Below are 72,089 nucleotides of genomic sequence, written 5' to 3'. Positions count from 1 at the left end.
GGAGCATTGATATTCAGCTTGAGGTCCGGCAGAGCCCTGTTCTCCACACCTCTACGTTGACCTTCTGACCTCACAGTGAAAATAATTTGGCAGCTCCTCTGACCTCTGGCAGTTTGCACCTGGACACACTCTGACAGCTGAATTACAACCGAGGAATCTTCACCCAAAGTGGCCACTCTCTACTACTTCAATTTCCATACAGTGTCACGGACTGGAGAAAGGCCAGAAGAGCTCTGACAACATATAGGTTGAAATGTGTGTTCATTTCTCTGAGCCCGACACTATCTACAGTACCAGATATGAAGAAAAACACTGACACAGCACAATGTGCTATCGGCATCAAGTTAGACCAGTTCCCTCGGCTAGTTTAGTTCAGCGCCTCAGGGGATATAACGTGAACATTAGCTGGTGACAGCATTGTGCACGAAGCCTCTGTCGCTGTGCGGTGTGAACTTTAGCAATAGCCATGGATTACATTTATATTGAAATAAAATGATCAAGCTAAGATATTTAAAACATTTATAGAAGTGTGTACTTGAAACACATTTATTTTTTCATTCATTTTAAATGCTTTTAAAACAGCTAGTAAATCCAAATTATATTTATCCAAATTATATTTATATTAGTATTTGTGTTCATATTCTCAGTCCCACACTAGTTAACAGTTTGCGAAGAGTAATATGTTAACACTACCACTGAGTAGTTTAGTTGTTTTATTCTATATACATTTGAGTTAAATGGAAAACATCAGCTGATCTAATTTCTTAACATTGAAAACATACTTTTTTCTTCATCTGGCCAATGAAGTCAACTATGAAGCACTTGATCATATGGAGGATAACATCTGAAATATTCACACAGATCTAAATATTGAATTAACTGACTCAGTTCTCTTTTGCAAAGCAGTCACTGAAGTGAGTCAGATAGATCCAAAGAGTAATCTGTGTAAAAGTGAGAGAGTGTAATATGTTGGGCTGGCTCTGAAGACACACACAGTGCATGCCGCTCCAAACGTCTAACTGGAGGACGTATGTTACAGGGAGAGAAATGACGCACAACAAACACAATATGTCCGCATACGTGAAACGCGGCGGGAAAATACAGAGCTTTGAGTAAATGGACGCAGCTCGGTTGAATTATACATGGAGCTGGAGGAACCAAACCCACTGTGCAAGCATTGTTGCATAATGTTGCATAATTCAAATAGGCTCTCTTACATTGTGCATCCCTGTTAGCAAATCTCCACGTGGAGTTATGATGCAAAGCAGGTCAGCCGATGTGAGGGAAGCAGTGGGACTGATCTAATGATGCACTGTTAATGCTAATGTAAACACACACCGCTGCTCCACCACATATTAGCACTGGTACTACACTGCAAGGACAGATGGCTTGTTCTTTCAAATCGAACATTTAGCAGCAATCGTAAGAATGTTGCACCAACACTCGGGTTCTGCAGCTCACTGACATCTCAGAGGAGGAGCTGCTTTCCTCACGGACAGATGGCTGTCATTACAGGGGGGGAGGTCATTTGAACTTCCTGAACAGCATCATTGAAATCAGGCGAAGAAATTATTCAGAAAATTAATAAAAATCCAGCTGGACACTCCGACCACCTGACAGTTCCCTGCAGCTCTGCCTCTCAACTCACAGAGTGGAGCTGAACCAGTCTCTCTGAAAAATAGATACTAAAACCTTTCAAGGCACTGAGGACATATATATTCACTAATACATGGAACAATAGTTTATTGTTATGAAATAAACTGGTGAGCCGTAGTTATGCTTGTGTGTTGAATATTATCCCTGCCAGTCCTATATCTACCGTGGTTTTTGCAACATCTGCCATTTTTGTCATGTTGAGTTCTTGTTGCTTATTACTAAGTACAGATCTTTGTATTTATTATCGTCTTTATTTATTTATTAGAAGATAAATAGTTTCTGTAGAATTCAATTTGTAAAATCCACCAGCACACCTGCTGCCATTCAGATTTTGCACTAGACAATATTGTGAATTCGATAACATTATATTTAAGTCAGCCCTACTGTTAACTGACTGCAAAACAGATATCTTAGCCCAACTCATTTTACAGCATCGTATGTCTGTTCCTCAGAGAAGCTGCGGGGATCACACACCCGATAACACCTGATTCCCAAATATGGTGTACTATAGTGATAGTGATATGCTATAGCCAGCAAAAAATACACAATATTAAAATAAAACACATTTTAGAACATAAAACATGCTTTTCAAACACTGTTATTTGTTTGACATTTTGTCATCTGATCTAAAAATGTATAAATGCTTTTTTTATTTAAAAAGAAACCATAATTGTTCAAGAAAAATACTTACATTGTTATTATTCTATTTATCAAAATACTATTATCTATGGATGCTCCGATCCAGTGGCGGCTGGTGTAAAATATTTTTGGTGGGGCTGTTGATATAGTGAGTAAAACATTTTTCTTTGGGAGAAATGACCCCTTAAATTAGGACTTCTGGTGATGTAATGGCGCGTTTCCAGTGCAGCGCGGAGCTCGCTTTAATGCTGCGTTCAGACCGGACGCGATGCAAATATTCGCTTCGCTCTAAACGCTCCTATCGCATCGTTCTAGTCGCTCGAGTTTCACCGCGGCTGCCAGCTGTGTTTACTCGCATCATTCAAACAAGACGCGCACGGGAGCTACAACTACAACAAAATGAACATATTTTACCGTGATTAAATTGTAATACACGTTTCTAAATTATGCCGACGTAACAACATACTGATACCGGTTAGTAAAAACCATGAATTAATGCTTTGACAAGTCTGCAGACAGACGGCAGGCGAAAAACCTTTTAGAATGCTTGTTTTCTGAATGGAGCTTGGCTAAGCTAACGTTATATATGCTCCGACCGTCCACACTCACAACAACGGCCTACAGACATAAATAAACCAGCGACGGTATTCTCCATGACACAGACAGTCTGTGGTTTGTACTTGTTTAACTTTTGTCTAGTTTCTGAACAGATCGTAAATGTCCCCGGCTGTTTGAAGAGCAAGCATGGGAAACAAAAGACAGCATTTACCTGTTTGCATCCAGCTAGCCATGTGAGAAGCCTTGTTGATACGTTTTGTTTTTTTCACGAGCTTCAAATCGGGTTGGTCCGGTCCAAGGACTTTAAGCAACAGTTTATCTCCCAAACTTCTCCTTTCGAAAGGATTGGAGAGTAGCTCTTGAACGGAATTGGGCGGGGACCGAGGTCCGGCGACTCCACCTGCACACGAAGCCATTCTCATCCAACTCATCCAACACCTTGGTCACTCACGAGTCTAAAAAACAACTCACGTCAACGCACGTAAGCAACGTGGGCGCCAACGTGGGCGCCCACGTGAGCGCCCTCGTGACCAAAATATTTGACGGCGCTGATTGGCTGAAATTATGTTTCGGCGGCACAGTTTACTATTGAGACTTTTGCAACGTGCTGGTTGCTGCTGTTTGGCTCGGGGGCTCCTTGCACGGCGCCCGGTAATGATAAACTAATGCCACGGGCAAGGCCAGGCAGGAAACATGTGACTTATCAGTAACTTTAGACATCGTAACACAATTTTAAACGAGATTTTATTGTAGATTATACATTTTACTGATACCAATTATATGATATTTACCTTGTTCATTAAAAATAAAAATATAAAATATATATATTTTTTAAATATTTTTTTTTTAAATATTTTTTTCGATATTTAATATTTTTTGTTGATATTTTTGTTGTATGTGGGAAGAGGTGGGGCGGCGCCCCTATGGGCCGGCCGCCACTGCTCCGATCGATTGGCCGCCGATCCATATCGGCCGATACTCACACAATTATGACCTAAAATACATGACACTTTTCTCTGTGCGCGGCAAAACAAGCTCGCCAAAATGGCTTCACCAGTCTGGCAGTATTTTAAGGTGTACGAAAATGACAATAAAATAGCGGTATGCAACGTGTGTGAAGCAGAAATCCTGCAGCTCCACGCTGTGATGCACCGGTAAGCGGAGTAAGGCGGTGTTTACACGAGAACGAAATGGGTTGTCTGCTACTTTTCTCTCGCGTATTCGCGTATGTTCGTTCAAACGAAGCCTTAACGGAACCGCGGAAACGGACCCCGCAAACGATAACGGGTCCCAAGGTGGATAGATCTGCAACCGGAACGCTCTGGGGGGCCAAACGGCTCATGTACGCCTTATACCAGGGGTCTGCAACCTTTTTGACCAAAAAAGCCATTTTGCCCCCTTTTCCAACAATTTGTTTTGTCTGGAGCTGCAACACATATTTGATAGCTTATAAAGTTGTATTTATTGTTATATCATAGACCAGGGGTGCCCAACCAGTCGATCGCGAGATGTGTCTAAAAATAGAACAACAATATTCTGTTTTATCGTTAATAATAATAATAATGCATTTTATTTATGGGCGCCTTTCAAAGCTCTCAAGGACACCTTACAGAGCATAATTAAAGAAGAGCACACAGTAATACAAGATTTAAAAAATACTTTAAAAAAAACACAGAGACTTAAAAACAACAATTAGCAGAGATTAAGAAATGGAATACGCCAGTTTAAAAAGGTGTGTTTTTAGGCTGGATTTGAAGGTTGGGTGTGAGTCCATATTGCGGATGTCTTGTGGGAGAGAGTTCCGATGGGGGGCAGACTGGCTGAAGGCTCGTGACCCCATGGTGATCAGGCGGGCAGAAGGTACAGTGAGTTGGAAAGCAGAGGAGGATCGGAGAGTACGAGAGGGAGTGTAGATGTGAAGGAGCTCAGAGAGATATGGAGGTGCAAGAGTGTGAAGGGCCTTGAAGGTGAGGAGCAACACTTTGAAGTCTATGCGGTGCTTAACGGAGAGCCAATGGAGTTGTTGGAGAACTGGAGTGATATGATTAATGAAAGGACTTCTGGTGATGATACGGGCGGCTGAGTTTTGGACCTGTTGGAGCTTACGTAGGGATTTCTGAGGAAGACCAGAGAGGATGGAGTTGCAATAATCGATACGGGACGTAACAAGGGCGTGGACGAGGATGGCGGTGCTGTTGGGTGTGAGTGACGGGCGGAGGCGGTTAATATTGTGGAGGTGGAAGTAGGCAGATCGAGTGATGTTGTTGATGTGAGCTTCAAATGATAAGGTGCTGTCAAGGATGACACCCAGACTCTTAACTTGGGGGGAGGGTGAGACTGTGGAATTGTCAATAGTGAGGAAGAATTTTGTCAGCTTTAGCCAGAGTGGACTTGGAGCCAACTAGGAGAAACTCGGTTTTATCACTGTTGAGTTTTAAGAAGTTGGATGAGAACCAGGATTTGATTTCCAGTAAGCAGTCGGAAAGGGCAGTGGGGGGGAGAGTGGAAGTGGGTTTGGTGGAAAAATAGAGCTGGGTGTCATCCGCGTAGCAGTGAAATTGGATTGCGTATTTTCTGAAGATATGGCCGAGAGGTAGGAGGTAGATGATAAATAGGAGGGGGCCCAAGACAGAACCCTGAGGAACACCAGTGAAGACTGGATGGGACTGTGATTTGAAGTGTTTGAGTTGGACAAAGTGAGTACGGCCGGAGAGGAAAGATCTAAACCAGGTGTGGGATGTGCCAGTGATACCAATGGAAGATAATCTGTCAAGGAGGATTTGGTGTGAGATGGTGTCAATGTCCTATAACATAATTACATTACATTACATTACATTGCATTTAGCTGACGCTTTTATCCAAAGCGACTTACAATAAGTACATTCGACCAGGAAGACACAACCTTGAAGAAAACAGAATCATATAAGAACATCAGGTTTCAAAGAGCCAATCGTTTCAAGTGCTACTCAACTGGCTTTAGATAAGCCAGTCCTTTATTAGTATATAAGTGCTCTGTTAGCAGTTCTTTGTTAGTCATTCTATCGCTCGAAGTGGAGTCGAAAGAGATGAGTTTTCAGTCTGCGCCGGAAGGTGGAAGGCTTTCTGCGGTCCTGATTTCAATGGGGAGCTCATTCCACCATTTTGGAGCCAGGATAGCAAACCCACGTGTTTTTGCTGATGGGAACTTGGGTCCCCCTCGCAGCGAGGGTGCAGCGAGCCGTTTGGCTGATGCAGAGCGTAGAGCACGTGCTGGGGTGTACGGTTTAACCATGTCCTGGATGTAGGAAGGGCCAGATCCATTCGCAGCATGGTACGCAAGTACCAGTGTCTTGAAGTGAATTCTAGCAGTTACCGGAAGCCAGTGAAGGGAGCGGAGGAGCGGCGTGGTGTGGGAAAATGTTGGAAGGTTGAAGACCAGACGAGCCGCTGCATTCTGAATGAGCTGCAGAGGTCGGATGGCACATGCAGGTAGACCAGCCAGGAGGGATTTGCAGTAGTCTAGGCGTGAGGTGACGAGAGCCTGGACCAGAATCTGTGTCGATTTCTGGGTCAGCTGGGGGCGTATCTTCCTGATGTTGAAAAGCGTGTATCTGCAGCAGCGGGTTGTAGCAGCGATGTTTGCAGTAAACGACAGATTGTTATCTAGGATCACACCCAGATTCCTTGCAGTCTGAGTCGGGGAAACAACAGAGGGGCCGATGTTGATAGTTAGGTCAAGAGAGGGACAATCTTTTCCCGGAAGGAAAAGCACTTCAGTTTTGTCAAGGTTGAGCTTGAGATGATGAGCGGACATCCACTGAGAGATGTCAGCTAAACAAGCAGAGATGCGTGCGACGACCTGGGTCTCTGAGCGGGGAAAGGACAGAATTAATTGGGTGTCGTCAGCGTAGCAGCGGTATGAAAAACCATGCGGGCTAATGACAGATCCGAGCGAGTTTGTGTACAGGGAGAAGAGGAGAGGACCAAGAACAGAGCCCTGAGGGACCCCTGTAGTTAATTGACAAGGGTCGGACTCAGACCCTCTCCAAGTAACCCTGTAGGTGCGGTCTTTGAGGTATGAGGTGAGGAGGGAAAGTGCAGAGCCTGATACTCCAAGTTCTTGGAGAGTGTGAAGGAGGATCTGATGGTTCACCGTGTCGAATGCAGCAGACAGGTCCAACAGGATGATGACAGAGGAGAGGGAGGCTGCTTTAGCAGAATAATGCAGTGACAGTCCGCACACACACCAGACTGCAATTATGGCAGAAGCAAAAAAGCCCAAAATATATCATTTTCACTCCGAGTGGGAGGATGATTATTTTTGTATCTATTCCAATTCAAAGTCCATCTGTCTCATCTGCAATGTGAGCGTGGCTTTACCGAAGAAGGGTAATTTAGGAGCGGCATTTCAAAACAGTGCACAAACGCTACGAGACGGAATTCCCTCCTAATTCTGCCCTACGCTCCAAAAGGGGAGGGGCCTGAAAGGACAGCTAAATGCACAGCAGTCCATTTTCTCCAGGCCCAACAACAAGAGCAAGGCTGCTCCAGAGCATCTCATCGTGTCAGTCACGTTCTTGCGAAAGACGGCGAAGTTGTGAAAGAAGCATTCCTGGAGGCTGCCGACGCGCTTTTGGGGGACAGTAAAAATAACAGTAGCACAACAGGTTTTTGATATAATAAAAAAACAAGTTAGATACCGTTATTAATCATCTGTAAGTTTTAGTTTGTTTGAACTTATTCATTATAATTATTGTACAAAATGGTATAAGAATGCAAACTTAAATTGATTATAGTCTATTATCAATTCAGGTTAAGAAGCTAGTGTTGCTTGCATCCTATTTAAAAGGCATTTCTTTTTATAATCTACTAAAATGCAACAAAAAAAGGGTTTGATTCTATTAATTTTGTCTTTTGTATTGCCCTTTGGCAGCAGATTCCTGTGTAGCTTCAGATCTGAGTTGTCTTATTAGTAAGCCTAATTTATACTTTTGTAGCAACACTGTTTTTATATAATGGCAAAGAAAGGGTTCAGAGTCTTTTCTTTTTTTCCTGTGTCATATGTGGGAGCACTGTTCAATGTTTCTTGAAAACATTACCCACTGTAGTGACGTGTGAATAAACTCTGTATCAACAACACTGTTGTGTAACTTCAGTTAAATACTTGTATGTGTGTAGATTAGAAAGAGGTAAGATAAAGGATCTGCAGTATTTTATGAAGTATTTAAAGGTCAGTTTTATACAAGTAGAATTGTGTATTTACCTGGTAGTAGGCTGTCAGTAATGTCTACGCCTCTCTATTTGGACTGGTAGATCTCGGCAGACTGGCAACTTTAAAAGTAGCTCTCGGTTCAAAAAAGGTTGGGCACCCCTGGTTTAGACAAAAACTACCGCTTTTTTGCATTTATTATGTATAAAACTGTTAACCTCTAATAAGAAGCAAATAAAAAAAATACACAGGCCTACTTTAAAATAAATTAAACAGCACTTGGGTAGTCCTCTGCACATTTGAAGGAAAAAAAATACAATTTAAAATTGACCCACTTTGAAATAAATAAAACATATAGCTGCACCCTAAAAAGAGTTAACTGATTAAATTATGACTGAAGATCGTCAGCTGTCTTCCTCTCCCTTGTTGTTCCTCAATACGTAAAGGCTGCAGCACCTTTAACAACTTCTCTCTACATATCAAACATACTGGTAAGCCAGCATCGTTTGCTGCGAAAACAGATAACTCTGTCCATGCAGAATTAAATCCTGTGTTCCTCCGATACTTTTCTTTTCTTTGATTTATCCATAGTTCGCTCATCGAGCCGGGGGTCAGGTTATTCGCCTGCAAGAAAAGGTGCTCGCGCGGGACCGTAGCAGGATGTGACCATATTTTAGTTGACCTAATTAAAACTGTTTTGTTTTTTATTTATGTGTCACAGTATCACCTCAAAATACAAGATACGAAACATTTTCAACCGTGCAATAACATTTAAATAGTCCTACAAATACTTGTATTTAATTTCCTTCTTATTTTTGTCTAAACTCAAGGGAGCCAGAGCAGAGGGCTTAAAGGGCGGCATACGTCTCGAGAGCCGCGGGTTGCCGACCAGAGTTGGGTGTAACGCGTTACTGTAATAACATTACTTTTGTCGGTAACGGAGTAGTGTAACACGCTACTTTTATAATTCAGTATCACACTACAGTTACTAACATTGCCCCGACAGGCGTTACTTCGTTACTTACTAAAATCAGTCATAATCACACTGACAGACAAGAGGAGTTTCCGCCGCAGGTTTATATGTACGTAATCTGTGCGATTTGCACGTCCACATCTCCACGTGCAGTGCTGCATAAACATGGCTGAGTCAGCGATAACTTTCGCGGGGTGGAGGTATGCCCATTATTTTGAGTTCGTCCGAAGAATAGACAGGAATGTGACGGTGAGGTGCAAACTGTGTCCAGGCCAGAAGCTGTTATCCACTGCTGCAAACACCACGTCAAACCTCAACAAGCACCTGCAAAGAACACATGCTAAGGTGAAGCTACCGCACACGCTATTTGTTGTTTGTTTATATCACGTAGTCTGTTCTTCTTCTCTGTCTTCCGGTTATTGCCTGTTTTGAATGAGGAATACACACTACTGCCGCCTGCTGGTAAGGAGAGTTATTGCCACTCACGCATGCGCAGTTCGTACGTGCTCGGCGAGTAAAGTAACGAGTTGATGTACTTTATGTAGAGAGTAACAAAGTAGTGTAATATATTACCTTTTTTTTTTTTAAAGTAATATGAAATATATTACATTTTTATAGTAACGACCCCATCTCTGTTGCCGACCCCTGCCCTTTAAGATAGGGATGTGCATCTCGATACGTTGCCAACGATACGATACATTAACGATACATTTGAAACACCAGGTGATGCAATACGATACGATTCACCCCTGTTGCGATACAGTTCAATACGACAATCCTGGACATTTTCACTATTAAGAATTGGAGCTATTTGCTGAAACCAGTCAACATACCGATGCAAGCTTTATTTCAATCAGGAGAGACGTGATGTATGGAATACATTTATTATCGGTCACATTATATAAATGAAACATAATGATGACAGTTTATAACAAGTGAATGAAATGGTGTTTTGGCGATTAGGCCCAGGTTTTGTAGGATATCAATCGGGAAGGGAAGAACCGTTTCCGATTAACCCCCCTGGGTCTAGACACTGGTGGTGGTGATAAGTGGTTAGGTCCGGTTGGAAGGGAGAAGGTTAAGCTTGGCCCTGAGTTGAAAGCAGGAGGCGAAGGGGTGGAGGAGGGTTGCGCGTTGACACCTGGAAGACAGCTGATAGGAAAGGGGAGAGCATATATAGAGGGATTAACAGGTGCGATCATTAGGCTTGTAAATGGAGGGGAGTGATAGGTTAGCTGAGGAGTGGCGCTCCCTGTCATTTAGTGCAGGAAGCGAGTATTGCCATGACGAGCAATACGGAGTGATAGGTCTTCCTGTCTGAACTTGCACTAAGCTTCATTTGTATGCAGCACTTTAAGACATGGCTGTCTTAGCCTGTCAGCTCTGGTTAGCAAACATGGGATTCCAGTGAATAGCTAGTAGCAATGATAGTATTTAAACAGGATATACACAATGTGGCTCTTTAGTAGAGACGAATGAAATGAAGCTCAGCGTAAGTTCAACCAGGAAGACCTTTTTTACTCATTCATTTACTATGCTATGTTACTACTCTCTCTCCTCTCAATAAGTGATCTGGGGCGTCACTCCCCAGCTTAACCAATCACTTCGCACTATTCTCACAAGCCTATCATAGCGCTCCGCTAACCCCTTTTAAATCTGCTCTCCCCGCCGACAGCTGTCATTTCAGGTGACCCTACGCAACCCTCCTCCACCCCTTTTCACCTCCTGTCCCTCTGAATCCAGGGTCAAGCTAAGCCCCTCCCCTTCAGACCAAACACAACTATCCATTCACCACCACCAGTGTCTAGACCCAGGGGGGTTTCATCGGATCGGTTCTCCCCTCCCGAATGATACTCCTGCACAACGGGGCTTAATCGCCAAAACTCCATTACATTCATTTGTGTATTCCTGGCAATACATGTGTATTCTTACATCAAAACCGTCTCTCCTGATTGAATTATCATCAGTGCATAGACTTTAGTGACCATACATAAATCCCAGCAATGCTTCTGCTAAACTGAGTGAAACAGAAAACTCCTGCGTGGTGGTGCAGCGCTCAGGCAAATAAAACAATGTATCATTCACATTACACAACTGCATCACAGAGTAAGTTGGGCTCTTTTAATAGTTAGGACAGAGCTCAAACCTGACTTCAGATGCTCTTACTGCACCCACATCCTGTTCAAGAAACAACTCAAACACAAGGCTAACTACTCCAGAAACGTTGTCTCACTTTTAGATTCATTATTCCTACATCATTTATAATCCTACAGCACTCTACATCATGACTCAGTCACAACTCAAGTGCCAACTTGTCTGCCTTATCCTCCCCTAAGCTAACACAACTACCACAAATAAAGTTTTTAGATGGTGAAATATATAAATAAATAACTGACTTTCCCAAATCACTCAAAACAATGCATAATCCAACTTGTGATACAGTGGCCATGGGCCTCCATCCATCAAGATAAACATGGAGTCCTTCTCTCACTGCCAGTAAAGCAGGCAGTGTAAATCACTGCAATGGTTGAATTACATTGCCTCCAACTTAGAAATGATCACATTCAGTTGCTCTCACAATTCATGTTTATGGTGTAAAGTGATGGGACAGTTTATTCTCAAACTGCTGGAACATGCATTATTCAAAGTCCTCCTTTTCAAGGGATTATTTTTAAAATAGACCTCACTAGAGGGTGAGTATAGCTTTAGCACTCTATAAATAAAGAGCTGATTCAAAAACAAGTTTGAGTAGGTTTTAATATGGGATTAGATTTGTATCATAAAGATAAAGCAACACTTTCTCAGAATAAAGCAAAACTATGAGTTTAAAAAAACAAAAACCGAAGTCAACCAAAATAAAATACATTTCAAAAATAAAACTATAAGTTGCAAACAAATCATTTGTGTAATCATGTAAACTATAAGTCTTTTTTCTTTGTTTTAACATAGGTTTTTGTTTGCAGTTCTTGTTTCTTCTTTCTCAATTTCTCGCTGCAGCTTTCTCTTTTGCGCTCCCTCATTTTTTGTTTGAGATTTTGACACAAACATCCCAGGTGGGCGGGACTTTCAGGGGTGTGTCCCCATTGGCTACTCAGTTTTTGAGTGACAGCCCACTACACCACAGATCATACAGTGCAACTCATGCAGCAAACTCCGGAGTCCACTCGGCCACGTTGGTGCCTCCTGGGGAGTTTCATGAATATATCGAACTTATTTTATGGATTGCAGTGCATTACACTTGTGATGTGTAGTTTATACTTTATTCCAACTTTAAATATTTTAATACCTGAACACACTGCGGCTGTATTTTCAAGCTAAAGGTGATACACAATATAAACTGTATACTATTATTTTTCAAAGACATGTTACATTTCAAAAGCATATATTGCTATGTTTAGGACAAACAATTAAAGACTGCTTTAATTTAACAAATTCTACAATATAAAAGTGGCAGATTTGCTTTATTAAACAGAGCAGACCGGCTGCATACCAACACAATTAGGAACATGCTCACATCTCACTATGTTGGTCTGAAGAGCTGAAGCATTCATACACAATGGATCAAACCGGTCTTGTCTCATTCTATATCCTGTGAGAAAATGATATACATTTAGCATTACAAATTCGACATACTATTCCTAGTCTGAGGAAGATCTGAATAATCAACAGATTTGAATGGAATCTCTAACATTTTCATGTAGAATAAAGACAATAGAGTGATTATACAAATTCCATTTATTGAAATTTGAACCAGAAGATAAAGTCTCAAAGAATGTTTTAAATAAAAGGACATAAACAAAAAGGTGGATAATAATAATAAAATCTATATGTAATTACGTCACAGCCATAGACTGTATATATAAACACACACACACAGTCACAGGTCACAGCGTATACTTCAGCGGAATATCAAAACAGCGGCCCGGGGTGCAAAACGCATCAATGACAGCGACCCTCTACCACTATGCTCTACCACACAGAACAACACCATTTATATAAACACCTATCATGACAGGGCACCCACAGCCAAGTAACAATTAAAAATGAATTAAGTCGGCACGGCGGCCCACATTGAAAATGACTTAGGCCTACCTTTGATGATAAATCACTGAAACACAAAGTCCATCCTCCTGTCCTTTTGGATGAAGCACTTGCGGGTCATTCAGCTGATCCTTTGCAACTCCAGTTTATCATTGTAACTCAATCTTGAAAATGACTCGGTTAATCATTTCACAATGATGTCATCACTATCACTAAAGTGAGCCATCATGAACGAACTTATGCTAATTATAAATGTATCGATCATAAATGTATCGATCATAAATCTATCGTTTAGATTTATGATTCGAAAATAATAAAAGTAGGGTAGACATGTGGATATTATCTCTCTGAACAAAACGTGCATTTATCTAACAGGTTCGTTTTCCACAGACCTTATTTCGAGCTATTTTCCAAAATCCTATGGAGAAATCCCACTGCTTTCTGTCGAGGGAATTCGAGCGAAGCTTACTTCCGGGTTTTAGGACCTTTAGGACGCGTCACTGCACCACTTGCATAGACCTCACAGCGGGCGGAACTTGTCATAAAGTCCGCGAAAATAAAGCCCGCCCATTTAGAGGGAAGATATGATTGGTCAATTGTACTGTCATTTGACATTACTCTCTGGCCCTCTGTGAATGTAGAGAGGGACCAACAAGCTCTCCCGTCTTCACATAACTCGCAGAGACGGCATTTAACCCTTCACATTCCAACAGAAACTGAACAGGCAGATTCGAAGGATTTATTTCTTTGGAAATATTATTTTAAATACAATTAAACTAATGAAAAATGTAACAACAAAAACATATAAAAAAAATCATTTAAAAAAAAGTATAATGTTATAATGTTTTCAAATATTATTTTTTAGAATATCTTAGGCCCTCACAGAGGGCCTAGAGGACCCTGACGGCTCGCCACTGGTATGTAAAGATATTTGGTCAAATGAAATGACACTGAGCCAGTGATAACAGCAAAGCCCAGCGTGGATGAAGATGGTGCAGGTCTTTCTTCCGTGCTGTCCCCTCAGAGGAAGTGGGAAAACGGGATAAGACTCTGGACGCCACGCTGTCTCAATGATCCACACTGTTATTATGAGAGGAAAATAAATGTTTTAGGAAATGAAAAATATGAAGTTAACAAATAAAACACAGCTCAGGGGCAGTCATGGACTGTAGGTTTTCCTACAAAGTTAACTCAGCCTCTATTGATTTTCATATCAAATTAGCATGTTAATAAAATAAGCTATCATGGCTTATACTTGCATATCCAAACAGAATCATGAAAGCCTGTTGGTAGAGTCAGGCACACGAGTCTGTTTGAGTGTGTGCGCCGGTGTCTGAACGCTCATTCACTGCTAGCTATGTAGCTAACTGTTAGGCTACTTAGCTTGCATTGTTATGGATCTAAAGGTAGCAAAAGCTAACTTTCATAGCACAGCTTTACTTCTCACTTACCACACTAAAGAAACATACCGTATAGTACAGCACAAACAACACAAATGATCAATACTTGCATATATTTTCACTTGTAGTATTATAATAATTGAAATGCTGGTTCTTCTGGGGGTGTTCTATCCAAGCTCATCTACCGCACCGCAGCTTCCTGCACTGTACAATCGTTGGAGGACTGGGCTGTCACTAAAAAACTGAGTAGCCAATGGGGACGCACCCCTGAAAGTCCCGCCCACCTGGGATGTTTGTGTCAGAATCTCAAACAAAAAATCAGAGAGCGCAAAAGAGAAAGCTACACTGAAACATTGCAAGCTCACACTACCATCACACTGGCACTACAGCAAAGCTACCCATCCATTTTGGTTAACTAAAGCTATAATCTATACAAAGTTTAATTTGTAATAAAACATTTATAAATTGACAATGTCTACATTATATGAAATGTGAACATAATTTGCAGCAGATTTACTCTCACAAATACAATGCAAGTTTTGTGGGTGGAGCAAGTCCATGACATGTCAGATTCTTCCTCAAGTTCCAGTAGTCACATTTAAAATACATCAAAAATAAACTACTTAAATGACTTTGCAAATATTAACAAAGTTTAACTAGTTTCTCTGGATTTACATGGGTGTAAAATGAATATTTTGGATTTGTTTCTCCAGCAGGACACTGTTCCATGCCACACAGCCAGGTCATTTGAGTCATTGGAGTGAGAGAGAACCAGCAGATCATCACCCTGTGGACTGAGCACAACCTCCAGAACTGAACCACTTTAAAGACCTCAAGAGTCCACAAGATGGATGGTTACAAGCTACTTGAAGTGTTGCTTAAGGAGTGTATGAAGTCAGACAACATGTGCAGATGCTGGAGAGGATATGATAGCTGTGATTGTGAACTAGAGTTATTCCACCATATAACATGGAATGGCATTTTTGTATTTTAATAAATGTTGTTTATTTCCTTCACGGCCAAAGTGCCAAAAAGCAAACAGACTGATACTATTATATAACACACATGAGTTTCATGAATATCCTGACCTGGTGAAACCTTTGTGTATCACTGGTGTTTAGACAATTGGATCGTTTACTAAAATAACTCAGTTTATGTGGAGGTGTGGAGGTCCGGGTGAATAAAACGAAGAGCATTATTACTGCATGAAGCAGAGACACGGGCACACTGAGCAGACCGAGCTTCACCCACAGCCAGGGGCGGACTGGGTGGAAAAGTGGCCCGGGGATTCATTGACAGACAGGCCGACTTAATGTGCGGCATGTATCGGCCGGCCGGCGACGAAAGTATGTTTCTTAAAAAAAAACCCTATGCATTTAATGTTATTTTGGACCATTATTCATATAGTAACCACATTACCTGAGCCCTTGAGTTGCCTAGAGCAAAAATAGTTACAGCATATATTTAGTGATTTTAATGTTAACAGATCTTTGATGCAATAACATTTTGACCCAATTTGCCTGACTTGACACATGGAATAAAACATGGGCGTAGGAAGCATCCTCAATGTGGGTGAGACCATTTAACAGGGGGTGTGGGCAGGTGGTGGACCTCACCTCCTCTAGGGGGGTCCGGGGGCATGGTCCCCCGGGAAGATTTGTTTTTTAAATGTTGAAGTTAAATGCATCAATCTGGTGCATTTTGAGAGCACAATTAGGGACTAAACCTATGGATACATCTCTCAACACCCATATGAAACAGAACTGTAAACAGATTTACTTTTTCTTTCAACATTTGTTTGAACAGCAAGTAGAGGCAAAAGTGACTGCACCCAAAACAATAAACCTGCTAGCTAACTAGCCTAAACTCAGTAACAGAATGTGGGCAACGCGTTCTTCTCCACAGCCGCGCGACCTCTGAGTCAGACGTCACTTCCCCCTTTGCTATCCTACGGGTACAGCCACTCCCGCTGAACCCCGTTTCCCTGCCAACCCCCCTCCCCCCCTCCCCTATTCAAGCCCCTCCCTCTGAACCCAGGGCTTGCTACAATACTGTATACTGTATACAGGGGTGACGGGTGCTGTAGGCTAGGGAAGACTAAGCCTTCCCAAATATTTGTGTCACTGCATCCTGGTAAAATAAAAATATAATGTATAATGTTTGTGTCTTTGACATTAGCACTGCTATGCAGCCACCTGTGCCCTGTACTACGAAGCCAGTTCAAACCCTGGATATGTTTGAGTTATCTAAACTAACCCTAACAAACGAGATCTCGACGCTGGTTAATATCAACTCGGTAAATCAAGCCAGGGCTTCTCTCACCAGCTGAGAGCACGTTCACCTGAAAGGGGTGGGGTTAGCAACATTTGACCAATCACAAACAGGGACAAGTACTGACAGTGCAGCGTCATACTTCATTAATGAAAAGTAAACTAATATTAGTCATCCATGACTTAAACATAATAATCCAGGATACAAGCCACCTGCAAGGTGAATACAGAACTGGTTAAAAAATAAATAAACTACCGAGTGTTTGAAAGCGTAACAGTTTTATGATATCACTGCCCCATCTAAGACACGAGTGGATCTGACTTTAATTACATTTGAGTTGAGTGTTTCGTCAACCTAATGTGTTGCTTAAAATAATACTTCTGCATACAGTATGTGACACTGTGAGTGTTGCATGGCCAGATACGGCTCGAGAAGCTGACTCAGATAAGGAGATAATATAGGCTATGATCTGATTGAATGTGATATGAATGATAAGTGCGACATGTCGGCGTCTTCTCTACATACAGCAGTTTAAACTGTATTTCCTTTATCCTGTAATATGACTTGATAGATTTAAACTCCGCACACTGAGCTCTGATTTTTCAGCAGGCGGTGCTTTCACTGAGTTGATCTCTTTTCTATAGACGCCGGAGGCGGGCAGCGTCAGGTAAAAAAAAGTGATTTAGCCTTCCCAAACCTGAGCCTCACGCGCCGCCTATGACTGTATACACAAACTATACAAAAACGCCTTTACGCTTTGGAGCTTGTTTATCCTACTGTAAGCAACTGCCAGCTAGGTCTCTCAGTCACTCACTCCTGATCGTTCACTGCGCAGTGACAGCTGCTACGGAGCTGATGTGTGAAAGTGAAACTATCTGATAGATAGAACATCGGTAGCCTATCAAACACCCCTCCAGGGAGTGGGCGGAACACTTACAAATGTGGGCCGGTTGGATTTAGGCATTTTTTAAATTTTCTTTTGGGCCCTCCGGCCCACGCACAGCACCGGCCAACCGGGAAAACTCCCGGTATTCCCAATGGCCAGTCCTCCCCTGCCCACAGCTCAACACGCTGATGTCACTAACACGAGTCTCGTTGAAATCTCGTGGGACAAGGATGCCGGCAGCCTTGAGAGCGAGGCGGAGCAGTTTCTCTCCACGAGCTGCAGAAGCAAAATGCTTGATGGGAAACGACTCGCTGATATATCGAGCTGAGCGCTCATTGGTGATTTTTACCCCGTGCTGCTGATGAAGCTCCGCAAAAGTTTTGTGTTGTTTTGTGTCAGTTTCACGTCGCCACTTCCATTCACGTTTTTCATCATCGTTCCACAATGTTTATCATCATGAATTTAATATCTATATATGTTATACTATACTTGCACTGCTTACCGTTTTCATACTTTATATATCTTAGCATTTTCATACACACTGTTCATACTGCTCACAGGCTGCTGTGTATATCTAGTGTATTCATACACACTGTTCATACTGCTCACAGGCTGCTGTGTTTATCTAGTGTATTCATACACACTGTTCATACTGCTCACAGGCTGCTGTGTTTATCTAGTGTATTCATACACACTGTTCATACTGCTCACAGGCTGCTGTGTTTATCTAGTGTATTCATACACACTGTTCATACTGCTCACAGGCTGCTGTGTTTATCTAGTGTATTCATACACACTGTTCATACTGCTCACAGGCTGCTGTGTTTATCTAGTGTATTCATACACACTGTTCATACTGCTCACAGGCTGCTGTGTTTATCTAGTGTATTCATACACACTGTTCATACTGCTCACAGGCTGCAACCTTTTCACTTTTGTTTACTGAGAGTTTGTGTGTGAGTGCACACAATGTTGATTGTTATGTTGTTATGTTATGTTAACTGGCCTCTGAATACTGGTAGGAGAGGTTTGATTCAATGTCTGTCAATATTATGGTGTGTGACATCTACAATAAATCTGTCGGAGCAGAGCTATGTGTGTCAGGGTTCTTACGGTCATTAAAAACCTGGAAAAGTCATGAAAATTCAAAATGCTAATTCCAGGCCCTGGAAAAGTTATGAAAAACAATATTTTTCCAAAAGTTTAGGAAAAGTCATGGGAATGTAACTAAAGTTGCATCAATATAATTTATATTGTATCTAATCGCCGAAATAGTAATACTATAATGATAATACATACTGTATCGTATAGTAATGAAACGTAAAATGGCATTTAACTGTCGCGGTATTTTGCTTATTTTCCTGTTCCATGTTAAAATAACCCATTTTTAGTGGTACCGCTGAGAAAGAGTAATTGTTTTGGTCATGGAAAAGCAGGTAAAGGTCCTGGAGAAGTCATTGAAAATCATTGGTGAAAAAGTGTATGAACCCTGGTGTGTCTCTCTGTGGGGAGGGTCTTTGAGTGTGTGTGTGTGTGTGTGTGTGTGTGTGTGTGTGTGTGTGTGTGTGCGTGCGTGCGTGCGTAAAGTTTTAGATTTTCATTTTATCTGTGTGAGAGAGAGGGGAGGAAGAAAGTAAAGGAGCACAGAGAAAGGCTGAGAACAAAAGAGAGAAGGAGGTGGGGGTGCACGTGTGACTGTGTGTTTGATGTGGCTCTTTGCAGTAACATAGTAACATTTTTGGCTCTTAACCTCTGACTGGTTGGCCACCCCTGATCTAGTGTATTCATACACACTGGTCATACTGCTCACAGGCTGCTGTGTATATCTAGTGTATTCATACCCCTCACTGTTTATTCATCATTCAATTCATTCTATATATTATTCTGTAGATTGTGTACATTACTTTTCACTTCACTGCTTGTTGCACCTGGTTAGAAGCTAAACTGCATTTTGTTGTCTCAGTGCCTGTAATCTGTGCAATAACAATAAAGTTGAATCTAATCTTGAGCAGGAACAAATGTATTTACTTAGTACAGTACATATCTGACATTAACGATTAAACACATTTGTGCATTCTTTAGAAATGCAAACAGAGCCAAGCCGACACAGAGCTGTCCGACTTCAGGAGAGCTTTTTGAGACCTCCCCCGGCTGCAATCGGCTATTCTCGTCTACTTTCGAGTCGAGGCCCAGCTCATCTCAAACAAGCCTAGGTTGAGGTCGAATAGTCCTTTTTGCTTAGGAACCTTCCTAACAGAGTGAAATGACCCGGAAGTCCCTCAGTGGCAGCTATGATAAGAGCCGTTCAAATTCTCTAGAGCCTCATCCTTTATATATACAGTCTATGGCCTCATCTCAATACCCCTCCTCGACTCCTCTCTTCCCCTCCGCCGGGACTTGACCCGGAAATCGATCAAGACACGCCATTTTGAAGGAAGTCCCAATAGCTGAAATGCACACGGAGGAGTCGAGTAGGGGTGAGTGAGGAGACGAAAGGGAGGATACACGAGAGCAGACTATGCGGAAGTGTTTTCACTACTCGCGTATAGAAGCCCCGCCCCCACCTTCACAGCTGGTCCATTTCAACAGAGGAAAACCGACAACTGGAAGATGAGTGGAAAAGCGTCACATAAATGTATAAGTGCTTACAGCTCCGTGGGAATTATTATGTGTAATTCATTTCTTAAGGTTATACTAACAATTTAAGTCATGTTTAATGATCTTGAACGTCACTAAAACATAGCTATTAAGAAAGTTATTTCATAAATGGCTAGATCTTGATAAATAACAATTATTTGTATTGTTTCGTGTTAAGATATTCAGGAGTTCAATTATTTAAAATGCACAGTCCTGAATGTGGGTTTGTGGTGAATGTGGGGATCTACAGGACACACATTTTCAGTAAAGGCTTTCACATTATTATCATTATATTTGTATTTAAATGTAGGCTATATTTTACACCACAACGGAACACAATAGCAGGACCAACCATCACACATTGAATTCCTTGACTAACAAGAGAAAGATTCATTCATTTAAATAAATGTTTAACAACAAATGGGCCGGTTCTAAGGGTTATTCAGTTAAACCCGATGAGAGGGGATACAGCTGTGCACATGTCATCATTAACAGACATCGTTTAAGAGTGACGTTTGAATGAATGAGGACATCCCAATGAATACTTGAGGACTCCTCTGTCCTCGCGTCTCCTCCTCCTGTCTCTCGCTCGCATCTTACGGAGGCAGAGCTAAGACGCAAGGAAGGTACGTGAGTGAGGGAAAGGAGGAGTCGAGGAGGGGTATTGCTTTATCCGACCATTTCTTAGTAACTTTTGAAGTACTGTTACTAGACTACAAAGCATTAGTCAAAAGCTCTTGCAGCAGAAACCTATCTGTTAGTGCTATAGCCACATTTAAGGAAGAGATTCCACCAATACTTAACTCGATAGCATGTCTGCATGTAGGGGAGGAAACTTATACAAAATGTACACCACCCCAAATTGATCATGTTGTTGATAGTGCTATAGATGCGCTGCGAATAAAATTAGACTCTGTTGCTCCTTTGAAAAAGAAGAAAATAAAACAACATAGATTAGCTCCATGGCATAATGCCGAAACCCGCAAAATAAAGCAAAAGTCTAGACAACTTGAAAGGATATGGCGTTCCACTAAACTTGAAGAATCTCGTTTAATTTGGCATATTACTCTCAATGAATATAAGAAAGCACTGCGTAAAGCGAGAGCAGCCTACTACTCTTCATTAATAGATGAGAATAAGAATAATGCAAGATTTCTTTTCAGCACTGTAGCCAGGCTGACAGAGAGCCACAGCTCGATTGAGCCTTCTATTCCCTTAGCACTCAGTAGTAATGATTTTATGTGCTTTTTTAACGATAAAATTGTTACTCTTAGAAACAAAATTAATGACCTCTTGCCTTCGACCAGTATAGTGTTATCAACAGCTCCCGGAATCGTAAGTTCTAATATTACACTAGATAGTAAACTAGAATGCTTTTCAGCCATTAACCTTGAACAATTACATTCAATGATTCTCTCTTCTAAACCATCAACGTGCATGTTAGACCCAATTCCAACTAAGCTGTTGAAGGAAGTTTTTCCATTAATTAGCACTTCTTTATTAAATATTATGAATATGTCTTTATTATCAGGCTATGTTCCACAATCATTCAAAGTAGCAGTGATAAAACCGCTTCTTAAAAAGCACAACCTCGATCCAGAGGTTTTAGCCAACTATAGACCTATTTCTAATCTTCCGTTCCTCTCAAAAATTCTTGAGAAAGCGGTCGCAAAACAGTTGTGTGATTACTTAAAAAACAATGATTTATTTGAAGATTTTCAGTCTGGCTTTAGAACACATCATAGCACAGAGACAGCTCTGGTTAAAGTCACAAATGATATTCTAATAGCCTCAGACAAGGGACTTGTCTCTATTCATTTGATACTATCGACCATGATATCCTATTGCAAAGACTAGAGCACTTAGTTGGCATACAGGGAACTGCTTTAGGCTGGTTTAGGTCCTATCTATCTGAACGCTCTCAGTTTGTACGTGTTAACGATGAATCTTCCACGCAAACCAAAGTTAGCCATGGAGTGCCACAGGGCTCAGTGCTCGGACCTATTTTGTTCACATTATATATGCTTCCGTTAGGCAATATTATAAGGAATCATTCTGTAAACTTTCATTGTTATGCGGATGATACTCAACTATATTTATCAATCAAGCCTGATGAAATTAATCATCTAAATAAAATTCAAGACTGCCTTAAGGACTTAAAAACGTGGATGACCTTAAACTTTTTGATGTTAAACACGACCAAAACTGAAGTTATTGTACTTGGCCCGAAGAATCTACGAAACAAATTATCTAAAGACATACTAACTATGGATGGCATTAATTTGGCCTCCAGTGAGACTGTAAGGAATCTTGGTGTTATATTTGATCAGGATTTATCCTTTAACGCCCACATAAAATCAATTTCAAGGACCGCCTACTTCCATCTACGTAACATTGCAAAAATCAGGCATATCTTGCCTCAAAACGATGCAGAGAAACTAGTCCATGCATTTGTTACTTCTAGGCTGGATTATTGTAACTCTTTATTATCAGGGAGTACCAAGAAGTCAATCAAGTCGCTTCAGCTGATTCAAAATGCTGCGGCTCGTGTACTAACCAGAGTTAGGAAAAGGGACCACATTACTCCTGTTCTGGCTGCCTTACACTGGCTCCCTATAGAACACAGGATAGAATTTAAAATTCTTCTTCTCGCCTACAAAGCCCTTAATGGGCAGGCGCCATCTTACCTTAAAGAACTCATTATACCCTACTGTCCTACTAGGGCATTGCGTTCCAAGAATGCAGGGTTGTTGGTTGTTCCTAGAATCTTTAAAAGTACAATGGGAGCCAGAGCCTTTTCTTATCAAGCTCCACATTTGTGGAATCAGCTTCCAGTTTGTGTTCGGGCGGCAGACACCCTATCCGTTTTTAAGAGTGCGCTTAAGACCTTCCTTTTTGATAAAGCTTATAGTTAGGGCTGATTAGATTCAGCCCCTAGTTTTGCTGATATAGGCTCAGTTTGTCGGGGGACATCTTACTTCTTCCTTCTCTCTGTCTATACCCGTGTACACTCATGTTCCGATTAACCCAGCCTCCCCAAATGTCTTTCTTTTTGGTGTCTATATACGCTGGGATCCGGAGTCATGGATGATCCTGCGGTCCTGTGTCCTGGATCGCGAGCGCTGGATCTTGAGTCGTGGCTGTGGTCCTGGATCATAGGTCCTGGATGGATATCCTCGTGGATTCATCTTCCTATTATACACACATGCATTTCCAAACATTTGGACTACCTATGTTGCAAATGTATTATCTTTTCAATTTACACACGGCATCTATTGCACGTCTGTCCGTCCTGGGAGAGGGATCCCTCCTCTGTTGCTCTCCCTGAGGTTTCTCCCATTTTTCCCTTTAAACTGGGTTTTCTTTGGAAGTTTTTCCTTGTACGATGTGAGGGTCTAAGGACAGAGGGTGTCGTATTGTCATACTGATATTCTGTACACACTGTGAAGACCACTGAGACAAATGTATCATTTGTGATATTGGGCTATATAAATAAACATTGATTGATTGATTGAGATGAGGCTTAGATGATAGGAAAGGAGGTTCCTTTATAACCTCCTTTAGCTTAGGAACCACTGGACCTTCCTTTACGAAAGAAAAGGAGAAAATGGTGCCCCACAATGCCTTGCGGCCGTCACACAACAGTCGGCCATTCACTGAAACAACCGATTATGACCGAGAAATTATATCATGAAAGTTACGGTGCTTATTAAGCATTTTAAAACGTAGGTGGTAAGTTGCCAAAGTGCTTTGTTTTGAACGTTCATCAGTATTATAATCAAAAAGAGAAATATGAACGTTAGTTTTTACTGAAATGATCAAATAAAGTCAACATTTCACAGTCTTTACTGAGCTGTGTGGGGTTTGTTCAACTTTTAAAAGATGTTTGAATGGTGATATACACAGTGATAGATGTTAAGGACTAACGTTTATAATAAATACATCTGTATTGATTTTAAAATATTTTCATACAATCATACGTATTGGGATCATTTGTATTAATGTGGACCGGAGGGAGAGGGTGACGAGCTAAAACAACAGCATCAGAGCTTGTATGGAATGCCATTTAAGCCAGAATTAAATAAATACATAAATAATTAAATATATATATATATATATATATATATATAAATATGTGCGGAGCCTCCAAGGGGACATGGAGAAGAAAAGAAAAAATAATTAAAAAAAAAAAAATAATAATTTGCGAAATATCGCAAAACCTTTGCGAGATATCGCAAAACTTTTCTTTTAGCTCAATGTACTTCCTGGTCAGTTCGGCTGCTACGGCAACACAGAAACCACAACAATGGAGCGGTTCATCGATTTTACTTTGAGCTTGGCTTTAAAGATAAATATATAACATCAGTGCTTGGTAATAGGCACGGGTTTCACATAAGTGAAAGACACCTCAAGAGAACACTCAGAGCGAGGGGACATGCACGTCCCTCTGAGCTGAGTTATTGACAGATTCGAATTTCACAGATCAATAACTCATGAACATAACGTTGTAAAAATACAAACAACATGACTTTACCATCATAGCAATGTAGACAACGAGCTACTGTACAGAGTCGTTTTTATCCGTTCAGTTCGATACGCGCCGTCATCTGAGCTAAACATCAATAATTGGTCACAATCTGCAGCTTGAGGAGGGAGAGGAGTGCTTAGGGACCGTCTACAAACTGCAACGGGGTTTTGCGAGCAAAAAATAATTCATTTTTTTTTCAAATAACTCTTTTTCCCCTTCTCCATGTCCCCTAGGGGGCTCCGTAAATATCCCTATGAAATAAATTCTGAAATAAATAAATGAGGCAATACATATTTAAATACACATTTATTTATTTCAGGGGACTTGTATTTCATAATGACATATTTATTTATTTCAGGGGACTTTTATTTCATAATGACATATTTATTTATTTCAAGAGACTTGTATTTCATAATGCCACATTTATTTATTTCAGGGGACTTGTATTTCATAATGCCACATTTCCATTCCTTATATGCAAATGAACAGGGCGTGATTAGCTCACAGATCCAGACCAAAGCAACAGCACCACAACACTGATTCAATAGCAATGGTTTCACACTCCAGTACTCTTAAGTGGTTAGCAAACTTCCAATAAACCAAACCGGTTCAAGAACCATTCTTGTGCTTAACTGGTTCATCTCTGGTTCTGAGTCCAGAGCCAGTTCCGGGCAAGCAGTAGCGCTGAGCAAAGTGAGAAGATCGTTCTTATTATACATCGATGGTGAAGATCAGTTGAGAGCGGTTGAGAGTAGTGATGTGTCGGTCGCGAACGAGCCGATTCTTTTGAACGGCTCTTTGGTACGAACGAGGGGAACTGAGTTGTAGTTGGTGAGAGCCGTTCTTTTTATCGTTCAATCGTTGGTGCGCACTCACTACCTGTCAAAATCCACTCGCCTTTTAAAAAGCTTGATTTTGTTCCCCAAACGTATTCTGTGAAGACCCGCCCCTACTCTGATTGGTAGGTTTCAGCACGAGGAGTGAGATGGGGTGGGTCTTAACGGAATACGCGCGCGAGAGAAGTCATAACAAGTGGTACAGGACAGATAGACGTCCCACGTGTTTTGCGGATAGATAATGAGCCAAACGCGAAAACGCAGCAGCATTTGGATGCACTTTAAACAAAATCCAGGCAGTGATAAAGCGGAGTGCACCATTTGTAAAAGAAAAATATCATTTAAAGCAGGGTCAACCAATAATCTTCATCGCCACTTAAAAACACAGCATCCGACGGTGCAAGTGGCCGAGCTGAGACAACAAGGTTCCAATAATAATGACGGAGACGGCGCCAGTGCTTCTGCTGAAACCCCGACCACATCAAGTCAGTCATCATCTGAAACTACCACTAGGCCTACATTAGTGCCTGGCCCGGCACCAAGCTCTCATAGAACCACTGGCACAATACCTAAAACAAAACAGACTCATCTCCACAGTTATGTAGCACCTGTCATAACCCCAATGAGACATGGTAAAATAGATGAAGAGCTTGTTAAAATGATTGCAACTGACTTCCAGCCATTCAGTATTGTGGAAGACAAAGGATTCAAGCGATACAGTAATGCTCTCAACCCTTCCTACAGTCTTCCATCAAGGAAGACAGTATCCCAGACAATTGCAAACATGTATCAGAGAGAAGCAGCATCACTGAAGGAAAAGGTGTCTAAACTGTCAGCAGTTTGCTTAACCGTAGACTGTTGGACATCAAGGGCTACAACCTCATTTATGGCAGTAACATGCCACTTTATGGAAGATTTCAAGATGTCCTCCTGCCTATTGGACTGGTTTGAATGTAGTGAACGGCACACAGCAGACAATATGGCCAAAAAGCTTCTCAATGTTGCAAAATATTGGAAAGTGGAAGGTAAAGTGATTTGCTGCGTAACTGCATGCTGCTAACATTACAAAGGCAATACAAATAGAAAAATGGACCCACCATCCATGCCTGGCACATACTATCAATTTGATTGCCAGCGATTCCCTCAAAGGCCTAAAACCCATTCTGGATAAAGTGAAAGAGGCGGTGGAATACTTTCACAGGAGCACAGTGGGTGCAGAAAAACTGAAGGCTACTCAAAACCAAATGGGGATGGCAGAGCTACGACTCAAACAGGACTGCATCACAAGATGGAGAGTTTTCTGAAATCCAAGGATGCCATTATCTCCACCCTGGCCATCACAAATGCATCAGTCAGCCCTCTGTCCCAAGAAGAATGGAGCATACTGCAGTAGGTGTGCACTATCCTGGAGCCTTTTAAGAAGTCACTGTTGAGATCAGTGCAGAAAGGTGTGTTATTAGTTAGAGTTGGTCAGCTGTAGCTTTCTATAGCATGCATGCAACAATACCAGATAACAAATTATGAATGTTTGAGACCATTTTATTTGTATTATATAAATGATATAGATATCAGTGTATATAATATAGTGTGTCATTGTTGGTAACACTTTATAATAATTGTCTCAATATTCCCTGTTTTTTTCACACTAGCTACGTGACTGCCTCAATGGTAATATTGCTGGCAAAGGGACTGCAGAAAGTCACAGTCAGCTACCAGAGAAGTGCAACAACACAACAAGCATCAGATTTGGGGAACTCGCTATGTACAAACATGGCAAGTAGATTCCTCAGAACGGAATATAACCACACCCTTGGAGATGCTACGGCACTTGACCCAAGATTCAAAAAGGTAGCATTCGGGGATGCCAGAGCTGCAGATGAGGCTTTCCAGAGAATAGCAGCTGCAGCAGGAAGAGTCACTCTCAGCAGCAGCGAACCCAGCCAGCAACCAGATCAACAGGAAGGAGCAGGCAGTGCTGCAGAAGGATCAGTTGTGTGGAGGTATTTCCATGACCGTGTCGCTGGTGCAGTGTCAACAAGGAATCCCACAGCAGATGCTATCATGGAGGTGCAGTCTTACCTATAGGAGCCTCTTCTTCCAAAATCCTCAGATCCTCTCAAGTGGTGGGAAAGTCGGGCCACCTTATACCCCAGGCTCACCAAGCTCATGGCTGAAAGGCTTTGCATTGTGGCAACGTCAGTTCCGTCAGAGAGAATATCCTCCAAGACTGGACAAATAGTATCAGAGAGGAGAAATCGCCTTAAGCCCTCAGAAGTGAGGGAACTTGCTTTCCTTAATGCACATTTGCCATAGATGATGGGATAACACATGCTCAAGCAGAAGGCCATAGGCCAGGGGCAGCTCATCTCCTGTTTTTGACAAAGCAGCTCACAGATTTGTCTCTGTTTTACTCTGTTTTTATAATACTTTAAATATTGTTCCGAAGTAGTTTTCCTATTTATTCCTAAATGTTTTTGGTGTTGTTGTTCAATTTCTACTAAAAACTAAAGGTTTATTGTACTTGTTTTTTTATATTGCCAATAAATAGTGTTCTAATATTAAGAGTTGCGTGAATTTCATTCAAGGCAAGGCAACTTTATTTACTTAACACATAGCCGACAGAGGGTACATTCAAAGTAATACATTCACTGACATGAATGACATGGATATGGCGCCACCTTGTGTCACGTTTACAATGCAGATACAGTCAATTATCCTGGTGATTATTTTGCAGATAAATCTAGTAACCCCGCCCCCTTTAACAAAACTGCTCTTTAGAACGGCTCTTTTGAAAGGAACGGAGCCATAAGATCCGGCTCCCGAGCCGTTTCTGTGACTCCGCCCAATGCTGCTCTTCTGAGAAGAACCGCTCTGACAGCTCTCTCTGGTCTCTACTGGGAAACAGCTAAAAGTCCTTCTGGAGGTAAGCAACGCTACACAATTACACCCAGTCTGAGAGTAAAAGATTTCTCGAAGGTTCGTTTTGCTTTCTTACAACGTTAAGTTAATGTTAACGTAACCTTAAGTTTGCTAGGAGGCTATTGTTACGAGCTAGCTGTCTTAGCTTACAAAAGTTAGCAGCTAACGTTTTCTGCAGTTTGTGTTGCCCCTGAAAAACGTGATGTAGTTATTTAAGGGTAAGTTAAATTAACGTTATTTTACAAGTTGAGAGAGTTAAGTTGTGTTTAAAATCGTCAATGTAATGCACATTAGAGGTTTTGTGTTGGACATGAAGTTAGCTAACGTTAGCTAACTCTACCAGGTTAGCATGTTAAGCTGTACTTTCTGTGGCAGCTAGCTTAATACAAAGAGGGGTTTTGTGCTTCATTGCAAACTTTTCTTTGTTAATCTATCTGAAACTGTGGGGACAGTTTGTTTCTACTCAACTATACAGACCATTGTTGAGGAGATGCAAAACATACTGTACATGAGTTGGGTCCAACATATACCTTGAGTAATGTTACTTTGCTGCTAAAAATGAAACATCATTATCAGATGAGGACATCACAAAGTGTGTGAGCCTGTCGGGGGATTTGATCTGTTCTCTGCATGTCGTACACACTGCTCTGGTATTACTTATCTTGTAAAATGTAAGTCTCGCTCTTGTCTTCGTTCAGGCTTTGCATTTGAACTCCTATGACTGGTTGCGGACTTGAAGGGAACGACTTCTTGACATCCAGGAAAAAGGTGAGATTCTATTAATACATTTGAATGCCAAAAGCAAGTTATTGTTTTTAACTTTTTAAATATGATTGTTTTGGGGCATTTCAGTTTTATTGGACAGAGGCAGTAGATATCTACTGGAAACAGTGGAGAGGGAGGAGATGATATGCAGCATACGGTCAGCCGGATGGTTGCTGCTCCGTGTGGAACGTGTTCGATCAGGTAAAGCACTTTGGTACCCAGTTATTTATGGTATTGAGTTTGAATTTAGCTTTTGGAATGTAATTTCCAACTGTGCATTGTAAAGACTGAAAGATGTAAAGCTTGACATGATTTGGTCTTTTACTTAAGAAGATGTTTGTCTTCCTGTCTTCTCTTATTTCCTTATCTTTCTTTCAGGTGTAACATCTACCAATGGTTGTACATGACAGAGACCTCCTCCGCCTCTTTGCTGTCTTACTAGTCAATCCTTCTGATCAGGTCCTTTCCTAAATAGTGGTAAGTTTTACAGTTCAGTGTACGTTAAATTAGCCACGTAATGCTTTACCGCTGTTAATTAAACCCTATATTGCTTATATTGTAAGGGAAACTTCTGCAGCAATGGAGAGTCAGGACTCAGAGAGACACGAGGAGAGCTGGAGCTTTGATGGCAAACACTGACGGTTTATTCTGAGTTACGGCCAGAGAATTGACAGGACAGCTGGCGTGTCACGAGTTGACTCGATGTTTTAACTAGTTTGCAGTGTAATAATCAACATTCTTTATCAGTGAGACTAAACATTATGGACCCTGAATCTAACTAGAGCTCTCGTCCATAGAAAAGAATGCGCGCCAGGGAATCTACGTCCCTGAACAGTACACTACCTCATGGCGGCTGGTGCTCGGTCAGAGACTGGCAACAACAATGCACCCAAGCTGCCCCTCCTTAAGAGAGATAGCAGCAATACCCAAGGCCGTAGAACTATGCCGTGGGAAAGAGACAGTGAAGAGAGAAAACGATGAACTGGGTCGAAGGTTGAATACCTAAGCAAATTATTTCCCTAACATTAGTCATTTTATTAAAACTACGATTTGTAAACTTTTTGATTCCAATTACAATAATCTTTTTGTTATAATTGTAAAATATATCTTAACATCCATCAGCAATCAATACAACAAATCATCCAACACTAAATAGAAGAAATCTGGACCTATTTCTTTTGATACAGCAGCATGTGTTGGGACTGCTCATTGATCATCAAGAGCCATTGAGTCTACCTTTTGTAGTCGGCCTCTCAGAATGTTTATCATTTATTTGTCTCTTAACATTCCTATAATCATTAGTTTTTTTATTGTTTTGTTCTTTATTTTTGTTGTGAGAATCACTTTGCAATTATTGTGTAAGTGCTATATAAATAGTTATACCAATATGATTGTTGTTACTATTATTAATAATGTCTTCTTTGTTTTCTTTCTGTATCGCTGTAGAAAGGATCATGCCAGCCCACATCAAACACCTGATCAAGAGCTTGTGAACCTCACTGCTGCAGACACCTGTGTGATATTCCACTCTGAATATGACCTGCAGGTACGATATATATATATATATATATCTGCTCTGTCCGTCCTAAAGATAGTTCAATAGGGCTACAACAACAACAACAACAACAGCAGTCTTTCCGTTTATTCCCTCGGTTCTTTAAGTGTATATTATTTTCCCATGTAATGCTTAAAAACGTTGAACAGCAGCTGCACATGATGCTCTTTTGACCCCTCTTTTCATTTTTTATTTCAGGCTCAAGCTCGGTTCGTCATCGTTTTTGCCAGTCTAAGGCGGTGAAGGTGTACCGTCTGATCACTAGAAACTATGAGAGGGAAATGCTGGATAAAGCTAGTCTGAAGCTCGGGCTGGACCGTCCCGTCCTGCAGAGCATGAGTGGGAACAAAGAAGGCAACAAGAACGGGGTGAGAAAAAGAAAATCTGTCATATGTCTAGATGCCATGTCATGTTTGGGTCAGTCGCTGTTGCAGTACACTTAATTTATTTTCAAAAATAGTTTTCTAAATCCACTTGTGTAAATGTCTCTCTGCGTCGCCTTTAGCCGGTCCAGCAGTTCTCCAAGAAGGAGATCGAGGACCTGCTGAGGAAAGGAGCCTACGCCGCCATCATGGACGAGAACGACGAAGGCAATCGCTTCTGCTAGGAGGACATCGCCCAGATCCTGCAGCGAAGAGCCACCATCATCATCATCACCAGGTATGTTCTTAGGAGCACGAGCCACTTGCGCTTTGTGAGACACACCAAGTCTTGGTTATTTGAAATGTAATATTGATGATGTAATAATTAAAACTAGGGATGGGTACCGAGCCCTGGTATTAAATGGGCCCCGGGGCTGAATTATGAAAGACCGTGGTACCGTTAACGTCCAACGTTATCGATCTTTTTATCGGTACTGGAGACATTTAAAAAATAGATGTCATACGTATTATATCTACATAAACATTATATCGCAGTCTTGCTGTCGCCAACTCCGTTTCTAATCTGCAATAAGACTACAAAGTGCGTCTATGATTTATTTTCGATCTTTCCAATCCAGACGAGAGATCTCTCTCCCCGGTCGGTGTGCGAGGGGGTGGGCAGTTTACACACACAACCTGCAACATGCATGCAACACACACACGCGTGCGCACAACAAACACACCACACACATGGCGGAGAGAACTAAGCGCCCCGAGGGTAGTTATGGTTACCCGTCTTGAGCATGAATGTATAATAAGAACTGGATACAGCGTGGGAGGCGGGGTCTCGTTCTTTGCTATGAGAGCTGCTCATTGGTGCATGAAGTCAACATGGCCCAACTTTTGAGAGAGCGAAACGTCAGATTACCCAGCATGCCTGGCTGTCAGAGCAGAAGAACCTGTATGTGCGCTCACAGAGCATGCGCCCCTTAAGCCCCGCCCCCGAGCACCCACTCTCGGCTCTCTAAAAAGAATGGAGAGAGAAAATAAATCTAGATTTTACAACTTTAAGGACCGAATGTTTCTAATAAGGGCTATACAAAGTTCACACTGGGTAGTTTATTTAGTTTCAAAAAAAATATCCACCGATTTACAGATGTCTCTTTCCCCATGTTAGTCAGTGGGGAAAAGTATTTCTGGGCCGGTCGACGTCACAGACTGATAAGGAAATTGTAGTACCACCGTTTGGACACAACGAATATTTTCCTCAGAGTCCGGCGCACTTCCTGGGGGCTTGTCTTGAGGTGGAAAATGCTTGTTGCCAAAAGTGCAATAAGAATTTAGCATGTAAGGGCGGTAACACGAGGCCATTTGTCTAAACATTAGCAAAAGTGCTCCACATTCAGACGGAGGAATGCACCGGGTTGGACTGTCTTTCTAGTAGCTCTGTAGCCCCATCCACGAGTAACGTTTCCACGTCAGGTATATATTATGTATGCTAGCAGCAACACACAAGTTAACTCAATGATACAAACATGGGTTAATGATTAGAGGTAACTGAGTTATTTAATTAGTTAAAGTTTCAGCTATTCTGTTTGCAGTTCTGTCATCACATTATTTAATACCATTTGTTAAAACATTGTTTGTTTTCTTATGTTCAATTTGCTTCAAGCTGTGGCTGTATGAGAAGATGTGGAGGACCAAGAGATGCTGGCCAGATTGGCAAAGACCGGAAGATACATAACGAGAAGATAATGGATATAACAAGAAAAGAAAAACAATGTTTATAATTTATTTGTTGCTGTTTAAATTATATTTGTTATTTGTAAATCAAATGCATCTATTTTAGATGATATATTTACTTAGATGTAGGTTTTTGTTTGTAATATTATTGTATTAAGTATAATTTATTAAATAAAAATACTGTTATGAACACTATACAATGTCTGTATTTTGATAGTTACCAGAATACATTGTATATTTAATACTAACATAAGCTGGTGATAGATAAATGCTGGTATGCCAGCAAAACCAGCATATGTTGTGTTTTAGTCACCAGCATGGACCAGCATGATCCACCAGCATGGACCAACATGATCCACCAGCATGATCCACCAGCATGGACCAACATGGACCAACATGATCCACCAGCATGGACCAATAATAATTTCAGTGAAAACTAACGTTCATATTTCTCTTTTTGATTATAATACTGATGAACGTTCAAAACAAAGCACTTTGGCAACTTACCACCTATGTTTTAAAATGCTTAATAAGCACCGTAACTTTCATGATATAATTTCTCGGTCATAATCGGTTGTTTCCGTGAACGGCCGACTGTTGAGTGACGGCAAATGCTGCGGCTGCAAGGCATTGTGGGGCAGCATTTTCGCTTCTCCTGTCGGTTAGGGCAACACACTCTCACTCCCTAAGCGTCCAATAGCGACGTTTGGTCAGTGTCCATGGCGTCCAATTGTGACGCTCCTAGGCTCCTTCAGCGTCATAAAGGGACGCAAATAGCTTTCAACTGATTGCAATGTATTCCCATCTGCGTCGGGATTTGACGCTCATGGAAGCACGGCATTCGTTTATGCCGGCTGCCCTTAAAGGCAATGTGAGCATCCATTCCCATTGGATAACGGAGAATGTTACACCCGGAAGTAAGTACTCCTCTTACTGTCGATTGATTTTACAGTGATATCTGCACTACTCATCGACTAAAAAACACCAGATTATCCTTGTTAATTACACAACATTGATTGGTTTAAATTGTGTGCAATGTTTTTTTCATCATTCATTCCGATGGCTGACGTCTATGTCACGTGATCTTCAAATTTCTCCCTGCAGAAAAAGAAAACATGGCCGAAATTCGTTTTATTCTCGGTAGAAAATGCCTATTTTAAAGTTAGTTTGGCCATTAAAATGCGTTTTGATGTCATTTGATGCGAGAAATATGAGTTGTTATTTCAGATTATGTGCGCAGTGGATGTACATGATCTTTAGTTTGCTAGTTATTACGAAGATTACTTCAGGAAATCGCGACATTTTCATTGTTACCAAGGTGGTTGCTAGGGACGCTGCTATAGATATTATTTCTGTTATGTTGTGTAACTGTTTAATGGTGTTATCTTTATTTCTACCCCCCTTCCCCGTCAATGTATAGTGTTGGTCCACAGCCTAAACATATTAGTTTAACAAAATCCGCATCTAAAGATAGCCTACGTTATTTCCCCCCTGTGCAATTCCAGTCTCACATCTCAGAGCACACCGTCATTAACAAATACCGGAAACAGACCGAAATAATAATAATACCTTATTCCGAGTGTGCTTCCTTTTCTCTTTGAAAGTCATCACATAACGGCATTGTAATACACGGTTCAGCTGCATTACATATTACATATCTGCCGTAGTTCTGTATTTATAGAGCCCTGATGAGAAGACAAACATGAGGAACTGAAAACATGACGTGGATCATAAATATATCAGCCATTAAACAACATCTTACATTTCTTTTCACACAATACGTCTCCTTGCAGTATCAACACTAATTCGGCTCACTTTTATATTTGATCCAATTGGTAGATAGGCTGTATTTACACCATAAAGGTGCATAGCTGATATAAAGGGACACCTGGGGCCTATACTACGAACCTGGTTCAACCTAACCTGGATATGTTTGAGTTAGCCGGTTGGCCTAATCCAAAACATACGCGCTGTCGCTAAACTGTACTACGACGCGGGTTATCAAGTGGATCGCTCAAGCCAGCCGTTTCCTATCTAGTTAGGTGCGCGTTCACATGAAAGGGGTGGTATTTGGAGCATTCGACCAATCACAAATATGGAGAAGCGCACTGACAGCGCAGCGTCATACTTCCTGAATGAAAAGTGAACTTTAATACTAGTCAAAAATGAAGAAGTTAAACTTTAAACATCCATGACTTAAACACTTTATCCAGGATAAAAGCCACATAGCTGCACCTGCAAGGTGAATGCTCTGGCAAAAGAAAAAGTGTTTGAATGCGTACATTAACAGGTTTATGATATCACTGCCCCGTCTAAAACACGATCTGACTTCAATTACATTTGTCTCGAGTGTTTCGTCAACTTAATGTGTTGCTTAAAATAATACTTCTGCATACAGTATGTGACACTGTGAGTGTTGCACGGCCAGATACGGCTCAGCTGACTCAGATAAGGAGATATATGATACATTATGAAGTGATATGCCGCGGACTGCACTTAATGTACTCTGATCCGGTTACTGATGTTGGGGCCGATATTTAAGTAAGCTTTCTTAACGCTAATGTTATAATAGTCAGATTGCTCTGAAGATGGGAGGTGATATTCTATTAATGTTCACGTTCACACAGTCGATGATTTTTGCCGGCCGTCTTTCCTGCGACGGCAGTTTTTCTGTATTTCCTTTCTCCTGTAATATGACTTGATCGCTTTAAACTCCGCACACTGAGCTCTGATTGGTCAGCAGGCGGTGCTTTCACTGAGTTGAGCTCTTAGCCTGCAACCTAACCTGGTCCCGACCAGGTTAGCCGCTAAGCATAAGTTACCATGGAGATCTAGCCTGCTAAAAAGAGAACCAGCTTCGTAGGACCGGAAAGCCGGAGTTTCCTCTGAATTTAGCCGGCTAAGCGAAAATCCTGCTTCGTAGTATACCCCCCTGGTGGTTAAAGCATGTTATTGAATTTCAATATTTGTATTATTAGATATTAATACGATCCCTATAAAGTATATTCATTACTCGTTATTCTCTACTAATTGTTAATTAAAGACTGTATGTAATGACTATTTTGCACATCCCTTTCAAGATTTCAAGATTTTCTAAGGTTTATTGACATATCATATAGGCCTACACAACTGTGGTGTAGTTCTGCATTGAATGAAAACTTGGGTTTGCAGGTTCCTCAATAGTGCATTACAAGACATCTATCAATATTTGTGCATACCTCCAGCAATGTTAACTATGTTGAAGCACTTATTTTAACTGATATTATACATAATGTAAGATGTATGTAGATATTTCATCTCCGGCCTTTGTCAGGTATTGAACAATCAATAAATAAAGAACACAGAATTGTTGAATATAAAACACAGAATTTATGTGATTATACTAAATGATTTTCAAATAACACAACTGCATATTAACTGTTACACATGCTGATGTAAAGCAAATGTTCCAACTTGGGATCAATAAAGTATATCTTATCTTAGCTGATCGATGGCTACTGCCATATTTGCAAAATGTGCCTCTGAACCTTGACAAGTGCATGTTTCAGGCTTATCAATTAATGTAATGTAATGTTATCACAGGGGTCACACACATAAGACCAGCTGTTAAATAAAGCTCTTCTGTACCTTAGCTGGCATGTGGGTATATATTAATACTGCCCATTATGGGCACAAGCAATTTTCACCCATTTATTAATTATGTTTTAAATGTGAGTGTTTCCTGTCCCCTAAACCTCCAGGGATGTACACCGTTTAATACTGGCAACTTCTTATTATGGGAAATACGAAAACGTCTTTTAAAACTACAACTCCCAGTAGAGCGTGCCATAGAGAACATGTTGCGAAACAGAATAGCCAGCATGTGTAGTTCTGGGGACGGGGTGGGGGAGGGGGGACGCGGTGGACCCGTTCAAATCCAGTTTTGGACAGTCTGCGTGGTTTCCATCCCATTTCAAGTGCTGTTCGAGAATCGGCTTAACCCTCGGAGCACACTCTCCAATCACAGAGCTTGAGGACTATCACGGGGTTTTGTCAAGAGCACATGGTGTAGTCCAAACGATAGCTGGGGATTCTGGGTAGTGTAGTGTCTTATGCCATCCTTTACTCCTGGGAATGGACGCTCACATTACCTTTAAGGGCAGCCGACATAAACGAATGCCGTGCTTCCATGAGCGTCAAATCCCGACGCAGATGGGAATACATTGCAATCAGTTGAAAGCCTATTTGCGTCCCTTTATGACGCTGAAGGAGCCTAGGAGCGTCACAATTGGACGCCAACGGACACTGGACCAAACGTCGCTATTGGACGCTTAGGGAGTGTGTTGGTAGGGAGGTCCAGTGGTTCCTAAGCTAAAGGAGGTTATAAAGGAAGTTTGAAACCTCCTTTCCTATCATTCTCATCATTCTAGAGAATTCGAACGGCACTTATCATGGCTGCCACTGAGGGACTTCCGGGTCATTTCACTCCTTTAGGAAGGTTCCTAAGCTAAATGGACTATTCGACTTCAGCCCTGGTTTCCTCACAGCAGCAGACGGACATTCATGACGTCCGCTGGCGCATCTTAAATACGTCGGATAGTGAAAGTGCAGTCGGATTCTCAAATCACCGCAGTCTCTTCTCCTAAGTCCTTTTGAATTTTCCTATCCTATCCCTTAACCCCGCAACATTTCACAAAGAGGTCAAGGAATAGACGATAGGGATAGACGATAGGAGCTGATTTTTTGACTATTCTACCGCAACCCTACTGTTTCTACATCGCATCACGTGAGGCAGGGTAGCTCTTTAAAGGGACTTCCGTGCTCGCGGATGTTGTAGGCTCGCGCCACGTTATCACGCGTCTCGTTAGCAGATTAGCCGCTGTGCTCCTCAACAGTTAAAGGGGAAAACAGAACGCACGGAAGGGGCTTCTAAAGGACGAGACAAACACTGAGCCAGGCGGCTATTTCTAACAACACTTCCAAACATACACACGCTCACACACTCACCTTCTGTGACGGGAAAACTGTACGTTGCATTGTGGGAAGTGTAGTTTTAAAGACGTGCTGTAGAGTGAAAGACACTTCTGTGTCACATTAATAAAACTACAAGTACCAAGTTGAAGGAACCTAATCTTCATTTACGGCAGATAGGAATTATTCTGACAGCTACAACGCCATGCTACAACGGCAGTGAATATTTTTAAATGAATTGAATCAAAAACAAATCATCCACATTACATTTAATTGTATTGAAGTATATAGTATACTTTAGATCATAATCACATTTGTATTGCTTTCACAGACTCAAGTAGTCAAATTTAACATTTTTGACAACAATTAAAGATTTAAATTTTGAAACTTATTTGTGACTTCCTTGAAATTATAGATTTTGATCTTGAAATATTGCAAAACTAATATTGTTGGGTCACTCTTTAATGCATTACTTAAACTGAAAGTGAGTTAGCCACATCTGAAATAAATCAATGTGATGTTAAAGAGCCTGTGACAGCCTCCCAACAACTGTTGTGCAATGAAATATTGGGCTACTAGTTATCTCGAACCGTCAGCTTAAAAAAGAAGGTGCGATACCGTTCCGATAAATATCAATAATTTCGAACATCGTGGGGAAAATTCCTTCGACTCATTTTGAAGTTTTGGGGGAAGCCAGAAGTGACGTCAATGCGGGAATGCTTCATTGTGCATCGAGAGAGCCAAACACGGACAAAGTGTGTTGTCATCATGGATGTATAATAAGAACTGGATACAGCGTGGGAGGCGGGGCCTCATTCATTCCTATGAGAGTTGCTCATTGGCGCATGATGATAAAATGGCCCAACTTTTGAGAGAGTGAAACGTCACAGATTACCCAGCATGCCTGAGAAGTACCCGTATGTGCACTCATAGAGCATGCGCAACTTTAACCACAATTCTCGTTCACATCAAGCACGTCAATTTGCGTACACGTAACAGCACCGTGCATTCATGACAGCATGGTAATGGATTGTTATTATGATGGATTTGATATTAACGAGGCGGCAGTTAGCAGCTAGCGGCTAGCTAGTAATTATGCTAATGTCAATGTCAATGCCAACAGAGCTTCATTAGCATGAAATAACTATTGCACTGTGTATATATATATATACAGTGCAATAAGCTTCTTAGTGCAATAATAAGCTACAGGGACGTTAATCTAACGTCGGTAATATTAACTTTATGTAATACAACATTTACGGTACAAGATTTACATCATGTAGCCCATGTAGTATTATATTTTACAAATGATGAATTACAGCAAACATGTGCAATATATCCATTATTACAGCTCCGTGGGCTGGCAGTAAGGCGATATGGGTCCGTTGTTATTGTGCATCCATGGGTAAAGATAAACGCATGTATTGCTGAACACGTAACATGAACGTGCCGGGTGGCGCGGTCCCGTGGGTTAGATGCACGTTCATAATGCAGAGGGAAATAACTCTCAGAATAACGTTATGAGCACATTTTTACAACTTGAGGAACGAATGTTTTTAATAAGGGCTATACTAGTGTTCATACTGGGTTGTTTATTTAGTTTAAAAAAAATGATCCAACGAGTTACAGACCACTCTTTCCCAATGTAAGTCAATGGGAAAAAGTGTTTCCGGGCCCAGCAACCTAAAGGAAGTGTAGTACCGCCGTTTGGCCACAACGAATATTCTCATCAGACTCCGGCGCACTTCCTGGGGGCTTGGTTGTCATGCGTAGAAATGGTCAGAGCCATATAATAGACGAGTTACAACAACGGAAGTCCAAAAACGGTTATCGTCACGTGGTTCATGTAGACGAGGATCGTTCCCCGGAAGTTCATGGCGGGCAATGTGAATGCATTGATAACAGGAGATAGAACTACTATTTTTGGTAATTATTAGTGAATAAAGGTTTTGATTTGCAATATTTATACAACAAATCGATATGTGTATGTATTTACATCAATATGTTTTAAAAAATAAAATAGAATTTGCTAATATTAAGTGATAATATTAGGATTAGTGTGAACAACTAGTTTACATGTTAGGCTAACAGTGCCTTGGTTAAAGAGCCTGTTCTGTTTATTTATAGCTTTGAATTCTTTAAAACCAATATTATCTTCTTAAACTTGTATGGTATTCAGGAGCATCACTTTCTAATGTTTATTGATCTATTTAGAGGGAGGGGATCTAAAGTAATGCTTTAAAATTCAGATTAGATTCATTTCTACCATTTTCTTAAATTCATGGTAGTTTCAGTAATCCCCTGGTAATTGAGGACACAAGTTATCTAAATGACTAATGTCATCTTTATGGCTTTCAGAAAGGACAGGAGACCGACAGGTAACTATCAAAGGACTAGCAGCAGCAGCATGATGATGATGATGTTAAATGTGTTGTTTTAGGAACATCCATTGCAAATACATGGAATTCAATAAACATTATCATGCAGTTTGTCGGTGCATTTTCCTGCGTGTTGTCTTGGTTTGCTGTGCTGCCTCCTAGTCGCCACCATACAATACAATACAATATAACTTTATTTATAAAGCACTTTAAACCTCCAGACCAAAGTGCTGTACAGGCAAATAGATAAAACACAGCTCAGCTCACACACCATAAAACAAGTACAAGTAAAAACAAAAAACAATTTAAATGCAAAAAAGCAACACTCTAAAAGATGTTGAAACGCCAAATGTTAAAACGCTAAGGAGAAGAGGTGGGTTTTAAGAAGCGATTTAAAAGCAGGCAGTGTGGAGGCCTGTCTGATCTCCAGGGGCAGAGCGTTCCACAGTTTGGGAGCCGCTAGAGAGAAGCACATTCAGGAGCAGTTGGTCCGCTGACCTGAGAGGGCGGCTCGGCGTGTAATGCTGTAGCAGCTCAGCAAGGTATGGTGGGGTCATGCCATTTAGGGATTTAAAAGTAAATAAAAGAATTTAAAAATGGTTCCTAAAATAAATTGGCAGCCAGTGGAGAGAAGCTAAAACAGGGGAAATGTGGTCAAATTTCCGTGTGCCAGTTAAGAGCCTTGCTGCAGCATTTTGTACCCGCTGCAGTCGTGCGAGCGAGGACCCACTGACCCCCATGTAGAGAGAGTTACAGTAGTCCCAGCCGGGGTGGTGACAAAGGCATGGATTACTGTCTCAAACTGCTGTCTGGAGAGAAAAGGTTTTACTTTACCATGGTTTGCTGTGCTGCCTGGGGATGCAACCCAGTCTCATAAAAAAACGTGTAATAACTACGTTGGTCCACAACGTAGGACGTAGTATTTCTACGAAAATGCCTCTGAAATTGTAAAATGCCTACGTTTTTTTTCACCATTCATTCCAATGGCTGGCGTCTATGTCACGTGATCTTCACATTTCTCCCTGCAGAAAAAAAAAAACATGGCCGACATTCGTTTTATTCTCGGTGGAAAATGCCTATTTTAAGGTTAGTTTGGCGATTAAAATGCCCTTTGATGTCATTTGATGCGAGAAATATGAGTTGTTATTTCAGATTATGTGTGCAGTGGATGTACATGATCTTTAGTTTGCTAGTTATTACGAAGATTACTAAGAAATTGTGTCTATACAACGTTTTCATTGTTACCAAGGTGGTTGCTAGGGACGCCGCTATCGATATTATTTCTGTTATGTTGGGTAAAATGGTGTTATCTTTATTGCTACCCCCTTCCCCGTCAATGTATAGTGTTGGTCCACAGTGCAAACTTATTAGTTTAACCAAATCCGCATCTAAAATTGTGGCATAGTGTGGTGCTGAAAGATGGGAGTCGGAGGCGGGGTATCAAAGGTACAAGCTACACTTTCATTTAGCATCTCAAAACACATGTAAACAGCTTCATGCCCGGGAAGCTGCCTGGAAGCGAAGACCGGTGGAGACAGGAAGTCCGGCTAACTAAAATGTCCGTGCAGAACAATACCCTAACCCATAGATCCATGGGTGAATAATGTCAATCACCACAATAGATACGTTATTTTCCCCTGTGCAATTCTCCATTTACTCAACAATAACACATAATTATCCTTGTGTTTATTTATTTGTTTGATTAATAAACACAAGTTGGAGTCCGTCAGGACCGAGGGTCGGAGCAGCTCATTTGCTTTACAGAATATTACACCCGGAAGTAAGTATTCTCTCCGCTTCGCTTGACAAACCCCGTGATAGTCCTCAAGCTCTGTGATTGGAGGGTGTGCAGAGCGTCGAACAGCACTTGAAATGGGATGGAACCACGGCAGACTATCCAAAACTGGATTTGAACGGGTCCACCGCGTCCCGCTGATCCTCATCCCAGCCGCTTCACACTCGGTTGCGAACCGATCCAGTGAGTGCTGAAGGTCGAGACCGATGAAGCCATTAGAACCACATCATCTGCAAAAAGCAGTGGTGCAATCCTTAGTCCACCGAACTGCAGACCCCCTCCCCCATGACTACGCCTCGAAATCCGATCCATCTATATTACAAACAGGATTGGTGACAAAGCCGCAGCCCTGGCGGAGGCCAAACCCTCACCGGAAATGGGTCCGACTTACTGCCGAGGACCCGGACACAGCTCTCGCTTTGGGAGTACAGAGATTGGATGGCCCTGAGTAGAGACCCCTCACCCCAAACTCCCGCAGCACCTCCCACAGTAACTCCCTGGGAACTCGGTCATACGCCTTCTCCAAATGCACAAAACACATGTAGACCGGATAAGCGTACTCCCAGGCCCCCTCCAGGATCCTTGCGAGAGTAAAAAGCTGATCCGTCGTTCCACGACCAAGACGGAATCCGCATTGTTCCTCCTCAATCTGAGGTTCGACAGTCGGCCTGACCCTCCTTTCGAGTACCTTAGAGTAACATTTCCCGGGGAGGCTGAGTAGTGTGATGCCTCTGTAATTGGCACACACCCTCTGATCCCCCTTTTTAAAAAGGGGAACCACCACCCCGGTCTGCCACTCCTTCGGTACTGTTTCCGACTTCCACGTAATAGATGTGATATGAATTTCTATAAAGTTGTCTCACATTCTTGGTCATATTTTATATACAGTATGTAATGAGTATAACATGTCCAGTAAGTATAAAGTGTTTCCTAATACTGTGTATTCAACCACTATGGAATGTGGGCAGACAAAACTGAGTTGTTCTGTGTGTGAAGTAACCTCAAGTCACTCCGCAGGCACATTTTAGAGCCACACTACGTCAGTCGTCAGTCTACACTCGTCGATCAGAGCGAGCGGAGTGCATTTTCGCGAGCGGAGTGCATTTTCGCGAGCAGAGCACATTTTCGCGAGCGGAGCACATTTTCTCATCCGCCTCACGGAGCGTGGAAAGTGAGGGGCAGGGCTGCCTCTCTTCCGTTGGCGTGGATAGGAGGTTTACCTGTGCACCTGTGCTGTTGTGGGGAGGTTTTTCCCGGGAAGTCGCGGAGAGACGGAGCGGCTGCACGCTGTTGCTTGGGCCCCCTTTTCCCACCTGCCCAGTTGTGCTGTGGTGGGGACCTGCTTCCACTTGTCGTGTGCTGCTGTCCTGGCGAGATTTTGCCCCGGGGGGGCGAAACGGAGAGACCGGAGCGGCTTCGCGTTCGGGCTGCGGCCTGCTTTACACCTGCTGTAGTTGAGGCCTGTATCCACCTGCTCCACCTGTCGTGCTCTACGGTGCCGAGGACGTTTTACCACGAGGATATCGCGGAGAGACCGGAGCGCCTCTACGCCTCGAGCTGGTCCTGCTTCGCCTATCCTGCTGTACTGAGGAGGTTCTGCACCGGGGATATCGCGAGGAGAACGGAGCGCCTCCACATTTCGGGCCTGCTTGCACGCCTATCCGGATGCTGTGCTGGTCTGGGAAAATGGCCCATATCGGGATTCTGCTGTGCCTGTTAACTGTTTTGGACTATGAGAAGATCTCTAGTCATTCTGAGAAGACTACTGGATTCAGGTCTGTTCTGCCACCCGCAGTGGGCATCCCCTGCAAAGGTTCGGATGTATTGCTCAAACAATTACCGGTTGCCTTGTCACAGTCAATCTGCTCGACAAAATATGTTTGTCTTTTTTATTTTCCTGCGTTGATGGTTCTTCAGGACTGCTTCTTAAGCTCTAATCACACTCTCGCAGATTTTTCCGGTGTTTCTAAATTAGATGACAATGTATGTGTGTCATTTAAGAGGAAAAGATGCCTGTTTTTTTTGTTGTTATTACTGTCAGGAAATGTACAACCTAACCCTGGTCCGCCCAGTAGTAATAGTCAGATCACTATTCCTGCTGATTTTAAAGCTAGGTCTGGGTTGGGTTTCATCCACTTGAATGTGCGCAGTCTGTTAGGTAAACTAGATTTTGTCCGTATCTGGGCAAAATCGACTGACGCTGACGTCATTGTCTTATCTGAAACATGGCTAAATAAGTCTATTTTGGCCTCTGACATTGCCTTAAATGGTTTTAATGTGTATCGTACCGACCGGCTTAATAAAGGTGGTGGCGTTGCAATTTATGTTAAGAATAAGTTCAGTGTAACCACATTAGTTTCCAAATCGATCAGTAAGCAATTTGAATTTTTAGCCTTAAATATAGAAGTGGCAAAGGGTCAACAGGTCATGGTAGTGAGTTGTTACAGACCCCCCTCAGCTGTCAAAGACTCCTTGTCTTCACTAGCAAATCTTTTATCACAACTAGACTACAAGGAAATAGTCCTACTTGGAGATTTAACTGCAGTCTCAGAGGATTTTAAAAACCTTTGTATCTCATTGAATGTTACTCAGATTGTGGACAGTCCTACTCGCCCAAATATTAAGTCCCCTAATAAATCCTCCCTAATTGATCTCATTTTAACTAATGTTCCCCATAAATATTCATCTGTGGGAGTATTTGCAAATGATCTGAGTGACCACTGTGTTGTAGCCACAATTAGGGACACTAAGGTCCAAAAGATTAAACCTCACATTATCATCAATAGAGACATAAAACATTTTGTGGAGCAGGGTTTTGTTCATGATCTGTTTGATTGGGGTAAAATCGATCTGTGTGCTGATGTGGAAACCGCATGGTCTTATTTTTATCTTGGTTTTATGGAGATCATTGATAGACATGCACCCCTGCGTAAATTTAGAGTAAAGGGACGAGACAATCTTTGGTTTTCTGCTGAGCTGTCTAGTCTCCTTCATGAGAGAAACAAGGCCTGGGCAAAGGCTAGGAAATCAGGCTCAGAGATAGAGTGGCTGCATTTTAGGCAGCTAAGGAATAGCTTCACTTCAAATGTCAAAAGCGCAAAGTCGAAGTACTATTTGTCAGTTACCACAGAAAACCTAAATAATCCTAGGAAATTTTGGAAAGCAATAAAATCGATATCAACCGGTGAGATCCGTAATGAGCTACCTCCGTGCCTTACCACAGCACACTATATCGGACAGGGCCACTATGCTAAATTGCTTTAATGAGCATTTTGTGTCCTGCGGTTCTATGTTTGATTCTGTGACTAACTCTGCTTCTGTGAACACTACAGTCTGTGACTCTGAACAACGTGGTCTGGAAAACCCTTTCAGTTTTACTCCTTTTACTGTCAATGTTGTTCATGAAGCCTTATCTAAGCTAGATCATAGGAAACCGGCTGGCCCGGACAACTTAGAACCTTTCTTTTTAAAGATAGCTGCAGATTTTATTGCTCCACCTCTTACTTCTCTTTTTAACCTCTCCCTCAGCACAAATACAATTCCAAAAGTATGGAAGTCTGCTTATGTCTTGCCTTTACTGAAAGGAGGGGAGGCAAGTGGTGAATGACATTACTAGTATTTTAGATAATAAGCAGAGTTGTGCAGCTCTGTTTATTGACCTTTCCAAAGCGTTTGACACCGTTGATCATCGCATTTTAAAGCAGAGGCTAGCCAGTATAGGCATATCCAGCCTTGCAGTGGGTGGTTTGTGAACTACCTCTCTAAAGGTCCCAATGTGTTCATTTTGATGGACTGTCTTCTGAGTGGTTAAACATTTCTAATGGTGTACCACAAGGTTCTGTTTTAGGACCACTTTTATTCTCCATATATATTAACAGCGTAGGTGATAATGTGGATGAAGCTACTTTACATTTTTATGCGGATGATACTGTGATGTATTGTGCAGGTCCCACCATTAAGGAGGCTGTTGTTAAATTACAGGCTGTTTTTAACACTATTCAGACTCAGTTCTCTGAATTAAAGCTTCTTTTAAATGTGGATAAAACCAAGGTAATGCTCTTTTCAAAAGCAAAAAAGACACCATAGCCTGTTTTAGATATTGTAACTACGCAAGGAACAAAACTTGAAGTTGTTGCCTGTTACAAATACCTTGGTATCTGGCTTGATGATTGTCTCTCTTTTAAACTTCATGTCAATAACCTGCTAAAAAAACTGAGGGTTAGGCTAGGGTTCTTTTTCAGAAACAAGTCCTGTTTCTCGCTTGAGGCCAGGAAAAGGCTAGTCACTGTGACCTTTTTACCTGTGCTGGACTATGGGGATCTGGTCTATATGAATGCACCTGCCAATTGCCTGGTCAAGTTAGATGCTGCGTATCACAGTGCACTGAGATTTGTGACAAACTGTAAAGCATTAACCCATCACTATACCCTGTATGCAAGGGCTGGTTTGCTTTCACTAACTGTACGGAGGCTCAGTCACTGGTACATTTTTATATACAAAGCCATGCTAGGGAAACTTCCATCTTATATCTGCTCCCTGATCTCACGGAGAATTGTAAGTGGCTACTGCCTGAGATCGAATGCTGTGGTTTTATTAAATGTGCCAACTGCTAGGACTGTCTTAGGGAAGACAGCTTTTAGATGCGCAGCTCCTCTGTCTTGGAATAGTCTGCAAATTAAATGGAAACTTAACAATCTGGTGCCACTAAATGTGTTTAAAGCTCGGTTGGATGCTACTCAATCGGAAGCTATTGGTACCTGTTTATGTGGATAATTTTGTAAATGATGCTGTATGATGTCCTTTTGTTGTTCTATTTATGTTTTTATGTTTCATGTGGAACTACTTGAGCAGGTCTCCCTTGGAAAAGAGATCAATGATCTCAATGGGATTTTATCTGTATAAATAAAGGTTTGAAATGAAATGAAATGAAATTTTGATGCAGACCAGTTTGTCAAGACAAACAAGGGCATCGCCCTGTGGTCAAAAAGAGAAGGTCCCCTGCACCACGATTCACCCCGGGACCTGTATCTACAAAGCCCATAGCTCATGATCACAGCTATAGTGTGAAAGGTGACACAGGTATAATAAGTATGAACTCTTAGTAACAAAAGTAATATTTGTTATTTTTAAGTGGTATAATATTTAAAATGTTCGAACATTTACAGTGCCATGTCTTCTACTTACATTAGTCTCAAAGATTGAGGGAAGAAAGGATGAGGAGACTGAGAGAAAGGAAAGTGAGGGTGAAGAAAGAGAGGCCATGGCTAGTGAGGAGAGACAGGGAGGGCAGACACCACCCACTCAGCCAGCAGCCAGTCAGCATACGAGGGAACCAGCAGCCAGTCAGCATACAAGGGAACCAGCAGCCAGTCAGCATACAAGGGAACCAGCAGCCAGTCAGCATACAAGGGAACCATCAGCCAGTCAGCATATGAGGGAACCAGCAGCCAGTCAGCATATGAGGGAACCAGCAGCCAGTCAGCATACGAGGGAACCAGCAGCCAGTCAGCATACGAGGGAACCAGCAGCCAGTCAAACAGATATATTACAACAATTAAAGAGAAAATTAAAGAGCCAAGAAGGAATCATCCAAAAAGCAAAGGCTGCACTAAGAAAAATCAGGAAGGAAAACGCAGCTCTCAAGAAAACAATGAAAATTAGGGACAAGAAATATAAGAAAACGTTTTCAAAAGACCAACTGAAGGCATTAGGCAGACTCACCACAAAGGGGATGAAATGGAGCAATGAGACAATTAAGAAGGCTTTAAAAATGTGCTTTGCGTGCGGACCAACGGGTTACAAAACTCTGCAGGAATTGAAGATTCCCCTTCCAGGAATAAGGACACTGCAAAGAAGGATGCAATGTGTTACGTTTGAGCCTGGTGTATTGACAGAGGTCTTTGATTTCTGCAGCATCTGATATTTAAGAAGTGTGTTACATTTGAAAATGTCAGAAAGTCTTGTTGCAATTTCCAGATATTAAAGGAGGTCCTTTGAGTTCCTCTGTTAATTATCAAATAGTAGCAGTTAAGTGAATACTGTTCAAACAATACCTGTGTTTGTGTTTTATATTGATTTATCTGTTTCATCCTTTCATAAATGTGAGGACTAAAATGGCGGTAGACAAAGGCCTGTTAAGGGTTTTATTGCTGTGGGGGAGCTGGAGCAAGACCCCACTGTGGTCTCTGGAATGTGGGGGGGATGTGTGTATGTGTGGAGGCTGCAGAAATAGGAGACAGTGAGGGTCAGAGGTGTTTGTTTGAGATGACTGGAAAAGACGACCAGTTGTCCTTAAACTCCACCCCTTCCTGTATCATTGGTATGAAAGCCTATCCAGCTTGCTGTTCTGTCTCTCTCTTCTCGCGCCGCTCGGACTGGAACGTCGTGGCGGCCCGTGGGGAGGGGCCAGGGGTGGGCCCACTACTGACATTATGCATATGAAATGATATGGTTTTGTATGGTAATGTATTGATTGTATTGCATTGTATATTACCATTAAAGTGGATTATTGTTTAACGGTTAATTGTATGCTCTGGACTCCTTCCTGTAAGATATCAGCTTGTTTAGGGACGCGCGGAGATTTGGAAAAGCGGACTAGTTGTCCAACCATATCTCCTTCAAATGGTGACCCGACGTTTCTGAATAAACAGAGCTGTGGAAGGATTCAGGCGGCCGGATTGTGTCGGGAACAAACACTTTTAGACACCTCAGACAATCGCAGCCCTGCAGCTACAAATAACATATAAGGTAACAAAACTGTAGGATTGTCTGTAGGCGTTTCAGAGTGTTTTTGAAGTTTAAATGGAATATACAATGCATATTTTTACTATGTTAGGAAAGTTATATAAAACACGTGAACGTTGATCGCAAGGTAGACAGAGAGTCCTGCGTGACGAGATATGAGGCGGTTTAGCGTGGATTTCAGGTAGTTTATTCCTGATTGGCGTGGAAACGGTGCAGTTCGTGGGTTGGCTGGTGAAATTCCTGCACGACGAAGCCTGGAAATTCGATATTTCAGATCGAATCGCCGTTTAAAACTGAGGTTCAATAGCAGACGGAGGCCATAAGCTAAAGTGCCAGCGGTCTGCTATTTGTTCAAGTCAGGGGAGAAAACGTCACCGTAATTGTGACGGGACCGGTGTTTCCCTTGTCTGTAAACATTAATTTGAAAAGCAAACGTGTGATAAAAGGCTCGCTGAAACCTGGGCGTTTAAGCTCCATAGAATGGTCACATTCCTTATGAGTGTTGAAGCACTGTTCATGGTTTGGTCTGCCTGTTGAAATAAACATCACATTATAAAGCTGGACAAACTGTACGGGGAATAAATCTGTGTGATTTTTACCTAAAATACTTGTGTGAGCACAGATAATGCACTCAGAGGAGTGAAGCTCATTTGTGCTCTGCTGCTGCCATCTAGTGGCTGAAAGGGGGGGAAGCACGTTAACGACGACAATAGACAAGTGAACACATATTAATTAAGTCAGATAAATAAAAGCGAAGTCAAAAGGGAACATAGATTGATTTTAAATGGAATCAAACGGGGAGCTAAAGAAAAGGCTTGTATATTTCAATAAATGAGCTGTCTGTAGGTTGTCATTGTTGATTAGTAAAGACCTTGTTTTATGTTGGTAAATGTAATGGTACAAAAGACAGGGGTGCTTATGCCCGCTTCGGTTTTCAATGTCCGCCATCACGTTAAAACAGAGGATTGGTGGCATTTTCAGTTCATTGCTTGCTTCCACACGCCTTCCCCCTCCTTGTCTCTTTCACGACTATAGTTAATGCATTAGAACGATTGTTAACTTGCCGTGTTTCTAGAAATCGGACTCACTGTTCCGGAACGGCCTTTCAAAATAAAAGCCAAAGGCCGCTGTTCGCCAGAGATGCCTTCACAATAAAACAGTAATTTGCTAAAAAGGGGGCGACATGACAGAGTACAACCATATTCTTCAATCTTTTCATCATGTTAACAAAATATTCTTTGACATTTTTTATTCACGTGTGAATAAAGTAGTGGGATAGTTTTAGGAACCACTCTATAAGACAAATCTTTATCTGTATGGATAATGTTAAAGGGAGAGCTGGTGCCAAGCCAGATATAGTAATCCAATCTAAATAATTGATTTCACCATTGTAGCATAGTTATTACCATAGGAAATATGAAATGACTTCTGTTTTTAAATCCTTGATATAGGAGGGTGTAATTGTTGCATGTTCGGACATCCAGGGTTCCACACACTGCTAAAGAGTTTAACATTGATTTTTAGGTGGACCAGAATTGAAGATGTGTGGTTGTTATACCATTGTTATCGTGAACAAAAGATAAATATAAATAAGTGAAGATAAGAAGATGTATTGACCATAAATTAGTCAATTGGTAAATAAAAATAGCGGAAAAGAGGAGAACTATTAAAGTGAAGTGGAAAATCAGTCTAAAACACACTGATAGGAAAAGGGGGGGGCATGAAGGAAGTATGCACTGGACTTTTTATTCGTGTGTGAATTTGGTAGTGTTTTAATTTGTTACAGTATTGATCAGTTCAAAGGGAGAGTTTTAGTAACAGCTCTATGAGATCAGATAAATATTTATTTATATAGGTCATGTTGAAGGGAAAGCTGGTTCTAAACAAAATATAGTATTTCAATTTGAGGTACTGGTTTCATGTTCAGACACCCAGAGTTCCACGCACTGTTAAAGAGGGTAACATTGTTCTTTAAGTGCACCAGAATTGAAGATAAATTGATAGAATGAGTTATGGATTACATAGCAGATCTTTACAGATACTAGTAATGTTTTGACACAAGATAGTGATGTACACATGTTTCTGAAATAGATCTATTGGTCATTTTAATACTAATTAGGTGTAAATGAATTACAGTAATAGTAATAGTACAATGAGGAAGTGACATTTTTTGGCTAGACACTTTTCAGGGAATGTGGGAAACAGCAAGGAGAGGTTGGAGATATCTTGAACATTATAGTTGTAATTGTGAATTAATGAATGATGGCGCTCCATATATACAGATTTTTATAGACGAAGGATGCAGGCCTGTGCTGGAAGACGGAGTCTCTGCAGAGCACGACACATGGCCAAAAAGGACTGAGACCACCTGACCTTTGACCCTGACAGACAGGGTAACTTGGGAAGGCACTCTCAATGACTGACTCTGAGGTGAACCTGACCAAACTTGACCAAACCTGACCAGACCTGACTTTACAACCTGACAGTGTGAGTGTGAGTGTGTGTATGTCTGCACCTGATCAGTGCAACTGCATGATTTAAAACGATGACTAATCAAGCATGTTTTGGACTAACACATTATTTTTGTGTGATAATAATGTGTGAAATGAGAGGTTTCCTAACATTGCACAAAAGGGGAAACCGTATCTAATCTGCTTGATGATGTTTCACTCCCACAGGAGGTGGCTGTTTGCAGAATGTGAAGCTCAAACTAACACAGGAAGATTCTGTTTCTTTTAGGACTGAAAGATGGAGTGTAACACTTACTGGAGTGTTTACTGGGGAAATGATGGATGTACATTTGGGAAAAATGTTTGGTATTGTCTTATAATCCATTATGACCTGAAGGTTTTCTTCCCATACAGGTTTTTGTTTACACATGAGATAATGTGTAAAAAAGGGGGAGTGTAAACTTTACAATGTACATTTTTCATTTAGGGACTGAAAGGAACCGGCTGGCCCAACTCCATTGTTCAATCTGACCATTGATTGACAGTTTTAGAATTGACCTGCTCCATATTTGGGGATAACACACTGTTTGATGAATGTTGACATGTCTCTAATATTGATTGAATTATAGCAGGTAACACAGATAAAGAATCAGTGGCCAAGGGGCTGCTGGGAGAGATGTAAGTCCAGAATGGAATACTGAAGAAGCTGACCTGTGAGTAATGTTTCAACAGACAACATCATGTAACTAGTCTGGTAAAGAAGTAAAAGCCATAGACTTTATTGTTTAGGTCATTATGGGGATATACATTTCATCTACATTTGTAATAGAAAGACATTTGATGACAGTTTGTTGGAATTCTGTATTCATTTTTTCAGTAGGATAATATCTAAGCACTGACGGGTAGAAGCAGTATCACCAGGAAGCCATTCACTTTGTTAGTATTGTGATTTTGGTTGTTTTTGAATCCATAACATTAGTGTGTTTCTTTACCAGAAACATTAGCAGTTCAAATCATATTTTTAGATTTTTAATGGGATCTCAGGGATTTCATTTAAAAGTAAATACAGATGCTTGTCAGAAATTCAGAGCTATTGAAATATGTTATTTAGTTTACCTAAAGATGTTGGGGTTCTTATTTAGTGGGCACAGTCCAAGTATTAAGATTCTGAAGCTGCACAATTAATTTAGAAAACCTGTGCACAGACGTCTGTTGTTGTAAGACACCCCACCAAGAGGCTCCAAGTGGCCACGCACTGGTGGGTCAAACAGCCGAGGGCCCCAGAGCCCGGAGCGTAGGCTTGAGGGATTTGTATCAGATTTCTCCACACAGGTTGTGGATGCCAAAAGGGGGACCCGAGACGCAGGAGGCTGACTGTCAACCCCAGGCTCTCCGGCCCCGACCGAGTGACCCAGACGACATCCCATGCCGTCCGCCTACAAGGAAAGGGGGACAACTGGTACCACGGGAGCCAGTGTGCGGCAGGGGAAAACACCTGCGAGGACCCTAGACGACATCAGGACGGATCTGGCTCTCGTCATGGAGGTCGACTCGGATGCTGTCATCAGCGGACTGGAGGAGAAGGACCTCGAGGACATCCATCCAGCAGTCGTCCCAGGAGGCATCATCATCGGACCGGGGAAGGACCTCGAGGACATCCAGGCAGCAGACGACTTGGAAGCGGCTGGCAGTGGGCTGGGGCACTTGTCGAGGCAGCAGAGGAGTCTACTTCTCTCTGATCAGTTCCACCCGTGAAGGGAAAGCCGCATCTCCCCCTCCCTATCAGCTGTCGTGTGGGCTATTCCTTTGGGGGGGGGGCGGGCAGGCGGGCTGATGATTCACCACCAGGAGACTGCTTCTTGGCACTCAGCTGCCCCCTCATGGTTCCTTCACTGCTATGGGAAGTGATGTTCTGTTCCTTCACGATTTCAAATAATTTGGATCTCAGTTTCTGATGATATTGGAGAGGAATGACAATAGTTATGTTTCAAGTGCCTTGTGTAAGTTGCACTCTTTTAGGAGAGTGCAAAAGGGGGATTGCAGCATCTGATATTTAAGAAGTGTGTTACATTTGAAAATGTCAGAAAGTCTTGTTGCAATTTCCAGATATTAAAGGAGGTCCTTTGAGTTCCTCTGTTAATTATCAAATAGTAGCAGTTAAGTGAATACTGTTCAAACAATACCTGTGTTTGTGTTTTATATTGATTTATCTGTTTCATCCTTTCATAAATGTGAGGACTAAAATGGCGGTAGACAAAGGCCTGTTAAGGGTTTTATTGCTGTGGGGGAGCTGGAGCAAGACCCCACTGTGGTCTCTGGAATGTGGGGGGGGTGCGTGTATGTGTGAAGGCTGCAGAAATAGGAGACAGTGAGGGTCAGAGGTGTTTGTTTGAGATGACTGGAAAAGACGACCAGTTGTCCTTAAACTCCACCCCTTCCTGTATCATTGGTATGAAAGCCTATCCAGCTTGCTGTTCTGTCTATCTCTTCTCGCGCCGCTCGGACTGGAACGTCGTGGCGGCCCGTGGGCAGGGGCCAGGGGTGGGCCCACTTATGACATTATGCATATGAAATGATATGGTTTTGTATGGTAATGTATTGATTGTATTGCATTGTATATTACCATTAAAGTGGATTATTGTTTAACGGTTAATTGTATGCTCTGGACTCCTTCCTGTAAGATATCAGCTTGTTTAGGGACGCGCGGAGATTTGGAAAAGCAGACTAGTTGTCCAACCATATCTCCTTCATTTCCTAAAATTGAAGGCAGATTGATTGACAGACCTTGAAAGGGAGTGTGTGTTGACCTTGGATGAAATGGCAATCACACCAAGTGTGGAGTTCGACATGATTACAGGCAAACTGTACGGTGATGTGACTTTACCAGGTCACACAGGGGTGGCAACACATGCTTGTGTGTTTATGTAGGCTGGAAACACAACACGGTGGAAGCAAGTAGTGGCATATTATTACACTGGCGATTCTACCAATGGAGCAGAGTACAGGCCAATCATTATTGATATAATACAGAGGGCAGCATCCATAGGGCTACATGTGCTTGATGTCACCACCGACATGGGTAGCCCTAACCGAGCCATGTGGAAATCCTTTGGGGTGGACCAAAATAAAACATCGGTGCCACATCCAGCAAAACCAGACAGGCAGCTCTATTTCATGCCCGATGTCCCACATCTGGTAACAAATTTAAAAAGTGCCCTTGTCCGTGGGCAGGTCTTCATAATTCCTGAGGATGTTGTTAACAGAGAGAACCTCCCCTCTAACGAGGTTTCTGTGGTCCCCATTAAGGACTTATTGACCTTTCAGGAAGGGATGGCCTTAAAAATAGCTCCCCATCTTTCAGCTGCAGCCATCGAGCCAAGTCACTTTGATAAGATGAAGGTTGGTCTTGCTCTAAATGTGTTCAGTAAGGCTACAAGTGCTGGGCTGATATACATGGTGCAGCAAGAAAACCGCCCTCTGTCCTACCTGACGACAGCGTGGTTCCTGGAGTAGGTTGATCGTTGGTTTGATCTGATGTCATCTCGCCATCCAATTACAGCCCTGAGCAGGCTCAAGATGGAGGAGTACCAAAAGGCCATCACCGTCCTCCAGAACATCGTCCATCTGTTTCGTGGGATAAAGATAGGTCAAAAGGGAGGTTGGAAGCCTGTTCAAACAGGGGTGATAATGGCAACAACATCAATTTTGGCCATACAAGAGGAGATGCTTACACGAGGACACAGGTTTGTGTTAACGTCAAGGTTCACATAAGACTGCCTTGAAAATACATTCAGCTGTGTGAGGTCTAAAAATCCTGTCCCAACTCCAGTGGAATTCCATCATGCACTGAGAATCATATCTGTGGGGCAGTTCCTCACCACCATCAGCTCTGGGAGCTACCAGGAAGACCACAGTAGCTTTGTGGCAGACTTCCTGGACACAGGGGAGCCACAAATCACTTCATCAGTCAGAGTGGAACAGCTGATGGAGGTGAACAGAGCAGCAGCACCTGACCTCACAAAAACTGAGAAAAATGTATTCTCTTCCATCTTGCAGGCTACATCATCCACAAAATCATCAACTTTGCCAGCATCTGTGAAGAATGCAAAATTGAAACAGAGCACCATGATGAGAGTCCTTCTGGTGACAACAGCTTGTTAGTGGACTTGAAAGACTTCAAGGCAGGTGCTCTTTGTCGTCCCTCCCAAGAAGCCTTTGACTTCATTCACCAAATTGAGGAACTATTTAGGACCAAGACTGGTTCCTCCCTCATGTAGCTCCCCAACGCAGTGGGTGTCTTGGAGAAAGAAGCTCAGGCCCTCTCCAGCAGGCTTCCGTCATGCTGTGGAGTACAACAAAAACTCGTAAAAAGATTCATACGGCTGAGGCTGAGAATTGAGGCCAAACAAATCAGAAATGACAGAAAACAAATTAAATTAAAAGATGACCATTTTGGAAGCAAGAGCCAATCCAAAAAGGTGAAAAGGAACAACAGCAGCCAAGCTACCACATCCAGCAACCCCCAAACAGATCCACAGCTGCAATCATGTCCATTAGCCGTTGCAATGGAAATATTTGGACTAAACATTGCTCTTCCACCTGCCAGCACCCAGCTAACATCACTGCCCCTCCACCCGTAACATCACTGCCCTCGACCCGTAACATCACTGCCCTCCACCTGCCAGCACCCAGCCAGAGGAGCGCAAACAACAAAAACAAGCAAGGTGTCCCGTCATGTACCTGGAAGTTTGGGTTGACAAAATGGAGTAAGAGAGGGACTTGAAAAACCTTGGTGGCTCTCTACTCATGTTCTTACATTTGTCTTGGTTACAGCTCTCAATTTTTTTTTTTTGCCATTTCCACATCTTTACAAAATATGAAATAAAAAATTGAAGTGAAATCAACCTCTTCTCTGAAGAACAAACTTTGATTTCTCTGTCTTGTGAGTTTGCAGTCTTGCAGTTTTGCTCCTCCACCTGTAACATCACTGCCCCTCCACCTGCCATACAGTAGGTTACTAACAAGATTACTTATATAATACAGTGATAGAATACATGTTTAGTATGCTTACTTATATAAAACACTAGTATTAAACTTACCTTGTGTTTTCACTCTCACTTATGTCCCTCTCCCTTTGCCATCAATCCAAAATCAGCTGAGCTGCAACATTATACAGACAGGTAATAATCAACATAATCACAAGGACACAATATGGCTCTGCTAAAAACACTCACTCTTACACGCACCAAAGTTATATTTATCTAATATTTAACTCCCTCCACCCCCGCATACAATCCCGTTTAGAAGCCCCTCTTCTCTAATTCAACAACGTTGGACCAAATAGACATTAAGAGAACGGAATTTACAATTAAAAGGCTGTTCAACGTGTGTTGCTAACTTGCTTCGGTATCCTAGCTTAATCTGTTATCTGTAAACGTTCCCTAAATCTACTAATGTAGGGATAATCCACTGACATCCTTTAATACACATGTTAATTTGAATCAGATGTACTGATGATATCCGCAATATAAATCTTTAAACTTCTTCTTACCTTTAAAAGTCCGTCACGAACGGTCTATTATGCTGCAACTCCACAGCTCTACTAGCCTTGGCGCTAACTTCCGGGGAACGATTGAGAGGCTCCACGATCCGCCATTGCTGTAAAAAAGTGGTCCATTGGAGTGAACGGAGATGTCGTAACTCTTCTATTATATGGCTCTGGAAATGGTGAATTACTGAATTTAGGCACGTTAATAACGTTTTAATGAAGTTGACTATAGTATATCATATTTGTCAGTGCTTTCATGTCAATTTGGCAAAACATAAACATAAAAAATCGTGGTGAAGATGATGATTAAATTAGGATTAAAAATCGGTATTGAGAGCTGCTGAATTTCCTCCCGTCGGATGGGATATAAAAACAAATCGATTATTTTTGTAGTTGTAAACACAAGTGGATGAAACTACATTTATTAGTGCTTTCATGTCAATTTGGCGAACATATGATACATTAAATGATCGTGAGGATCATGATTAAAAATCGTTTGTTTGAGCCGGTCTGCATTTCCTGATGAGAAAACAAACCGATGCTTTTTGTAGTTGTAGTACACCAACATGGATTAAACGTGTGTTTTTTTTACCACAATGTTGGGGAAATTAATGGATAAAATGCACGGATTATGATTATTATTATTATTATTCCCACTCCGATCGGGACACTAGGTCCACCGTTTCTCCGCAGCGAGGCTCCTCCCGTTGACAGTTTACGTGGACTGGGTGCAGTGGCGGACTGCCCATCGGGACAAATCCCGATGGGCCGGTACCGTCTGCTCACTACGAGGGTCAGAGAGAGAGAGACCGGAGCGTCTGCTTACTGCGAGGGTCAGAGAGAGAGAGAAACCGGAGCGTCTGCTCACTGCGAGAGTCAGAGAGAGAGAGAGAGAGACCGGAGCGTCTGCTCACTGCGAGGGTCAGAGAGAGAGAGACCGGAGCGTCTGCTCACTGCGAGGGTCAGAGAGAGGGAGACCGGAGCGTCTGCTCGCTGCGAGGGTCAGAGAGAGAGAGACCGGAGCATCTGCTCACTGCGAAGGTCAGAGAGAGGGAGTCCGGAGCGTCTACATGTCGCAGCTCATGTCAACCTTTCTCTCATCCCTGTGCTCACAGGCTTCACAAAATCGCCTTGCACATACATCCCTTCATCCCTCCATCCCTTCTTCTTCTTCTTCTTCTTCTTCTTCTTCTTCTTCTTCTTCTTCTTCTTCTTCTCTACCTTCAGCAGTCCACAGCAACCCAGCTTCTGCTTACCTTCCTCCTCTAGCAGCTAAACCCTGCTCGCTGCGAGGGTCAGAGAGAGGGAGACCGGAGCGTCTGCTCACTGCGAGGGTCAGAGAGAGAGACCGGAGCGTCTGCTCGCTGCGAGGGTCAGAGAGAGAGAGACCGGAGCGTCTGCTCTCTGCGAGGGTCAGAGAGAGAGACTGGAGCGTCTGCTCACTGCGAGGGTCAGAGAGAGAGAGACCGGAGCATCTGCTCGCTGTGAAGGTCAGAGAGAGAGAGACCGGAGCGTCTGCTCACTGCGAGGGTCAGAGAGAGAGAGACCGGAGCGTCTGCTCACTGCGAGGGTCAGAGAGAGAGAGACCGGAGCGTCTGCTCACTGCGAGGGTCAGAGATAGAGAGACTGGAGCGTCTGCTCACTGCGAGGGTCAGAGAGAGAGAGACCAGGGCGTCTGCTCACTGCGAGGGGCGGAGAGAGAGAGACCGGAGCGTCTGCTCGCTGCGAGGGTCAGAGAGAGAGAGACCGGAACGTCTGCTCACTGCGAGGGTCAGAGAGAGAGAGACCGGAGCGTCTGCTCACTGCGAGGGTCAGAGAGAGAGAGACCGGAGCGTCTGCTCGCTGCGAGGGTCAGAGAGAGAGAGACCGGAACGTCTGCTCACTGCGAGGGTCAGAGAGAGAGAGACCGGAGCGTCTGCTCGCTGCGAGGGTCAGAGAGAGAGAGACCGGAACGTCTGCTCACTGCGAGGGTCAGAGAGAGAGAGACCGGAGCGTCTGCTCGCTGCGAGGGTCAGAGAGAGAGAGACCGGAGCGTCTGCTCGCTGCGAGGGTCGAGAGAGAGAGACCGGAGCGTCTGCTCGCTGAGAAGGTCAGAGAGAGAGAGACCGGAGCGTCTGCTCGCTGCGAGGGTCAGAGAGAGGGAGACCGGAGCGTCTGCATAGGGATGAGAGAAAGGTTGATATGAGCTGCGACATGTCAGATACAGAGAGCGGATGGGTGGTGTTGCTGTGGCTAGAGTGTAGCTGGTTGCACGGGGAGGAAAAACATGTGGGTGTTGGGGAAGGGATGAGGTAGGGATGGGGGGAGGGAGAGGGGGAGGGGGGAAAGGATAGACCAGTTGGGAAAGAAGGTACTGGGTAAGAGTCGGCTAATAGGTTAGCATGTAGCTTGGCCCCTTGGGTTACTGGGTGAGGCGCTGTTGCTACGGGGTTAGCTGCTAGAGGAGGAAGGTAAGCAGAAGCTGGGTTGCTGTGGACTGCTGAAGGTAGAGAAGAAGAAGAAGAAGAAGAAGAAGAAGGGATGGAGGGATGAAGGGATGTATGTGCAAGGGGATTTCGTGAAGCCTGTGAGCACAGGGATGAGAGAAAGGTTGACATGAGCTGCGACATGTCAGACACAGAGAGAGCAGGCACAGAGGGCAATACGACCTGGCCCCCACCAGGGGGTGCTGGTGAGTCGGGCTGTGTCCGAGGAGGAGGACGGAGGCCTGTGACGTCACGACCCGTGGTACGCGCGCTGAGCAGTGGTTGGCTCTGGAGCAGGAAGAGCTGTGTGTGTCGTTGTTCTTGCTGTTGTGCTGCTGTAGGCTTTGTTGAGGTTGAACAGTCTAGCCTTGTTGTCATTTCGGTGAAAGTGGATGCCGTTTTCTTTCAGGAAACGTTGGAGTTGAATGACTGTCCACCTCCTGAGTACGCGCTCCGTTTCGGAGTGCGCGTCCGAGAGGCATGTCGAGTGCGCCGCTGCGAGTGGCCGGGGGCTGCTAATGAGGCAGGCTGCCGTTGGTGGGAGATTGGAGCTGGCTGTGCCTGTTGTGGCCCCGGTTGTTTGCCCTCGCTGGCGGAGTAGACGAAGCCTGGGACCTGTCTGGAGTTGGAGGTGTCTCGTTGGGGAGCTTGAGTGGGAGCGGTGGCGGCTGGTGTGTGGGACACTGATTGCCGAGCCCACGCGGCTCCGTTCGGATGCTTGGCTTAGATCCAACTGCTGAAACGTGGATGGCGGGTAGCCGATGTCGAAGAGATCTTCGTCTGACTCCGGTGAGTTGATCAGCAGTTCGGGATCCATGGTAAGTTGAATGTTCTCGTGTTAGCGTTTAGCTTATTTGAACCGTGACGACGCGCGGCGTGAATCATGGTCTGGCTGTCAGTCCTTGAAAGGATGGAGACAAGCAGTGGCCGGAAGTTTTTCCGGATATAAATAGGGGTGGCCGTGGTTCGAGGTGGAGTTTTAGGCGTGGCCATGCTCCTGAACCTATGTTAACAATTTAACCTAATTTGTTGGACTCTGCCGCACTAATATGCCCGGAGAAAAAGGAGGCATTTGAGAAAGTGCCCCTCTCCCGTCCCGACGCACCGTTACGAGGAGGATTGAGGACATCGCGGGAAATCTGGAGCTTCAGCTGCAGAACAGAGTGGTCAACTTTGACTTTTATTCCTTGGCTTTGGATGAGAGCTGCGATGTACGTGACACTGCCCAGCTACTCATCTTCCTACGTGGGATAACTCCGGACTTCAAAATCACGGAGGAGCTGGCAGCCATGCAGTAAATGAAAGGGACAACAACAGGGAGTGATTTGTTCACGGAGGTAAATGCATGTGTGGAAAAGTTGGGACTGAAATGGGACAAGCTGGCAGGCGTGACAACGGATGGTTGTCCAAATCTGACAGGGAAAAATGTTGGACTATTGAAGAGAATGCAGGATAAAGTGACAGAAATGAACCCTGAGCAGAAATTGGCATTTTTGCATTGTATTATACATCAGGAAGTGTTGTGTAAGTCAGTGTTAAAAAATAACCATGTTGTTGATGTCGTAACTAAAATAGTTAACTTCATCAGGGCAAGAGCATTGCATCACAGACAGTTTGTTGCACTTTTGGAGGAAAGTGAGACTGAACATCGTGACAGACCCTACCATGCAGCTGTCAGGTGGCCCAGCCTGGGCAACGTGCTGAAAAGAGTATGGGACCTGAGAGAAGAGATTCAAGACTGCTGTGAGAAGAAAGGGAAGGACATCCCACAGCTTTCAGATGCAGACTGGATGGCAGACCTTGGTTTCGCTGTAGATGTGACTAATGAGTGAACTACATGTCAAACTGCAAGGCAAGGGCCTTTTTGTGCATGACATGTGCAGTGAAGGCTTTCATGAGAAAGCTGCAGCTTCTCTCAAGCCAAATGGAGGACAACATTCTCATGCACTTGCCAACACTGAAGGAAGCCACACCATCAGCTGATCAACTCCAGAGGTACTCATCCATGTTAGAAGCACTGCATGGTGAGTTTTCAAGGCGATTCAAAGACTTCAAAACAGTTGAGAATGAAATGAACAAGATCTTTTCCCCATGTACATGCCATGTGGATGAAGCACCCAGTGATGTTCAGCTTGAACTCATTGACCTGCAGTCTGACACACTGCTGTCAGAGCACTTTAGGTCAGTCTCACTGCCTGAGTTGTACTCTTCCCTGAAAGAGGAGAACTTTCCATGCATGAGGAGACGTGCTCAGAAGATGATGGTCCTCTTTGGATCTACCTACAGATGTGAACAGACATTCTCAGTGATGAAGTTCAACAAATCCAGATACAGATCCTCTATCACTGATGTGATCATCAGATTCAATGTCTGAGGTGGATATGCGAAGGACAGCTGAGAGGATCACCTCTCAGCTGTCCTTCGCATATCCACTTCAGACATTGAACCAGATTTCCGTGCACTTGTTCAAGCCCCAGACCGACTGGATTTTTCTCACTGAACAAGTCAAATTAACTGAAAAACAAAAATCAAAAGCACTCATTTATTTTTGTGTAAAGCTGATTCATTTCTTCATACTGTAAAACACCTTTTAAGTATTGGTTTGTGAAGATTAACGTGTCAAAAATACTTTAATGATTATTATTAAATACTGATTCAATGATTGTGTTTACTGTTTATTACCTCTATAGGAGTATTTTCCTATTTGGCCCACTCCACAATTTCATATATTTATTGTAAGGGAACATTCTTATTCTTTTGGTTACCAGTAACAGCTCATAAACATATGTAATATACTGCATTCTATAATGGGAGAAAATGTATATTGAGCAGAATTAAGTTCAACTTATTTTGATTCGGCCCCCTAACACAGCTCGAGTTTCTGAAGTGGCCCCTTGTACAAAATAATTGCCCACCCCTGCCCCAGAGCGTTCCGTCCGCAGATCTACCCACCTTGGGACCCGTTATCGCTTGAAGGGATGGTTTCCGCGGTTACGGCCTGTGAAATAACCATCTATACCAGGGTGTCAAAATAAATGTAATCGCGGGCCACATTAGCATTATGGTTGCACTCAAAGGGCCGGTTGTAACTTTAAGACTATATAAATATACATATATAATATATATATATATAGAGAATAATGTATGATATTACATTATTGCCTTTGCTTTGGATTATTATCGGATAAGGTAATAACTTCATAATGAACTACATCTGAAAGCACAAGTCTCGGGCAAATAATTGCAAGTCTCTTCAGTTTGCATGTCACAAAATGAGATGCATTGTGGGACATGTAGTTTATGGACAACGTGCTTCTGTAAAACGGCATGTAACCGTATAATAAACGTATTATATTCTTCGAAGCCAGATAGAATGTATACCTGTCCACATTTTGTTTTGTATATATTCACTGATGTGTTACTGGTTTCATGAACATTATGGACTTTTAACCATCAGTGGTTAACCAAATGTGTTATTAGTTAGTATGCCCTCCTTTTTTGCATTGACACACATAAGATTCTTGCTCTGCTGCTGCCATGGAGCAAGTGAAATTATATCCATGAATTTGAATCTAAAATCCTGTTTACAAATGGACCAACATATTGCCGTAGTGAATAGCGTGTTGTAATGGATAGAATGTTGTTATAGTGTTGTGTTGGAATAAAGGCTAATTCAGTAAAGGTGGGCCTTTTCAAGCCCCACCTGTTCCTCATCGCTCCAATAAAATGGTAGGCCAAGCTTAAAATGGTCAAATGTATCGTTCTATAACAGGGGTCTCCAACCTTTTTTAGGATGAGAGCTACTTTAAAAAAATAAAACAAGTCGTGAGCTACTTTTACTCCTTACCTTTAACCTTTGTGTGCTGTTTGGGTCTGTGGGACGCGTTTTCAGTGTTTACTAAAAGACAATATATGCCATTTTTTATTATTTTAACCTGCTTTATTTGGGGGTGGACCTCACATCCTCTAGGGGGGTCCGGGGGCATACACCCCCGGGAAGATTTTTTTTTTTTTAAATGTTGAAGTTAAATGCATCAATCTGGTGCACTTTGAGCACAAAATGAATTTATGGATACAGCTCTCAACACTCAGATGAAAGGGAGCTGTATACTTTTTAATAATCCAAACATCTTTAGAATAAGATCACAACCAATAACAAATAATTTAAACTTGTTTATTCTTATCTTATGTTACCTAGTTAGCATTCTTTCTTTTTATTTATGCATATTTTACTAATCACTCCCCTTTTACACTGTATTTTTTTACTGTCCTATAGTATAGTGGTTCTCAACTGGTCAGGCCACGGGACCATAGCCGCGGGAAGTAGGGGTGCTGGGGGTGCTGCAGTACCCCCTGTTGGCGAGTGGTATACATTTGAAAAACTGAGTGACCACCTAAATAAAAATGATTAAACTACATAAAATAGTTATGACTTTACTTAAAATAAAATTAGCTGTATACAGTAGCATATACTAGTCATAGTATATATTTGTATCAGTCAAATGGCTTGAATTTATTTTCCAAATAAATAAAATCCGAGTCATCTAGGTCGTAGGTCGTGGGATAGTGACGTAATTGACGCGACACCCACACTGCAGAGTGACAGTGACTTTCTAGAATGGCGCAAAAAATGATTTTGGATTTTTTTTTCCAACAAACAACCCAATAAAAAGAGTGGACCACCAGCCACTCCTCAGCCAACCACCACTACAACTCCTCAGTCTACTTGTGAGCCACCGGAGTCAGGAACTGGGAGAACTTCTCCCATTATCACCAGCAATCGAGAAAACGTGGAAGGAGAAGAAGCTAGCGTCGCTAATTTGGCAGACCAGCCTACTGACTTCAATTTTCCCGGTAGAAAGTTTGGCAAAGAAACCTTCTGTCGGTAATTTAATGGAAGTTGGTTTGACAGATGAAAGTGGCTCCATTATGTTGAGGAAAGTGACCATATCATGTGTTTCACATATGTCAAAGCAGTTCAGAAACGGCTAATTAACGAAGACAGTGTGAGGATGGATGTTAGCAGCTTTGTAAAGGGGGGATTCTCTAACTGGCGGAAGGCAACAGAAAAATTCAATGAACATGAGAAATCAAAACTTCATTGTGATTCAAGCCAACGTATTGCTGCTTTAGGTAGCACACCAATTAATGCCCTTCTGTCTGACGCTGCCCGGAAAACACAGAACACCGCAAGGAATGTGCTTGAATTGATGTTCAGGTCAGTTATCTTTCTTGGTAAAAAAGGAATAGCTTTTCGGGGTGACAACAGCATACTTGCCAACCCTCCCGATTTTCGCGGGAGACTCCCGATTTCACTGCCCTCTCCCGGTTTCCTCCCGGGGTTATATTTCTCCCGCATTTCTCCCGATTTCTGACAAAATCAGATTTACTCACGACTGTCTCCACTCGGACTTTAATACAGCTACACCATTGTTTGGTTTCCATGGTTGCGCGTCTCTTTAGTAGCGCGTGCAACTGAAAGTCTGAGAGGGTGAGGAAGATAGTCACAGAAGACTGAACAAGAATCGGCAACTCGACCCTCTGCTCACTCCTTTCCTGTAAAATACAGGTCCAACCCACACATATGCTCCATCAAGGATGGTGCTACAGGCCGCAAGGCATTGCACTTACAACTACAATAAGCATGTTAATGTTAATCTACAGCTCCGGCGATCCACTAGCACCCCCCCCCCCCCCCCAGTTTTTAAATGCTCCTGATTTCTGAGGTCTCAAGGTTGGCAAGTATGGACAACAGTCGTGATGGTGTTCTGTATGAACTTATGCTCGAGCGGACATACAACCTCCCTAAAGAGAGAGAATGGGTGGTTAGGAGGGATAATTGGCTATCGGATACGATAGAGAAAGAAATCATTAAACAGTGCGCATATACCATCCAGGCTGACATTGTGTCTCGCGCTGTAAAAAGCCCCTACTATGGAATAACCGCGGATGGTACAACGGATGTAAGTGCCATGGAACAATTTTCACTGACACTGCGATATGTGGACGAGAGCATGGAGATCCACACGGATTTTCTTGGATTTTACAATCCTAGCACTGGTGAAACACTGTTCAAGTGCATCACTGATATGTTTCTTAGGCTGAACATCCCAATTGAACGTCTAAAAAGATACTGCTTTGATGGGGCAAGTAATATGTCGGGACGATTTTCGGGAGTTCAGGCTCGACTCAAAGAAGAGTTTCCTGACTCTCTTTGTGTGCACTGTGCCAACCATTCACTGGACTTGGTTCTTGAAGAGGTCGGTCGTGAGGTCAGTCTTGTTGCTGAGACATTGAACTTTGTTCAGGGCATAGCCACGGTCATCCGCGAGTCATCCAAACGCAAGGAGCTGTATGTGTCCATGTTTGGCTGTGATGATGTGGTTAACATATTGGCCATATGTCCGACAAGATGGTGTGTGCGGACAATAGCCATCAAGTGTGTTTGCAGCTCTTACACAGAACTCCAAAAGACTCTGAAAATACTCAAAGATGACAAAAGTGTGAGCGGAGATGCAAGAGCAAAGATTGGAGGCCTTTATAAACAGTCTTTAAAAGGGAGAACATTATTTGGCCTACTTTGCTGTGAGGCACTGTTTGAGCCATGTGAAGCAGTGGCTAAGGATTTGCAGAGTAACAACGCTAGCGCACGGGGTGCCCTGGAATGCACACATCTGCTGAGGGAGTGCATAGTAGCCCTTTGTGATGACACCGTGGTCCAGGGCATAGAATCCAAAGTGTCTGCAGTGGAACTGAAAATGCCAGATGCTCGTCAACACAGGGCAAGCAAACCCCCAGCCCGTTACCGTCACACAACAGAGCCAGAAGCGCATGCAATGAGTACATGGTGACAAGAGTTTTTCGAGGCTGTGGATTTGCTCACTGCTGAGCTGAAAAGAATATTTGATCAAGATGGCATGAAGATAGCAGCTCTCAGAGAGAACGTGCTCATCGAGGCAGCTAACAGTAGGGGCCAACAACAAACCCTGGAGTCTCTTCATCTTCCACAGCTAATCTCTGATGTGGACCGTTACCAACTGGACCTCCAGTTTAAGATGCTTGGAGATGCCATTGGTGATTCTCCCTGTCACACGGTACAAGACATAGCCACACGTGTGGCTAAGCTCCATCCACAAGCAAGAGGCATTTTCCAAGACATTGAAAAACTCATAAAACGTTGCCTTTGCATGCCAATCTCGGTTGCTTCATCCGAACGGTCTTTCTCTACCCTATGCCGTCTGAAAACATGGTTACGGAGTAATATGACACAGAAGAGACTGACACATCTGACTTTGATGCATCTCCAGAGTAACATTTTGGACAATGTGGATGTATCTGCTCTAATGAGGGTCTTCATTAGTGCCACCCCAGAGAGGAAGGCTACATTTGGAGTTTTGTGAAGCCCCAACACAAGGTAAGACGATATTTTCCTTTAATGCTGCTGCCGCTGTGCAGTGTTTTGCCATGTCAATCAGTTAAAATTGAATTCATAGTTTTATTAATATTGTAAATAATATTTTCTTCCGACTATTTGTAATGTTATGTAGGTTTGTAAGACCCATAGTTAGCATGTGGGCATGTGCAGCTGTTGCTAAGTGATGTAACCAAGGTCTATAATGGTTTATTAAGCCTAACAGTTAAAACAAACAATTTATGCGGCTCGTATCGCTGACGGCCGGGCCCGGCACCGCCTTTTATTTATTTTTTTTAAACGCCCCCGGGTGGCCCCCCTCCCCACTTTTGGCAGCACCCCCTGAGCAAAATGACTTCCCGCGGCTATGCTCGGGACACACTTTTTCCTTTGTCAATAAATCGTGACCCGAAATGTTGAACCACTCAAATCTATTTAAAAAAAAATCGTGCTGTAATATATACGCTTTTCAGCATACTGTATTCATTAAAGTGAAGTACAGTGTATATATCCCTTATATCCCTTCACATAACTAAAGTATGCTTTTAAATAATGTTTAATGAGATGATGGAATCAAAGCATAAAAATATAAAAGGGCACACATGCTGAAAACCCAACCGCAGAAGGGGGGTCTGGGGTGATTCTCCCCGAGGAGATTTTTAGAAATACTAACATATAAACTACGCATTCTGGTGCACTCTGAGAAGAAAATAAATCTATTACTACCCGACATATTAATAATATGTTACGCCATTGTTTGTTTTTCACTTTGTTCTGACAGCTGAACTTGCTGCTCCTCACAGAGAGAAGAGTAAAGAGGAGATAGTCTGTGTGAATTGTTCTGTGACCTGTCAATCATCAAACCCGGGGTCATATTTCATTGTGTTCATTTTTATCTGAAGTTGCACCTATGGAGGTATAAACAATAGTTCTACCGCAAAGTTATTCTCCGTGGGGACTTCCGGCAACAATCTTGATCCTGATTGGCCTGAAGACTCGAAAAAACATCAGCAAAAATGTTTTATTGAGAGGATGATCAATACCTGACAGAAGTTTTCAAACCGTTTATGGTCTCCAGTACTTCCAGTCCAACGCCTACTGCATGCACAGCGTTAGAAAATCGAGCCTTCAAAATAAAAGTTTGACTTTTTCCACAGAAAAAAAAAAAATGGAAAAAAGAATTAAATTCTCACATCTGCGACACACTCGAAACGGGTCCGTGTTAGCAGATTTAGACTTAAACCTTTTGTCTCCTGCAGCAGAAAGGTGAATAATCTCAGCAGTTCAAGTTTAGCCATTCATCACGGCGTTATTTATTATAGGCACACATCTCAAGAGTCTTGAGGACAGAGAGAGAAGGGGCGTGACTTTCAACGGTCTTATACCCCAGGTAGTGACATCACAATCATGTGGTACAGCCCTAACCAATGAACACAGTTAGTAGTCGCAGCTACTTACATAAACAATATATGGTACACAGTAATACATGGAGTCATACACTATACATGTCTGTATGTTATATCTCAATACTCCCACTTATGAATTATGTGCTTACCATATCTAATCAACAAAAACATGGTACAAATGATTTAAATGTGGGCTTCTTCCACACATTTTACGCACCAAACATGATCCCTTCAAATTTCCTCAGCTTCAGTTTGGATAGAGGCTTGGTCATCACATCTGCAACCATTTTGTCTGTAGGACATTAAACCAGTGTCATCTTTCCCTGTCTTATGGTGGACCTAATGAAGTGGTACTTAATATCCACGTGTTTACACCTTTGTCTACACACAGGGTTTTTAGCAAGGGCTATTGTAACCCCTGATTGTCCTTGTTTACAATTATTTTCTTATACACGTATGTGTCTATCCCTTCCAGTAGCTGCTCCAAGTAAATACACTATAATAATAATAATAATAATAATAATAATACATTTTATTTTTATTTTTAGGCGCCTTTCATGACACCCAAGGACACCGTACAATTTAAAAATAAGAAATAAAAAAATAACTAAATAAAAAATAAATAAAATAAAAGCTAAGAGGCAACAGAACAAGATAAAAACACAAACAGGAAATCATGGAGGAGACAGTCAAGTGGACATAAATGAAACATATAATGGGGAGCACTACAGTGAGTAAGCAGATTTGAACAGGTGGGTTTTTAATTGGGATTTGAATAAGGTGATTGTGTCTGACTGTCGGATGTGCGGGGGGAGGGAGTTCCAGAGTCTGGGAGCAGTGCAGCTAAAAGCCCGAGCACCCATATATATACTCAGCTTCACATGTGGAAAGCGCTACTGTAGGCTGTTTCTTGGTTTTCCAAGAGACTAGTGAGCTGTCCTTACTCATGCTCACACAATAACCTGTCATACTGCGTCTATCTGTTTTATCTGCAGCCCAATCAGCGGCACTATAAGCCTGTAGGCCTAGTTTCTCGCTGCTCTTTCTGAAACAAAGCTGTTTGTCTGCAGTACCCCTGTGATAACGCAAAACGTGTTTTACTGTAACCCAATGTTCATCTGTCGGTTCAGCAAAATATTGTTATAACTTGCTTACCACGAAACATAGGTCTGGACGTGTACAGGTAGTCAAATAGATTAGGCTACCAACAGCCTCTCTGTATTTCTTCACATCCACCATTTTAGGTGCATCTTCAGTGTAATCTAACTTTTGGTCACAAGGTGTGTCCCTAACCCTACACTCCTGCATGTCAAAACGTTCCAGTATCTTTTCCACGTATCTCTTTTTTGACACTTTCACACAGCCGTCAGACTGACTGAAATCCATGCCCAAAAAATGATTTAATCTCCCTAAATCCTTCATTTAAAATGTTGTGGAAAGCATGTTTTTCACTTTCTCTAAAATCTTGGTGTGATCATCGACCCAGATAGCAATTATTACTTTCCCCTCTTTAGACTCCTTGGAGTACACGCAGTGGTCTGCCGGGTTCTGTGTAAAATTGTCATCTGTTAAGCATTCATGCAACATCGTATTCCAATTTCTCCCTGACTGCTTCAGGCCGTAAATTGACTTCCTAGCTTAGTCAGGTTGGCTGTAGGTGAGAACGTCTCCCCGTAATCTATCCCCGTCCTCTGACTGTATCCTTTCGCTACGAACCTGGCTTTGTACTTGCCGTGTCCGTCAACATCTCCCTTAACTGAATAGACCCATTTACCTCCCACTGTTTTCCTGCCCTCAGGCAATTTTGTCAGGGTAAAAGTCTGATTGTCTTCGAGAGACTTAATTTCCTCATCCATCGCTTTTCCCCAGTTTTCTGACTCAGTCGAGGTCATGGCCTCTTTAAAGGTCAGAGGTCACCGCAAACTGCTCTGTAACAATAATCTATACTAGTGAGTGTTTTATCCTCTTCATCACTATCTTCCTGAGTATAATCTCTCAAGTACTCTGGGGGTTTGCGCTCCCTACTGGGATATCTCCCACTGTCTGAGGCATGTGACGCCACCCTAGGGTGCTGTTCGCCATCATCCTCTGATGCTGACTGTGGAGAGTTAGCTTGTACATCTTTGCTCAGTACACTAGGCTGTGGGGCCTTTACTCCCTCTTCACAGTCTTCCTCCGAATCCTGTTCTAACCACTGTGTCTGAGTCTCGCTATCACAAGTTGTGCTGGTGATAAACTTTACTAGTCTGTGCTTCTGCACCTTCTCTTTGTCGGGGTAGTAAACTAGATAGGCGGGGCTTCCCTTGTCATGCCCTACAAAACGTCCTTTCTCACACCTAGCATCTAATTTCCCCCTGTCCTGCTGGTACGCATAGCACACTGCTCCAAACTTATGCATCCTAGCTAAGTTACACTTCTTCCCTGTCAGTGCTGAATATGGCTTAGTGCCCGTCTGCTCATTAAAACACCGGTTTCTGGTATGTGCTGCTTCCTGAATGGCATAGTGCCACAGGTTTTTAGGTAGATCACTGTCAATAAGCATTTCAAAAAGAGTGCGCCCTTCTCTTTCAGCTGTCCCGTTTTGATGTGGGGAATAAGGACAAGACGTCTCATGTCTGATCTTGTTTTTTCTCAATAGTGTCTGAAACTCCTTACTAGTGAACTCAGTCCCATTATCTGATCTAATGCATTTCACCGTCCCATAGGGAGCTACATCTGCCAGATACTTCTCAGTTGCTTGAACTGCATCACTCTTCGCTTTCAGGAAATAAACAAACACTGCCCCTGTACACACATCTGTAAATGAGTGCATATACTTGAAGCCATTTATGGACTCGTTATTAACTGGACCAGCTAGATCAGTGTTCACCAACTCAAGTGGTGTGTTTGCTTTATCGGTCGTATCTCTGTTTCTCGTTTGGGTAAACTTTCCCTCTATGCATACTGTACAATCTTTATCAGGCTTACCCTTTGTACCCTTACAACCCAGTCTCACGGCATTTCGTGTTCACCAACACGATTTTTAATCTATTGATTCGTGTTCACCAACACGATTTGCCCCTTTTTTTCGTGTTGCACAGCACGATTTTAAAAGCAATGTATTTCTACTGGTAATGTGTTTCGTGCCTGCAGGCTGCAGCACGTCTTTTTCTCCGGTCGGGTCGTGGAAGACCGGAAGCTGTGTGGTTCATAAAAACATGTTCTTACTCAATATCAAGCCACAATTATTGCTTTTATTTTAAATCGTATAATTTCGGACTTTTGTTTCCGTCTGTGAGGAAAATAAATGGGGCTCAGAGCCTCAGGATACTGAAATCTGTATTTTTAAATATTTGTTTCCTTCTAATTTGTTATTCTTTTCAAAATAACACACTGTTATTTACTCACCAATAACACACAATTATCCTTGCTTTTATTTATTGGTTTAATTCCATAATCTCGGGCTTTTTTGGTGTCCGTCAGGAACTGAATTTCAAAATAAAAATAACCGGAAACAGACGTAGGCCTATAAGGGACATTTCGAGCATCATTGCGATTGTCAACATTTCTGAGTTTATGATGGCCGAAGACACTACACTACCCATAATCCCCAGCTATCGTTTAGGACTACAGTTCCCGTAAGGTTGCAGAGCGTCAAACAGCTGTGTGAAATGGAACGAAACCACGCCAGACTATCCAAAACTGGAATCGAACACCCCTCCAGAACTACACATGCTGGCTATTGTGTTTCGCAAAATGTTCTCTGGGACGTCTCTACTGAACGTTTTCGTTTTTCCCACAATTAGAAGTTGCCATTATTAAACACATTGGTGTTATCAAATGTAAAACATATAATTAATAAATGGGTGAAAATCGCTTGGGTCCATAATGCACAGCATTAATATATACTCACATGACAGCTCATTGCTACTTTGTAATTCTACTCCACTACAATTCAGAGGTTAACCTGGTATTTTTACTCCACTGCATTTATTTGAGTTACTTT

General features: G+C 42.5%; 1 long non-coding RNA gene across 1 annotated transcript; it reads left to right on the top strand.

Annotated features, from left to right (window-relative positions):
• The first annotated feature begins 28,471 nt into the window (after positions 1 to 28,471).
• On the top strand, positions 28,472 to 29,474 carry LOC139433922 (uncharacterized). The gene is made up of 3 exons (XR_011643321.1): positions 28,472 to 28,536; positions 29,231 to 29,300; positions 29,385 to 29,474. It is a non-coding gene; the product is annotated as an uncharacterized lncRNA (long non-coding RNA).
• Positions 29,475 to 72,089: the final 42,615 nt, after the last annotated feature.

The sequence above is a fragment of the Pseudochaenichthys georgianus genome, chromosome 5 (assembly GCF_902827115.2).
Source record: "Pseudochaenichthys georgianus chromosome 5, fPseGeo1.2, whole genome shotgun sequence".
Classification (NCBI taxonomy): Eukaryota; Metazoa; Chordata; class Actinopteri; order Perciformes; family Channichthyidae; genus Pseudochaenichthys; species Pseudochaenichthys georgianus.
The sequence above is the reverse complement of the archived record's forward strand: the minus strand, read 5'-3'. Positions and strand labels throughout refer to the sequence as shown.